At 42.7% G+C, this 53531-nt stretch overlaps 1 protein-coding gene across 1 annotated transcript; it reads right to left on the bottom strand.

Annotated features, from left to right (window-relative positions):
• Positions 1-22658: 22658 nt before the first annotated feature.
• LOC115397230 (galanin receptor type 1) lies at positions 22659-37437 on the bottom strand. Its single transcript, XM_030103452.1, has 3 exons — positions 36461-37437; positions 36296-36361; positions 22659-27089 (listed from the first exon to the last, which is right to left on the bottom strand). Exons 1-3 carry the CDS (start codon positions 37124-37126, stop codon positions 26769-26771), a joined length of 1053 nt encoding a protein of 350 aa, XP_029959312.1. The 5' UTR covers positions 37127-37437; the 3' UTR covers positions 22659-26768.
• Positions 37438-53531: the final 16094 nt, after the last annotated feature.

Consider the following 53531-nt stretch of genomic DNA (forward strand, 5'->3'; position numbering starts at 1 on the left):
TTTCTCTGTGGTTCTGCTGATACGAGGAGTTGTTCTCTTTGACGTAGTGAACATTTACAGGGTCACCAGGTTCACGGCAGCATCACCGAAGACGAACAAACAGCCGTGTCAAGTGAGAATGGGTTTACCAGCTCACCAATGAACAGAAGCATGAGACAGACAAAAAGCAACAACAGCACAGGGGAAACATTTTAATATTCAATATTCCATCTGAACGGATGAGGTGCATTTTGGTGCATTCTCACATTATTCAGTGGTAGCAAATAGAAGATTCCATGAAGTCCTTTGTCTGGTGTGTGTTTGGCCGGTCCCTGCAGCTCCTGCGTCCTTCATGTCATTTGTTCTCTGCAGATCTGCACTATGCCGCTTGTTTAATGGCTTTCTGTGTTTGAGTGGGTACAGTGCGGAGGAGCGGCGCTCTTCAGACCTGGGAGACGTGCCATTCCAACCAATCTCATTTCCACCTGATTACCAGCTCAAACCAGAGCCGGTGTTTCTGTTGCAGCCCCGGTGTGTCTGTGAAGAGACTCTGGGAAATAACTTCCTGTGAATCTTTAACACGACTGTCAGATCTGACCCGATGATCCGAATCCGCCCGATCCATCCGTTATTCACATTTCTGAGACAGAGGGAGGAAGAAGAAAGGTTTAAATACTTGAGTCTGATGGTGAATGAGAGATGGATCTATCGAGCGTGGATATTGCTCTTTTAAAGGGGGAATAAATCTAAAGGTATCTATTCTTTCAAAAGTGAAGTTGAACTTTTTTGGCATCTAAGCTCAGATTTATGATTTTACTCCCATAAATGTTGATTTTTTTTTTTTTTCCAACCAGCTCTCACAGCCTCTTTCATCGAATCACCTCAGTTCTGCGTGCCTTCCATCACACCCCTGGAGAAACATATAATTTCAGGTCTTGTGAGGTAAATCACCGATTTAAAAAGCTGTCAGGACATCAGCAGCAGCTTTTTTCCCCTCCATCTAGCCTGGATGGCCTGATTTGAGCGACGCCGTGCAGCAGATGTCCTCTTCCTCTCCGCTTGGTCAATCCGAGGCTGAAGCCTCGTCTCGGGACCGGGAAGAACTGTCTCCTTGTGGGGGATGTTTCAGCGCTTCATCCAAAGAGCCTGATGGACCAAATGGTGCCTGAAGGAGCCAGATTTCTAAATTTACATCTGTTATCTGCTGATGTGCCATATGTGTAGCGGTACTCTTCGCGCTCTGTTTGTTTTATCTTTAAATAGAGGGAGGCGACCTTTGTCCTCAGGACTGTCTGGACCTTCAGCAGACAGATCAGATTGTACCATGCAGACGTCAGTTAAAACTCAATTAAAACTCATCACTGAAACAGTTTCTTTCACCTCCGTCAGTCTTTTTTCATGTGTCTACTCTTGATTTTGTAATAATGAAAAAAAAAAGTGGCAGAGTCCTAATAAAAAAAAGCTGTTTACCTGCAGAGAATCCACTCTTCTTTCTGGCTCTGGCCGTGATTCACGTTACAGTCGAAGCGGAGCGGGCTCACACACACACACACACACACACACACACACGCCTTGGAAAAAGGTGTTGGTGCTTTAAAGGGCTATTGAACATTTATAATTGAGCTTTCATCTCATGATTGCAGATCAGAGTAAAAGAAATGTCCGATGTGCGGTAATGACCCTCGGGAAGGCATCATTTCTTATTAAAGACATGTTTATTTTAAAAAAAAGAGAATTATGTAACACTAATGAATGGTTATTGAAAGGCTGCTGCTCTCCTTATTTTGTTCTGAGTATTATGGGCGCATTAATATTCTGGACTCTCCTCCTGCTGTAAGTGTTTCGTCCGGGCTGATTGGTCATGGCCGACGTCTCGGCGGACTGAAGGAGAGGGAATTAACTCCATAACCGAGGAACCTCTCCAGCCTTTGTGGCCACGACCGCGGCGCCTGACCTTGATGCAGAATGGTTCATTTGTCCAGGCCCGTCGAGATTTCCCAGCCGGCACGCTGGTGCCGAGTTCACAGACACTCAGCGTGTGGGATTTTAGGCTAATCCAGTTCTGGTGGTTCGGACTTGGTTTAACCAGGACAAGGTCAGACAAGACCCTCCGGAAAGATTAAAGCCTCGTTTACACAACATTTCAAGCAAAAAGACATCCTATTTCTAATGTGATTTAACATTATTTTCATTTTTCCTTCCAGCACAAAGAGTTTTCTTGACCCATATTGATCCCACTAAACTATAACTCCGAACCAATCCATCATTATTTTATTCAGACGCTGACTTTCCTCTTTCATTCTCACTGAGATATTCAAAATGTAAGCAGACGTCTCATGTTTAACACAAATGGAACCATAAAAACAGCCGAGATGAACTACTGACTTGCAAACAGAAGTGAACTGCTTCTACTAAGTTAATATTGATCGAGTGCTGCCATTACAGCTGCTGTGGGTCCAGGATATTGTTAGTATTAATCACAGGTCTTTTATAATGCTGTCGGGAGGAGCTCAGGATGACCGAGGCAGTCCTCCGGTGAGAGAAAGAGTAATGAGCAGGACAGAGGAAGTTAACTGAGGCTCCATTTACACAACAGTGTCTCAAGTGAAAACACATGTAGTCATGTAAACGCTCCAAAACCAGTGAAACTTTTGTTTTGGCCAGTTCCTCTCAACTTCTCTTAAAGACTAAAATACCATTTCAAGTCGACAGGGAAATATTGCTGCTGATGGCCTTCAGATTTTATAACACCTCAATCTGTTTCACTTGATTAAACAGGAAGATCTTTTTTTATTCCGTTAACCTATTTTTAATCAATCTTTTTTGCACGGACCGTTTGTGATTATTAAACTATTGTAATTTGCTCCCCATCTAGATGAATCAGATGGATGAATTAAGTGTTTTAGTTAAAATAATGATGAGCTACTTGTAATGAAAGCCATCCGTCTTCGATTCGGCTTCATCCAGTTCAGACTGGAGTCTTTCTCTGCTGATGAAGACTGATGCCAGGGTGAACCCTCAAGGTAATGAAAGTGCAAATATGAAGAATCACACACACATTCAGGGAACGGCAACATCATCAGTCATCCTCACATGTTTTTTGGAATCTGCAAGGATCATCAGTAACAGTATCTTTATGCGATTGTGTGTTTAACCGTGAACCTCTTGACTCCTGTGAAGTGAGTCAGTGTTCTGTGACAGATAATTACAGGGGTCGGTCTTTACTCAGCTTTTAAAATGAAGTGGCTGCACAGTGTGTGAACCGTTTGCTATGAATCTCTCCTCAAGCTTCTCCACAATTTATGGAATAACTGGATCTGATGTGGGAGTGGCCCAAAGTTACAGAGATGAGCTCATCTCACACCAGAAAGGGTCATCTTTCATCTGCATGTTCTCCCTGAGCACATGTCAGGTTTGTCCCCAGATGCCTCGGCTTCACCCAACAATTAAAATCCAAACGGTGACTCTAAAGCCCTGTTTAAACGACATGAGGAAGGATCCAGTCCAGATCTGGAGCTTCAAACTCAACAAGCAAGTTTTAACAATCCAAAATGTAACGACTGTGTGAAGCGTCCAGTGCGAACCAGTCTGATGTTATTACGCCTTTATGAAATCCACATTTTTAAGAAGCCACCTCCGTACCTGCAGAGCGAGCCGAGGCCAGACGCGTCTCACACTCCCCGGGTAACAACATGCAAAGATGAAACCAACTGATGACACTCTGTCATGAACATTTCCTCTCATGTCTTGGTTCTCTGCTGAGGCCGACCTGCTCCTGCAGGACGGAGGCTCGCCGTGCGTCTCGGCTTCACAGCTGGCGTCTGCTCCTCACTGTGAGCAATTTATTCTCAGAGCACCCTTCATATGGAAGTGATCACCACGGCAGCCCAGTTTATCAATCCGGCAATTACTCCCGATTGTATGAAGACTCACAACTTAATCCTGCTTTTCAGTCCCTCCTGGCTTAATTCTGAATCTTTCAGTCCTGCTGCTGCTTGTAATACTTCATGCTTGGTGTTGTGAGCCAGTGAGTCAGCCGTGCTCTCTGGTAGGGAAAGCCCATGCTGCTTCCCTAATGCCTTTCTGGGAACAGATTTGTTGCTGTGGTAATTGCCTTTTGCACTCTGGAAGGGTTTTTTTTTTTTTTTGCAGTATCTGTGTGTTGCATGTTCACAGCAACCCCAGAGCATCTTGGAAAAGTACAACAAAATTCTGCTTGCATGTGAAATATTTCACACATTTGACAAGATTTCATGTAAGATTAGAAATGAAAAAGAGTTGGAAGCAACTTTTTGTGTCACAGCCTCTTGACTAAATGTTGTCAGATTCATTTTAATAAGAACAGTTTACAAAGTTATTCCTCCAAGCAGTGGCGGATTTAACAAATTTGGGGCCCAAGGCAAAGGCAGGAATGGGGCCCTCTCAAATGAGAAGACAACACACACACCATTTTGATACTCACTAGCTGCTCATCTCCACACGTCGACAACTGACCCTCCCAAACAGGTGTCGACGTCGCCGTTACACTTGCTGGTTGTTGTGAATATTGTATTTTATTTTGATTCATACTAAGTTTGAACATGATAAATACAATGAACAGTAAAGCCTCAGTTGCAACATCTGTCTCATTAAAACCATCTGCACATAGGGGTCAGTTTAGGGGGGGACGGGGGGGGGAGACTCACACAAATCCTTCACATTTAGCCATTGTAACCCCGTTATTTTCAGTAGTAATTAACATTCCGACGCTCCTGAACGCACCATCCGCTGATCGCAGAGACGCACACAGACGTTCACTAGAATTAAAAAAATAAAAACAACGTGCAGCTGCTCTAAATGTGCTCTGTTCCATTGGAACAGTTACTTGGGACCGAGTTGGTCAGGTGTCTGGGGTTGAGTTGGTCGGGGACAACTTGGCTTGGGGCCGTGGTGGGTTGCTGCTGGAGCCGCTGCCACGGTGAAGTATGTCGTCACTTTGGGGCATTTTGAGAGCAACTTTCTGCTTTCCTCCTTTTTCCTCCTTTTTTCAGCACCGCTGGGGTAGCTTCTTTTCATCATCTTTTTCTTTTCTGTTCTTTTCTGTTCTCTGCTCTTCTCTTGTCTTCGCGCCGTTTGTTTTCGTATGTTTTGCTGCTGTCTTCCTGGATCCTCTCTGCACATGCGCAGTAAGATGGACTGATCCAATGTGGAGACTGAAGGGGGGCCCCGAGACACACATAATACAATAAGCATTCTGCTGGCATTTTAGCGACAGGATTTCAATCAAAACATAATTAATGTGTACAAATAAGCAATAACTGTATTAACCATAAGTGTATGAGGAGTTTTATGGGGCCCCCAGGAACTTGGGGCCCTAGGCAACTGCCTAGTTTCGCCTAATGGTAAGTCCGCCCCTGCCTCCAAGAACCCAAACTCTCACAGGTCGAACGCACCAAACACCAAGATCCTGCACAGAGAGAGCAAAACTCTGCAGAACGTCACCGTGCACAAACACTAAAGGAAAATTCTATAAAGTTGGAAATATAAGTATAAATATGAGAATACTTTGCTGTGAATATTGAAAAATGCTTTTTGTGTTGCGTCTGTCAACACACTCGTTGTGTAAAGTCGACTGAGAGGCAGCAACAATGAGTGTGTCTGTCACACTCTCATCATATTTAGCATTAGCATGTAGCATGTAGCACAGTTTAGAGAAAAGCCATGGATCTAATTCTGGCCTTGATGCATCTCTGAATATAACCTTAAGATTTTTGAACGGCGCAAACAGGTAACTTCCTTCTGCTTTACTAACAATAAAGGCTTTCTATTTTCAGTTTTTCTAATCAATAGATACTATTCTTAGGAGCTTTTCAGTCATCAAATGTTCCTCATTGTTTATGTAAAACTGTAAGTTATTATGTGAAAAAAGTGATGTAACATCTAAAAAACACAGTCTCCACATTTTTTAAAAGTTTCACAGAGAATTATTCTTTTATTTTTTTATGAGTATAACATGAGTGTTGTTGTTTGTTTTACTGTCAAAACCAATCTGTTCTAGCTAGCAGGGATTTCCTGGCCTCAGTCTAAAGTAATCTGGACCTAAATTTATAGCACTGAACATGTCAGGGTTAAGAGAAAGTCTTTTTGTTGGATAAATTCTCCTCAGGAAGACCGTCAACATCCAAATCTCTTTAAATTTAAGTTCTGGTTATTTTTCATCCAAAGGTGGGATTTGAAATCCATTTTACATCTTTCTAATGTGGTCACAAAGACGATAAAAGCCACTTTGTGAGACGACAGGAACCGAGCTGGGAGGAGGAAACAGATTGATCCAGTTAGGGGACTGGACTCAATTAGTTTCCCTGTAATTTTGGAAATTGATCCAAAACTCTGAACATGTGTGCAGGGATATCATTCCGGTCGGACTCCTAATGCTTTTTTCCAGGCCTGGGTTTTATTAAATGAGCCCACTGTTTGATTTTGCAGGAGATAAATCCATTTTTTACATAAACAGAGGATACTCGTACCTTGTCCTGAGCGTCCATTCAAACATCGTCAAGGTTCTCCTCCGAAAGAGATTCAGTGGAGTCTGGAGACTCACAGAATAATGTGAATTTGCTGATACATACGTATACGGTATTATTCCTTGAAGGATTACTTTCTAAAGAAAAGATCTATCAGTGAGTTGGTGAGCAGACTGGATTCAGGAGAATCTTCGTTAAGATACCAAAAAAAAAAAAAAAAAAAAAAAAAAGCCTTGAACTCAGATTTTTAAGATTTCTGACTGGTCTGCTAGAATCTAGTATTTATAATTTGTTTCTGTTGAAGAAGGGTTTTTGCTCCGTCAACGAGTTGCTGCAGCCTGACTGAAATCTCACAAAGAAATAATTTACTTGGCAGCAGATAACATCTTCACCGTCTATCTGCTTTGAAGTACTGAAGCCTCCCGCGACCCTGAGCAGGATAAGTGGCACAGAAGATGAATGATATTGAAAGCCTCACTTTAGAGAGGTCAAAATTCAATTAATAATAATAATAATGAAAAAATTCAATTAAATTCAAGTAAATTTGATCTTTTTTTTAAACAATATCCCTTTCTTCCCTGTCACATGCTGTAATATTGAATACATTGAGTTCAAATAAAATATATTTTTTAAAAAAATCTGAAACCCATTAAGCTGTTTGCAGTAGAGACACATCGCTGATGTCCTATTGCTCGGTCAACCCGCTGTCTGTCGGCAAAATCAGTGGAAAATAAAGCAACAGAATCCATCTGAGTTCCTGAAGTGAGATACAGAAGAAAGAGTTGAGAGAAAACATCAATAGTGAGCTAGCAACATGCTGTTGGACTTGTGGTTCAACATGAAGCTCCCGCTCACGTGCACAACATCGAGTCCTGTTCCAGTTCGATTGGGCGTTTACATGGAGTCAATTTACTCCCAGTCGCTTTGTCCAAGTGTGTCTCTCTTCCACGATTCAGTCCCCTACTGCGTCTTCATGCCTCAGTGTCAAAAGAGAGCTTGGGCTCTATTTTGATGGATCAGGTGCAGACGTGGTGTAGAGCAGGTGTGCCATGCTTATGTGGATTCAGCGGGGTGTGTCCGGAACGTTTTCCAAATCATGTCCTAACGGTATGCTAATATTCACATTTAAGGACAGAGCCGTGCATCCAGGTGGTCTGTCCTCACCGTGCGCCCTGCTGCTCTGCCTGATGTTGACTTAAGGGACCTGTATCATGCTTTTTTAGCTCGCCCAAACCCTATTATTGGCATTAACATGGTAATAGTTTATTTTTGGCGCTAAGGAAAAGTCATTTTGTGTTAAATAAAAGATTATCGGAGGTTAATTCTGAAACCCAGAAGAGAAAACGCTCTGTTTCACTGAAGATCCCGCCTCTCCCCCTGTGGACTTTGACTGACAGCGACAAATAACATTTTGGGGGTGGTTTGAAAGGGAACTCAACTTTGTGGCATGCTAAAAACCTTAAAAAAAAATAGATTTTACATAACATAGGCCCTTTAAATCCTGTACTGTCTCCTCTTGGTCAAAGTATCATCTACCGTGTAGGCTGTGTTGTGTAGCACGCAACATGTGAATACACTAACACTCTGGAAACCTGCCCGTGAGGTTTTGCCAAAGTGCGCACCTGCCAGCAAAATTACCCCTCGACCGGGCGCAGATGGGTAGACATGGATAGACAAGGATAGACATGGTAGGAGGTTGAGAGCATTCAGCGCACCTTGCGCTTACTGTAGTGTTTTGGTACAGATTTGTCACGGTGCAAAGCTGAATCTGTGGACACCTCCCACTGGCGCACAGCCCCCATCTTGGCATAAGCCAAGCTGACCGGTCAACAAAAATACCAACTTTGACTTTTGAAATGACCACCGTACGGCCTGTGCCACCCTACGCTCCACTGCCCTTTGTCTTTGTTTCCTTTGTGTTTCTTTGATTTTTCAATGCAGACTGGATTTTTGGTTGCTCTTTTGGATGCTCCCTCAGGATACTTTCACTCGAATTTTTGCATTCTTCAATAAACTCTTTGAACTTTACTCTGGCCTGTGAGTCTGTGTTTGTGTTTTTCCTGTGACTGTGACAGGTTTTTGTTGGGCACCCTCAGCTAAACTTAATGCCCAGAGCATCAAATACGCAAGGACCGCCCCCGACTACAACACCCTGTCCGACCGTCTCAGCTCCAAGCTGAACTTTTTTCATGGCCAGCCAGTGCATGGACTGCAGTGGATCATTGCACAGATTCAATGTAGCAACACACACACACACACACACACACACACACACACACACACACACGCTCACACACACACACACACACACACACACACACACACACACACACACACAGAGTTTTCAAGAGGTGACCTTTACAGTCTGGCTGGGTTGTGAAGATGTTGGTGAAGCTGCAGCTCTGAGAAGACAAACCTCGCTCTGCATCAATTAGAGAGCGAGTTGAGGAAATGAGGCTGGTCTGTCTGAAGGGAGGGGGCGGGGTGGAGGTGGGGGGATGTGGGGGGGCAGCATTTTGTTTACAGTGACTGTCCAATAAAGCCTGCAGGCAGAGTCCAGTTTGTCTGTCCTGTCCTTGTGCTGTCAGCAGACGTGAAGTCAGACCTCAGATCTGAAATTTCTAAATTATGAGAGGTGACTCTTTTTTTTTCCCTCACATGACATAATCGGATGTGTAACTTATGTTCTCACCTTTCATAAAAGCAGTTCATTAGGGTTTGATGAAAGGAGAGTAATGAATCACCATAACAACCGCAGCACCGTTTATTCCTTCCTCTTCCGGGAAATGGAACCATGGCTGTGAAGTTTACAAAAGAGTGCCATTCATTCCAAGTGGTGCCTGTAATTTTGCCCTTTGCTTCTCCTCGTTTTGGTTTTGTTTCATCAGAAGGTGCTTTCAATGCAGGAATGAGACGCTCCAGTTCTCCTGCAGCTGCCTCGCCAGATGTTCCTGAAACGTGGAGATGATTGAAACAAGGTGGCGTTGCTGCTTCTGCTGGGGTTCATGTATTAATCATCGGGGAAAGTCAGTACAGGAGACGTATTCGGTTTCTCTCATCCTTTGCCTCCTCTCAGACACTCATTAATAACGATCACAACTCTGGAAAGGATCCGTTACCCTTCGCCCTGTGGCTCTGCTCCAGGTCTGGACTCCAGGAAGATATCTGAGACAAAGACCTCAAAATGTATCTGAGCATGAAAATTAAGGACTCTGTTCTCAGACGGTGTTTCATCAGGTGAAGGTCAGCAGCTCTCATTTTTTGCAACAATAAAGATGAGCAATGGAGACTTGACTAGTCAAAGGCTTTTGCTTTGTAAATCTTTGGCTTCATGTTGTCTAGGTCTAAACAAACAGCAACAGCTATTTGTATTTGGGTTTATTGATTGCCAAAAAAATGAAGTGAATATTTAAGCTTTTCATAAAATTATCTGGATTGTGAAGACTGCAAAAAGAGAAGGACATTCGGTCCACTGCATCATAGTGCCCCTATAAACTTACATCTTCAAGTTTTTGTCAGTACAGTCTGTAACTTTCCCCTCAATGTACTGAAGGTCCACCGGAAAGCACACACAAATCCAAGGAAATGTTCATTTGGCCTTCATAGAACACGTTGGTAGATCGACAGACCCCTGCATCACAACTGGGCCATTTTACAACAGAACTGAAATAAACTTTTTCTATATTTTTTCCATCATTCTTCTCTTTTTAAAGTTGCTGCTCAGTAGTGTGATCAGAGGTTTAGGTGTCCCACATCATGTGAAACGTGGAAATCAGCTGATAATGTGCCGCCATTGTCTCCCATACTGCCTCATTGCAAAGGCAAACACGGAGAAACATTAAGTCAACAACATCGGCAGTCTTTGATCATCAAAAAAACATAGCTAAAATCCCAGGTAAAGCCTTTAAACCACACGTAGAGAGACTAATGCATGTGTTTGTCTCCAGCAGGTTTGACTACAGTACCAGGCTGAAAACACTTCTGCGTATGAGAGCTGAAAGTATTTTATAGCCAAAAGCAACAATTACCACCTCATTAATTTGCACCTCCATCTGATTAAATGTGTCATTTGCATGAAAAGTGCCCGATGCGTAACGAACTCGCAGCGCCGCTCAGTCACACACGGCCTCTTTCAGCTTGTTCTCTCTCCTTTGTGAAAGTCGTCTGTTTTCTTTTCCTGTTTTTTTTCCACGCCGAGACTGACCACCTTTTTCTCAACCTCCTGTTGTATTTACTTCACTGTGTAATCTGCCACGCCACCGTCTGACACCAACAAACTCCCGACAATACTAATATCTGGGCATTAAGCTGGTCCGTTGTGTCCTCCTCTCTCTGAGTCATTTTCGAAAGTGGCTCGCTTCCATTCGCCCATCGGCACCAAACACAGAATGCTTTTACTTTCTGATGACGATGCCCTTAAATTGACAAGTGGGACAGATGGGAAGTTGAGAGGTCACTATTGTTATTTTAAGGAATGAAAATCAGTGTTTTTACCAGAATTGGCACCTTGTGGGACATCTGAGTGAAAGATCTTTCGGCTGAACCCTCAGCAAGTCGTTGCCAACAGTGATGGGAGTGACTGATGCCATGTTTTCATTGTTCTGTCCATTCTGCACATTGGTTGTACCCTTGAGCATTTTTAACACTAAAATAAAGTGTATTCAGCCACATAACCGGCATACTGCTGCCTCGGGGCAACAGAAGGGAAATAGGATTTTTTTTTTCCCCAGCTAAAGTCAATAGTGCAAATCGATGGCAGAATTTTTCTTATGGTTTATACAATGAGATACTATAATACAGAGGGAGATTGTCTTTTGGACTGCTGCTTTAGGGTCCTTAAACTGAAACATAAAAGACACAAAATGTGTAGAGTCTGACGGAGGAAGGTGGAGAGCGGACGGCGGTGAGCCGGTCTGAACAGATCGTGATCCGAGGGAGAGATGGAGGAGTTGAAGCAGCTGGAGCCGAGGACGAAGGGAGATTCCACACAGACACCGGAGAGGGAAGCGCATCGAGTAACAGCTGATTGGTGCGACGAGTCACTGGAAAATAACTGAACACCGTGGAGCCTGAGCCGCAGTGCAAAACTTTAAGGAGTTAAAGGGGCTGTATCATGCTTTTTTAGCTAGTCCAAACCCGAGAAATGGCATTAACATGGTAATAGTAATTTTTGTGTGAAATAAAAGATTTTCTGGGGCTAATTCTGAAACCCGGAAGAGAAAACGCTCTGTTTCACTGGAAATCCCGCCTCTCCCCCTGTGGACTTTGACTGACAGCGTACTTCAACCAATCAGCGCTTCAAAACAAATACGCTAGCTACCTTTAGCTCTTTAGCTCTAGCTTCTCTACACACAAAGACACGCGAAAACGTCATTTCCTGTTAGAAACTCACCAAGCGCAGACCCTTCAGACTCTTGCTCTTGTTTGATTGTTGCTTTCAGACGATGGTTAAAGTTTATTTCCGTAATCGGAGTTAGGAAAAAGCGGCAACGCTGATTGCCGAGGGCCTGCGAGAGGGGGGGCTCAGGGGAGCCATCTTCACCGTGTGACTCAACGTGGTAAACAGAGCGTTTTCAGGGGTGCGGGAGGGGCTGCCTCTCTGAGCAGCTGAAACGAGGAAAGCTCAAACACGCAGGCATGGAGGAAAAAAATGCTTTGGGGGTGTTTTTGGTGAGTACATAACGATATAACAAGGTTAAAACATACAAAAAGTGAATTTTGCATGATGCAGCCCCTTTAATACTTTTAAAGAAAACTAAGTTTTACCCATTAAATTCTACGTTCCAGTCAGGTGATTCTGACCATTAACCTGGCTCCACACCTGGAGATGGGTCCCCGGGCGCTCCCCACAGCTGCCCACAGCTCCTTACGGAATGCTTCAGCTTCATCGAAGGATGGGTTAAATGCAGAGGAAGAATTTCGTTCACTGTATAAAAAAAAAAAAAAAATTTTGCTTTTACAGGAAAACGCTGTCAGCTGTGTTTACCAGAGAATTCCTGTAAAATATACAGCAGCACAGTAGATAACTTTACAGACAAAATATGTAAATTGATTTACAGAAAATTAAATCACAACTGAATTAACAATAAAAAACTGTTAATTTTGCAGTACAGAACTGTTATTTGTTTACAGTAGTTTGTTGTAAAATTAACAGTGAAAACATAAACCTGTTTATAAAATTTATAATAATCTCCTGTCAAAATTATACTCTATCTCAGTAATAAACACAACAGTAACTGTTTGATATATTTAGGGGTGTCCTCAGATATTTGACGATTCGATGATTCGTTTGAAGGGCCTGATTCGACGGCCAATCATACAGTCGAAGCATCGCAAAATGTGGTTATTAAACGAGGACCATTCCATTCCAGCTGTATTTGGGTGCTGAATGACTGATTTTACATAGAATTGCTTGTTTTTTCCAAATAAACATGATATAAAGCCTATTTGATATACACGTTAGCCTATCAAATATACTGTGGAAAAAATTTACTTAACTTGTACTTTTATTGAATATTCTATCTATTTAGTGTTTGTGAATGAACCACCATGGTGAGTGGCACAATCCGATGCAGAGCACCATCACAGGGGAGCGTCTTGGTGGTGATTTGGCTTAACTTTAAAAGGCTCACAATGTCGGGAAAAAAAAACTTCAGAACAAGTGAAAGATGATCCAAAAAAAGTCAAATGCACGTTGTGTCTGCAGCTCCTTTCTTATCATTCCACAACAACTAACATGGCTTTCCACCTTAAACAGGTAAGCCAGACAATTGTAGCCTCGTAAACCAGATCCGCTCACTCCTCATCCACATTTGGATTTGGAGTTAAGCTTAGTCTGGATAGGAGCCCATTGAAACTTCTTGCAGGGGGTGTCGGTTACTCCTTTGAATGACAGCGCACTTCAGCCAATCAGCGCTTCAAAATAAATACGTCATCAAAATGTGTTCGCTTCTCTAAGGGTTAGCATTGGCTCATTAGCTCTAGCTTCCTTACATGTAAAGACACGCAAAAACGTCTTTTCCTGTTAGAAACTCACCAAGCGTAGACCCTTGCTCTTGCTTGATTGTTGTAATTCTTGGTATTTTGGCTATAACTTTACTGATTGCAGCTTTCAGACTATGGTTAAAGTTAAAGTTAAAGTCTCCGATACACGCAGCGATAGCGTCACTTCCAGTTTAGCCACCGGAATTCGCCCAAAAAATTTGAAAACAAAAAGCGGCAACGCTGATTGGCTCAACCGTTTCAGGACTGCGTGAAATCCCCTTCTATGGGCTCCTACCCAGACTGAGCTCATCTCCAAAATCCAAACGGATGAGGAGTGGGCGGGGCTGGTTTACGAGGCAAAGATAATTGGGTGTATGAAAGATGTTTCTGTCACTCAGTTCTCAATTTTAATTCTGACTGTTATTTCGTTTAATTGTAATATTTTAGGCTATTATATAATTTTTTTTTAATTTATCTAAAAGGCTTATTCTATTTAATTTAGTGGTTTTTTTGGGGGGGTGGGGTTTGCATGGATGTTGCGCTGCAGACCCAACACAGTGCAATTAAGCCTATTTCATTTAATTTAAGCAGATAATGTGAGAAATTGTTAAGCCAAAAAATTTGAGCTTGTCTGCAGAGCTTATAGATATAAATAAATTACATGCTTTAGCCCGTTTGTTAGAAGTGGGTTTGGTTCTGGTCATTTGAACTACTTCATTTGTTTGATGTTTAAAGTTACCGACACTTTGTTCCAGTCTGTGTTTCAGTGTGTAGGAAAAAAATAAAAGTGTTGTTTTACCTGCCTGCGCTGTTTTTTATTACCCAAGGGGGCGGTGAAAGGCTACCGGGAATATTGCTGCGTGGACGACTGGCCCCCAGTCTCCAGAGCGCCTGCAATAGAGGACTCCGTGAGACTGGGCCTCCTACCAAATCCTCCACCTGGCCTGTCGGGAAGCCCATGCTGCTGTCAGAGAGGGACAGGCGCATGGCGAGCTTTCTGGACAGAGGTTATGCTAGCGGCATCAGGTCCTGATGCAGATGTGCCACGCCACCGCCATCAATGGAGGTCGCGTCATGGCCAATGCACAGCTTGCCATGAGGCACCTGTGGCTTGGTCTCTCATCACTCTCAGAGTGGGACCACTCGGGATCATGCCACCTTCGCCGGGTTTGTTCCCAACAAAGCGCTGGTCCGCGGCCCCAAAGCAGCCGCCCTCGGTCTTTCACGGGACGCCCCCTCCACAGCCTTTTCGCTGGGGACCCCCTGTCTTCGGAGGCAGGGAGGACGGGAGGGCCGTCCCCTCAGGCCGTGGTGCAGCCACTGACGCTGCGCTTCCAGACGTGGCGAGCTGTGCTGAGACCGCTTTCACCCTGGTTGTACAGGACGCTGAGAAGCGGTTATGCCCTGCAGTTTGCCTGTCGTCCACCCCTCTTCAATGGGATCCTTCGGCCGCTCTCGAGGCAGAAGTGACCTCGCTCCTCCGCTGGGGTGCGGTAATGGAGCTGAGTGCGGTGAGGCGCACTCGGGTTTTTATTCCCCCTGCTTCTTGGTTCCCAAGAAGAGCGGAGGTCAGGACCTGCGGGTCCTAAATGCTCACATAACCACCAGGAGGTTCCACATGCCGATGGTCTTGATTCTTGATTCTTGATTCTTAATCTTGATTCTTAATCTTGATTCTTAATTCTTGATTCTTGATTCTTGATTCTTGATTCTTGATTCTTTCCTCCATCCTGCCTAGCAACGGTTGCTAGGACCCGCTGATGCGTACAGCAAACCACACCGTGTTATCAGTTTTCTTCAGATCTAACATTTCACCTTACCCGTGCACCATTCCATAGCGGACAGAGCTCAGGAGAGGTTGACGGACGGCGACTACCACGGTTTATCCCATTTTTCAGCATCGGTGCGATTAGTAAACAATCAGAAATGTCATTTCTGGCTTCAGGTGAGAAATATTCCCAAAACAAATGAAGATACTGTGAAAAGAACTTTGGTTATTCTATGTCAAACAGCAAACAACATCTCTGAGTCTCCCTCTAGACGAGAAAACAAAGTTCCTCTGTGGAAAATAGACTCTCGACTCATTTCATAGCAGTTCAAATAGCTTCAGACAAGCTGACTGACTCAGAAACATTAGATTGCTGCATTCAGGGTTCCAAGCTTCCCTGTTGTTCATTTGAAGTTTGTGTGACACACTAGGAATTGTTTTCCAGGATGTTTTTACAGTTTTATTTAGATGTTTTGCACCAACATACATGATATAGCATTTGTTACTTCATATATCCAATAGCTTTTAGATTCAACAACATTATGAATCATCTGTCTTACATTTCTCTTGAAGCGTGTCTTCATTACTCCAGAAGTTTCCGTCCATCCTGTTAAACACTGATGGATCCATGGTCGTTTCTCACACACTGACTGGACAAACTCTCTCTCTTCTCCACACTAACAGAGCCACATCTCCAGGCAGGAGCAATCCTTTTTGGCTTGTCCACCGTTTACTCCATTCAGGAGCTAATCGGTGAAGGCTGCTTTGGAAAGGTGCTCAGGTGCCGCGACCTTAAGAGCCTTGACACGGTGGCTGTCAAGGTTTTGAAGAAGGACCAGCACATTAAGAACGAGGTAAATGTTTGGAGCTGTCACATATCCATGCTCACATTTAGTCCACTTCAGAATTTGTTCCAGGTTCAGTTGGTGGTTGTTTGAATCATCCAGACGACATCTTCCTCTTTTGTCTCCTTAGCTGTCCATCTTAAAGACCCTCCAGGTCCTTGATTGTGACCAGCACAACCTGCTGAAGTTCCACGAGGACTTTGACTGCCTGGGACAACGATGTCTAGCGTTTGAAATGCTAGACATCAATCTATATGATTTCATCCAGATGAGGCAGTACCAGCCCATCAGTCCCAGTGAGATACGGCCCATTGCCCAGCAGGTTTGTCTTATTGATATCTATGAATGATCGGTAGATTGAACTGTGTGAGTCCTCTCTAACCTGTCCTCTCCTGCTCTGTCTGCAGCTCCTGGTGGCTTTAGACGCCCTGAGAGGTTTGCGCATCCTGCATGGTGACATCAAGCCCGACAACGTGATGTTCGTGGATGCAGTGAGGCAGCCCCTCAGGGTCAAGCTCATCGATTTCGGTGAAGCCATTCCAGCCTCCAGCATCCATCCTGGGCTGATGCTCCAGCCTATTGGCTACAGGTAGGTTCACATCCTGGTTTCATCCACACTGCCTGTGTCCGTCACAGGCTCCATGTCGATCAGTCCTGCAGTTCTCCAGCAGATTTCACAGATTTACCTCCTGTGTTTCCTCCTTAGGGCTCCAGAGGTTTTCCTGGGCCTGGACTACGCCGAGGCCATCGACGTGTGGGGGGTGGCGTGTGTCCTGGCCTACCTCTACCTGACAGACAACCTCTTCCAGGTGCATTGTGAATATCAAATGGTGAGTCTAGTTCTTCTAACATGTTTCCTGAAAGGGATGGACACCTTGTCAGAACCTCAGCTGACGTGTGTGTGTGTGTGTGTGTGTTCTTGTATTTCTATCCTTGTCGGGGCCAAATGTCCCCACAAGGATAGCAAAACGTGGAACGACGTGCCTTGTGGGGACCTTTTTCCAATCCTCAGTAGGAGAAACAGTGTTTTCTTGACCATGTTGTTGTTACTGAAAAAAGTAAAAGTGCAAAAACATTTCTTTAGGGTTAGGCTTTGTTGTGGTGTGGGTTAGGGTTAGGGTAAGGGTCAGGGTTAGGGGCTAGACATGAATGGGAGTCAATGGACGGTCCCCACAAGGATAGAAATACAAGACTGTGCGTGTGTGTGTGTGTGTGTGTGTGTGTGTGTGTGTGTGTGTGTGTGTGTGTGTGTGTGTGTTGTCTGCAGGTGAAGAGTGTTGTGGAGCTGCTGGGTCAGCCTTCAGACCAGCTGCTGTGGTCAGGTGGCTACTCGAAGTTTTTCTTCGCTGAGGAGGAGGAGGCCAACACCAGCTCTGACTGGAGGCTGATGGTAAAGAATCTCAGAGTTTCTGTCTGGAGTTGCTTTAATCATCCTGCTTGAACATTTCTAAAACCGCTGTCACGATATTTCTGTTCCTGCAGACGCCAGAAGAGTACGATATGGTGAACACCACACCGGCTCGAGAGCGGTATTCGTCCTTCGAGCAGCCCGGCAGTTTGGATGAGCTCATTCACGTAAGTCTTCTCTGCTGCTTCACTGCTTCTGTCTTCTTCACTTTCTCTGATTCACTTCAACAAGACGTCCTGATCTTTAAAGATGCTGCCACTCAACCATCACTGGCAGAGTTTTACACTGTGACATGTCTTCACTGCTGACGATAATCTGGCCACTGACTGTAATATGTCAAGTTATTTCATACATTTTTAATCATTTGGAGCTCTTTAAATGCTTTAAACACTTATGCGTGATGTTTTTTCTTGTGGATGTCAGAGTAAATCAGTTCGAGTATTGGACCATTTTAAAAAGGAGATATTAATGCATGATTACAATAAGTGTTAAGGTGGTTCATTGAATCAGACGATGGACGTTTCTCTATTCAGCGTTTTAGTCTAATATTTTGACAGTTTTCTTGTAAACATCTAAAATGCAACAGAAGTTTTGCATTTCACTTGAAATTGTGTAAACAGGCACTCCGTTTGGGATCCATCGCGGAGCTGTTCCACTCACCTGATTGTGTTTTTAAATCCAGATCGATCCACACCTGGACGATGAGAAGCTGGAGGACAGGATGGCCTTCATCCACCTTCTGAAGGGGATGTTACATCTGGACGGGGAGCAGAGAATGACTCCCCGTGCAGCTCTGGAACACCCCTTCTTCACCAGGTCCTGCCTGGATCAGGACCTCCACAGCAGACCTTGGTAAGTGTCTGATTGTCTTCTCACACAGGAATACTGGTCTGCTGTCTCTGATGGACTCACTGACTGTGCTTCCTCTTCCAGTATAAACAACTCCCAGTGTCTGCTGGAGGCTCCATCGGGAACAGGCAGCGACTCTCCTCATGACCTCCTGGAATCTGAACCAGCCAGCAACTCCCCTCATGACCTCCTGGAGTCTGAACCAGCCAGTGACTCCCCTCATGACCTCCTGGAATCAGAGCCAGCAGGCGACTCTCCTCGTGAGGAGTCAGACTCGACCTCTACTGGTTGTTTTAAACCAGTGAAGATGAGGATCTGCAAGTTCTTCAGGAACATGAAACTGAGCGTAAATTCCTGGTTTTGCCACGGAGATAACTGTTGTTAAAACAACAACAGAATGCCTCCTGAAGCCCAAACCAGCAAGCGACTCCCCTCATGACCTCCAGGAGTCAAAACCATCCGACTCCCTGCAACAACCTCCTGATACCGAAACTAGCCAGCCACGCTCCTCATGACCTCCTGGAGCCAAAACCAGCCAACGACTCCCCACATGACCTCGAGGAGTCAAAACCATCCGACTCCCCTCATGACCTCCTGGAGTCAAAACCATTCGACTCCCTGCATGACCTCCTGATACCACAACCAGCCAACCACTCTGCTCATGACCTCCTGAAGTCAAAACCATCCTATTCTCCTCATGACCTCTCAACGCCAAAACCAGTCAACGACTCCCCTCATGACCTCCAGGAGTCAAAACCATCCGACTCCCTGCATGACCTCCTGATACCGAAACTAGCCAACGACTCCCCTCAATACCTCCTGGAGTCAAGACCAGCCGATTCCCCTATTGAACTCCTGAAGCCAAAACCAGCAATGACTCTATCCATAACCTCCTGGAGTCAAAACCAGCCAATGACTCCCCTCATGACCTCCAGGAGTCAAAACCATCCGACTCCCCTCATGACCTCCTGAAGATAAAGCCAGCCAGCGACTCCCCGTATGACCTCCAGGATTCAAAACCATCCTACTGCCTGCATGACCTCCTGATACCAAAACCAGCCAGCCACTCCCCTCATGACCTCCTTGGAGCCAAAACCAGCCAACGACTCCACTCAATACCTCCTGGAGTCAAGACCAGCCGACTCCCCTATTGAACTCCTGAAGCCAAAACCAGCAATGACTCCATACATAACCTCCTTGAGTCAAAACCAGCTGACTTCTTGCATAACCTCCTAGAGCCAAAACCAGCCAATGACTCCCCTCATGACCTCCAGGAGTCAGAGCCAGCAGGGGACTCCCCTCATGAGGACTCAGACTCGACCTCTACTGGTTTTTTCAAGCCAGTGAAGATGAGGATCTGCATGTTCTTCAGGAACTTGAAACTGAGCGTAAATCCCTGATTTTGCCACTGCTTTCTGAGACAACTGTTGTTAAAACAGCAACAGAATGCCTCCAACGATCTTCTTTTCAAACAGTCCATAAAAAAATAATAAACTTCTTTTGAGGATTCATTCAATTCTGTTATTATTCAATACACTTTTTAAATGATCTTTTAACAGTGCATTGGATTTTATACATGATAGATTCAATGAAGGAGTTCCAAATAATGGGTCTGAGGGTCAAAACAAGAGTTTATTGAGGAAATAAATCGCACCATCCAGATAGAGTCAAATTCATTGTGAGTAGATGAGAAGCATACAGTTCTGACACGTCACAGTTTAGCCCTTGCAAAGCCATTTTCTTCTAACACAAACATTTTTTTAGGATGAAAAGTAATAGTCAATGAGTGCACAAGACTGGCCAGTGAAAGTAATAGATTACTTTCCCACCACTGCTGACTGCTGAATAATTCCCACCCATGGCTGATTACTGTCCATGTAAGACCTGAGTGCTGTAAATATAACCACAAGCGCATGATACATATGTGCACATATATTATGGTACTTCAAAAATTAGAGAATGAATATTCATTCATTTCCCAAGCCACTTTTTAGGGTCACAGGACGAGCCAATCCCAGCTGCTTCAGGCAGGCTGACACATAGAGACAGACATTCACTGGAGGCAATTTAGGATCACCTGGCATGAATGTTTTTGGATGTGGGATGATACTCAGAGGGCATCCAACATACACGCACACGCACACGCACAGGGAGATCATACAAACTCCACACAGGAAGGCCACGAGCCCCAACCAGTATTTGAACCTGGGACCTTCTTGGTGTGAGGCAAGAGCGCCAACCACTGCGCTACCATGTGGCCTGTCACAGTGTTAGCTAGCTGTTTTAGGATGCGCTCATGCATTGTACGCGCTCCCCTTGCACTCCAGTCAATCGATAACATTAAATAACAACGGCTGATATTATGTCATTGTGAAATATCAGTTTTCTTTAAACCAGCAATATGTGGACCATATTTTGAACATGTTTCTTTCTGTAGGAATAGTGTATATCATGCGGAATGATTAATGGTTTCCTCCTGTACACATCAGTGGAATCTGTGATTTATACTGTTTCTTGATTTATGGAAATTCAGTTTATTTACTACGGTGATACACAATTTTTGAATTGACGGTGCTTTGCTGTTGCTTTTTGACAGTTTTTACTGTATTTTTTACAGACGTTTTTTACAGTGTTGTACATTCACTGTATTATGACAAATAAAGTACCTTACCTAAATCCATCCATACTGCTTCATCTAATTCTGTGTTGCTGAAGGTGCTGTACATTTTTAACAATGTCTCTGGGTGCAAACTGCAAAGAAATGCCAAAAAAAAAAAAAAAAAAAAAAGTCCTCCATTTGCAGCATTTTTATGGTCTCCAGCCTGTAAGTTTGATTCAAATAGCTTTGGCTCAGGCCTCAGTGTTATGCTTCATCTCCAGTACTGATTAAAAACACTGTAAATGTATCAAACGTTTGATGAAATTTTTCATTTAAAGGTTCCAGTCAGTGTCTTTATACTTTGTATTATCTTCCTGTGGAAGATAATAAAAGATCTTTTTGGTGGACATTGTGTGAGGATATAAAACGCAATGTTTAAGTATATTGTAAATGCAAATTATTGCGTGTGTTGGTGCTGTTCAAGTTCATGACGGTCTTAGAGAAGTAAAGCCAAATTATTGCACTCATGTAGTTTTGTTGGTGTGTTTACAAAGTTTAAATGAGTATATAATATAGTAATAAATCTCTTAGCACCATAAATATCGGTACAACTCAGTTATTGGAAATGAACACCTGCACAGATTGAAGGATCACATGTTTTCAAGTGAAAACCAGTAACTTGTGTTGCAATTTAGGTGTTTGTTTGCAAATCAATGCCACTTGGAGTCACACTAAACACCTGAAACATTGTTACATCTGGCCTAGACGCACCTCTTATCATCCTTTCCCAAACACCGCGGTCTGTTTGACAAACTTCTCTGGAAATGAACTGATAACAGGAACTCACAGTGAAGAGAATACCTCAGATTCAGCTGCAGATTTATGCTCTACAAGTCCATTAATGCCCGAAGAGGCCATGTGCATTTCATTTTGTCCACGATTCCCAGCCAATAACTAAATGCCTCTCGAGTAATTTTATTCAAGCAGCACCTGTGGACACAGCCACCCGTCCTTCCTGCAGAAGCTTTCAGCACCGTCAGGTTTCTACCCTTGAAAGTGGACGGAGGACAGAGGATGGATCTGACCTTTCACAGGTATTTACACTCGGGGTCATCAGCAGAGGCTTCTTCTCATCACACCTCTTTGTGTCGACTCGATGCCAGGAAGTGTGTGAACAACAGAACAGGACTCTGAGGGGAACCAGCTGAGGGCTGATTTCCTGGAACAACCTGAAGAAAACCTCCTTTTTTTTTTTAGAAGCGAAGGTCTTGAGGAGAGAGATTTTAATTTGAGAAGAAAAACTGCAACATTTGGAGAGAAAAGCACAAGCGGGCGATGTTGAACAGAAAACAGATTTCAGCGAGAAGAAGCCACGAAAGTTTAATACGATTTCATCATGAAAGTAGCACAATCAAATACCTTGGTAATAGTTCCATGTCGCATTCAGATATTAGGAATTGAGAGAGCGGTAGCTGCTGGATACCAAGCACAGAACAATTAAGAAGATTTCTTTTCATTCTTTAAACGGCTGCATTTACACAGAGAACACAATAAAAAGGCACAAGGACGACTTCAGCGGAACACAAAGCAAAGCTGCCCAGGCCACGTGAGTGAAAGAAGAAATTACCTCGCCATCAGCTCAGTGTGAAGAGTTTTTTTTTTCTTATACAATCATTTTTAAAAGCAGAGTCGAAAAAAAGAGCATAAAGTTGCTCTATTTTTAGAGGAACACTTTAAAATACAGCCTGCAAATTACAGTGGATGCAAAGTGGCTTTCAGCACATCAGTGGCGTGGAGAATAATATTACTGAGATATGGTTAGAAAATCAAACATGACAGAGCGGTCCGACATGCTCATTAACAGCGTTTTCTGCTCTCCTGCCATTGCTGTTGAAACAGACCGTCGCTTTCAAAACATAAAAACATGTAACCGTGAAACTTTCCTGCATTTTTGAAATGTTGCCATGGAAACGGAGTCTCAAATTTAAAGGCAAATTTATAACCTTTTGTTTTGTAATCATAATGAAATATACGCAATTTCATACTGTTTTCTATTGACACTCTTGTCATGTCTTGTATTCTGCTCTATTTCTATTGTTTACTTTCATTGATGGTATTTGAAGTAATTATAACACATTTCCACAAAAAGGCCGCATGCGAGGTCAGCAGGACTGTTGAGGGCAGAGACACGTTGATTTGAGTTATGCTCAATAAAAATGATCGTAGAGAAGTAGAATCATTGATATGTAAAAGAGTTGCACTGTAATTTGAGGCCATATCATAAAACAGAACTTGGCTGCATCATGTTGTTCATTTGCTCATTTTGAATAAAGCATCATATTTTAAAATAGGAAAAACACACACACACACACACACACACACGTGTCCAGATGAGTCCCACCAGCTTGTATTTCTTCACTTCACGCCTCCAGCTGTTGGTCTCCACGCAGATGTCCCCAATAAGAGTCTCCCATAGTTCTTTAAAAGCAATAAGGATCATGTGTGCAGTCAGCATCAGTGTGTAAAGTCATCAGCTGGGAAAAAGAGAGAAGAAAGAAGAGATCCTCGCTGACGGGGGGAATCAGGGTGCCGATTAACCCAAATAGTTTCTCTTGTGGGGGTGAAGCTGGTAATCAGTCATGTCAAAAACGTCCAGTCTGACTCTAATCTGGGCTCTCTTTAGCTGAAAGGTGAAGAGCAGATGCAACATGTTCACGTGGACGCTCCGAAATCAACATAAAAATGGAAAATATGGGCTAGGACGCTGTGTGAGCTTGACTAGCTGTTACATTGAAATGAAACCAAACGATACACCCCGAAAAGTCCTGGCATGAGCACAGCGGTTAAGAATGACAAGAGACAGCTTGGCAGGCGCATGTGGAAATGAGCATCAATATATTTACAACCAAATCCATTAAAATGCAGGAAACATTGTTTTTTTTTCTTCTATGTACAGTGACAACAATAGAAGGGAGAGATTTACTCACACATTACTGGGCTAATATACTGTATGTACCTCTGAGCAACACCAATGACTTTTCATTTCACAGCTTTTAATGTTTTTCCATTAGGAGATGCTGGAGGAAATTACCGTTCAACTCGACGCCGTTTAGTTTTACCTTCCTTCAGCAAACCTGCAAATGGTTCTTTGTTGAGGCGCAGAGCATTCATAATGTCTATACATGTCTCTATTTTCACAAAGCCAATGGTACCGTCTCAACATAAAGTCAATTTTAATGAAAGCTTCTGGTGCAAAATACATTGAAAGGTCAAAAAGCATCAATATCTGTTGCGTTATGCATGTTTTTACAAACTCGCCCTGATAGCATGGTTTGTTTGAGAGCAGTGAAATAGATCTTTTTCATGGCAGCATCACCGGTGTCTCAGCTCGGGTCTCAGCGTTGTGTTGTGTCCTCTACTCAAAAGAAAAATACATGCTTTCTCTGAAATTTTTACCATTTGCTCGGTGGCTTCGTGGCCAGATTGGAGCCTCTTGCCAGCTGCTTTTGGCCCACATGCCTTATGTTTGACACACCTGTTTCAAATGTTCCCATCAAACTAAATACAATTAAATCTGGTAACACACATCAACTCCACCAGCCCTGATTTTAAACTTTGCAGTTTGTTTGTTTGTTTGTTTGTTTGTTTTACAAAATAACAGAATCAAGTGTAAAAAGCAAAAACAATGCCACACTTGTGAAAATGTTCACACTCATTTTCAAGTGTGTTTTACCCCTTTTTTTTTATCCTTTTTTTCTTTTTGCAGAGTCTAAGGCAAACCAACAGAAGAAGAAGAGGCATTCAGGTGCAGAGCTCACGGCTCCTTTTGAGGGTCGGTGACAAATAAGGTTAAGCAAGATGGACAAACTGTAAATCTTTCACAAAGCCTCCATCACTGGGTGATTATTTCACCTAATCTGGAATTCAATCTACACCACGGGATTTAATCTTCTATCAGTCCCGTTTGATCTCCACTGAGCAGTAAAATGATGCATAAAAATTGATGAATAACAGCAGCTTTGTTTTTTTTTTCTTTTTGATTTAGTGCAGATAAGAAGAATTGCATCCTGAAAACATTTATTGCATTTTTTTCCCCCAACATAATAAACCACCCGATATTTCCTTTTACCCACAGATGCATATTGTTTCTCAGGCTGTTTGATGCTGCAGCCTTAGGGGGGCAGCTTTTTTTTTTTTTCCCCCCCTCACAAAGTCGTCCTTACAATGTGAATCTGATGCTAATGTAATTATGCAGTAATTGGCTGCTGAGTTCCAGATCTCATGAGCTGAGCTCTGTTATAAGTCATTTATTCCAATGACTTTATGTAAACGCTTCAGTCTGATTTGACTGGAGTTATCCGATCGAATACGGTCCAATCAGACTCCATGTAAACAGGACGTCGGACTGGGTCGACACTCCTGCCACATCTGTCTGATCAGACTCTGAACGAGGAGGGCGTTCGTTGATCCACTTACCAAATTTGAAACCTGCTCATTAGTCTGATCACTTTAATCAATGTTCATGTAAACGGGACAATCCGGTTTCTCAATTGGAAAAGAAATCCAACAGAACTTTGATCACCTACACACAGCCAGTGTTGTGTTTAACCTGCAGCCAAACCTTCCGTTGGAGAAACTGATGTTTTCGTCGTCAACTTATCTTACATTCAAGAGAAAACACAAAACTTTCATTGAGTTTTGAGTGTCTGTTTAAATGACAACAGCATTTGGACTCATTGAAAACACAACTTTTTGTGTTTATCAAGAACTTTGAACACAATCCTAATGGGATTACCAAAACAACAAACAAACCATTAAGATATTGATAGTTTAATGTGTATCTGGCCACATTGGGAAACCTTACTTGTCACTGACCTTTATGTCATCTGGTGTGCATAAAATGAAAAAACAAAAGACAAGAGAGAAGTTGATGAAAAAAACCAGTCGTCTGAGTCACGATGGAAGCGACTCTGCAAGTCTGAGCTGCTGAAATGTTCCTCATACAGCACGTTAATAAAAACTGAAGGGAAATTGCAGAAAACATGAAATCTATTAAGTCGAACACACTTTGTCTGGCACTAAATGAGGAAATGACAGTTTTATGTGGTTTGCTCAGCCAAGCACGTTCAGCACTTGCAAATGGTGTTCATTTAGCCCGGACACAAAGCTCATTAGCGATGCTTTTGGAGTACACTTCACAAAATGACTCTATCCAGTAACGCTCGGTAAGAGTCCGTCCTCCTGCGGCCCGATCCACACGCCTCCTCGCCGAGCGGAGCACACTTCCCCGCATGTGAATTAGGCTCGCTTGTGGCAGGTGAATCATCTTCATTTGTCACAATCTTGCAGAATTAGAAGCTTAATTTCTTGTCTTTGTGTAACGGCGCCGGCCTCCGACTCCCTCGCCGACGCGTCCTCTGTGTGCGATCGACACATCAAACCAGCTGCTGCAGCACTTTGAATTTAACTGTGTAATTTCTCAGCTCCAGAGGGAAGGAATCGTAGTCCCACACATTTCGGTCGCACAAAGAATCAAAGCCACAGGTCCACGAGTCGTTCCAGCGGCCGGTGATTCTGATCCGAAGCGGGAACTGAGCTGCAGCTGATTGTGTGACGGAGCTTGGCTTTGGAGGCGGGGGCGTTTTCCTGAGTGCCAGACCGCACGAGCTTCCATTCAAAAAGAAGGGAGGCGTGAAGCGGACAGACCAGACGGACTCCGCAGCTCGGGTTGGTGAACAGCGCCGATGTGGATTACTGATAGCTGTAGCAAACCTGGCATCCCAAAGGCTCCCGTCTGGTCGTCGCTCGCAGGACCGGCCGCGGCGGCGCTCGCTCACACGTTGGTGCAGTTGGTGGACGGCGGCGTGTCCGCCTTGCTGCGGATCTCCTTGATGTCGTTGAGCGGGTGGTGGCCGTCCCCGATCTGGCACTTGAAGACCTGCTTGTAGGCCTTCCTGAAGTTCTCCGACAGGAAGGCGTAGATGACCGGGTTGATGGAGGAGTTGCTGTGCGCCAGGCAGTGGGCGGCCATGCGCAGCACGAAGGAGGCCTGGTTCAGCGGGAAGGTGCCGAACTCCACCCAGAGGTGCACCACGTGGTGGGGGAGCCAGGAGACGCAGAAGACCACCACCACCACCAGCACCGTCTGCGCAGTCTGGGACACACAGACACGAGGAAATGAGTGGAATCAGGAGCAGTTCAGTCACAACACTGAGGTTCTCATTCAATTCCAGATAGATGGACAAAATACGACTGATTCTCCATTTTAGTGGGAATAATAATCTCTGCTTGATTTACCTTCAACAATTTAAATTTAATAAATCCTGTAGTGGTGGTGCATGTAAAGATTAATCTACAGGAAAGTTAGATTCATCAGTTAAGCCAACATCCCCATCTTTACTTTGTGATAGAAAGACAAATTACAAGAGAGAACCCTCTCAGACTAAACAAGGACATGCAAGCTCCACGCAGAGCAGTAGATTAAACCTGGATCGTTTCACTGGGAGCTGAAAGTACGTTCCAACCCAAGCAGAGCTCAATCACACACTTTTTCATTAGAACAACAGAACAGAACAATGAAGAAAATGAGAGATTATTTAAAATGGCAAAATTTCCATCAGAGCAGCTGCTGCTTGATGAAATCCTCTGGGGTCTTGTCTCTTCCATTTCCATTTTCACGTTGAGTCAAATGCTTTCTGCAGGCGTCTGGACTGCAGACTCTCCGTTTATCCCTTTCCACTGCAGGGCCGAGCTGTTTCAACAGGTGCAGGCTCTGCATCGCCTTGCTGCGCCTCCCTACACTGTTCAGCATTAATCTTACCAAGCCAGCAGTACACTGTGCATTAGTGCACGCTCGCTTTTTAACCTGCGAGCTGCGGAGGAGCTGGATGGTCCAGTCTGTCTTCGGCCCGAGGACACAGCATCCATCACTTACAAGAAGAATTCTGAATCATAACTCCAAATGACACTTCTCTACTTTGCCTCAGTCTATCTGAAAAGATCTGTGGCCCAGAAAAAAATGACTGCATAATTGAGGAGTTCTTTTTTTTTCTTTTTCTTTTGCATGTTTGAGTTTTAACTTGCTTTAATGGAAGAGAGCACTTCAGCCCTTCCAAGGTTTCTCCGAGTGATCTGCTCTCAGGCTGAAGCCGACACCGCTTGTAGATTAGTTTCATTAAACTGATTGATTTTTCTGCAGGTCTTTTGAAATCCCCTGTCATCTCCAGCCATTCTTCAGGGACTGCTTCACATCCTGGCATAGTGACGACACACACTTCATTAGACAAGTCTATTCCCAAACAGCTCGTGTACTTTATCTGCTATCTTGATAAATCAGTCAGAAAACGGTGTTAACTTGAGGGTGAATATTCAAACCTGTTGTTCTAATTTGATTATGTGTTACAGACGACCACTGCAGCCCTACTGGTACCATGTCTGCAGTGCATCAGCCAGTCCCTCAGGGATTAATACTTCTATTCTTATCTCAGGGCTCTTCTATTGAGTCGATCTGTCGACAGTCGATGGCTCGATGACGCTCATCATATCATCAGCCACGATTCAACTGCTTTACTCTTCTTATAGGTTCACTAGCACAACGAGTAGACCTAAAAGGAACGTAATGGAAACATGTCGGATGCATTCATCACATTCCAGCTCGAGCTATGTCGGCTCCGACTGACTCTCCTTTGTGTTTGAGGTTTTTTTCTCCTCTAATGCTTCTCGACGCTTAAATGTACATTCTCCAAAACCATGTAAATGGAAACAAACCATTTGGCTGTCTCAGTGGCCATAAAGTATAAGTGGAGGTAATGACACCAGTAGAGTGAGGAAGAAATGTAAGCAATGTGCAGCATGAGGAAGTGTGAGCAGACAAACGGAGTGACGACGAGAAATCACCATAAACCACTTGGGAGGAGTCAAGCACTCCAGAGACCGAGATCACCGGCCTCATGGTGTCTCCAATCAATATTTAATAATAGAGGCAGAAAGAAAGCAAACTCAGGGTTTACCCAGACGTTACCAGGTTTTTCCTGGTTTTAAAAAAAACAGCAACATTTCCAGGACTCTCCCATCCAGACAGACGAATTTTTACATTCAAACTCGACTGCACGTCTTTTTCATTTGATGCAAACTTCTAACTTAACATTTGAAATGTTTTTTAAAATCATATCAGCATTGAAATCATTAAAAGTGCATCTTAGAATTTTTGCATTGTAAAATTTCAATTTCCAAAATCTGGCGCTTTCAAAGGTTTGTTTTGAAGATTGCCTCCTGCCACAAAAATAAACAGTTTCCAAATCTGAACATTAGCTTTGAAAAATCAAACAGCAGTCACTGTGAAACAAGCAACATCTCCCCACACAACCAGAAACAAATTCAGATTTTAGTGAAGTTTGCCACAGAGGGCATGCTGGTCGACAAGTTGCTGAGCTGCAGTGCCTCCGAGGAGCCTCCAGGGGGCGCAGCCCTCACTTTGGGGAACCCAGAGTTAACGTTTTTCACAGACTTGGGCATCAGAGGAGAAACTATGTCTGGCAAAACACTAATCTACTAACATAACACTCCTACAGTGAGGCATGGCGGTGGCAGCATAATGCCCCCGGGATGCTTTTAAAGCCACAGATGTTATGTGAGATTTTCATGGGAAAATATTTGGGAACATGCATCAGAAAACCGAAACGGAGCAGCATAAAGGGTTCAGAGTGTGTGAGAAACTGAGGAGTTTCTGGAGGAGAGTAGAGAAACTGTCAGCGTGACAAAGAAAACAAAAAAGGCTGATTGTAGAAGAAAAATAGAAACTAATTCAGAGATGCCTTTAGAGCAGAAGCGACTGGACCAGGATCATGGACAGGACTTGTTTTCGCAGATGCAACTCACATAAAGATGCAGCTTGTGATCCAGTAAATTCAAGACACTTTCAATTTGAGATATCTGTCTTTATGCCAAACTGTTAAACTAATGGTCTTTATTTCAACTTAATGACTCTCTATTCCCTCTGTGATAAATGCTGTTATGGAAACAAATTATAGCTACCAACCAACACTTCTTTCTCTTTATCATCATTTCTTCTTACATTAGATTACATATTTTTATTGACTGAAAGTCTGATTTCAATTTCTAGCTCATGTCAAAAGCCAATATCATTCAGTAAAGAAATATATGGAAAACACATCGGAGGGGGTTGAATGCTTTTCAGATTCACCACATCTGAGAAGTGTTCCTGGATCCTCATTTCAAGACAAATACACTCACAAAAAGGTTCAATATTTAACAGTAAATACCCTGTGACGGATGACTTATTCCTACTCCTCTGGCTGAAAAGTCTTATTGGCAAATCATTGAAATGAATCATTACATGCTGCCTGAGCCTTTGAGCCGCTCTCCTGCTTCTCTCAGCGGTGAGAGAATTCTCTCCAGGACTAATCTGTGAAGACAGAGACTGAATGTCCCATTTAAAAAGTTTTTTTCTTTTAAATGAATATCAATCCGAGCGAGGCTGAAAGTGTCTTGTTATGCGTGACCCTCAAGTGTCAGGAAGTGAAGCTCAGCAGAAGAGCGGAATACTAAAAGATCTGAGAAACACTGAAGCTTTTAATTCCCTACATGATACACCTGAGCAGTGCTTTGTCGTGGTATTTAACAGTGATCTTTAAAAAGATACAGTATATTGTTGTTGCTTTTCATTTGTTTCAATGGTGAAATCATGAAAACCAGATCGAATTTATTCCTTTAGTATTATCAAAGGTGCAACGATCAATATTCTTAATACTGAACCTGAGGCAGCAAGTTTTTTCTTTTAGGTTGTTTTTGGTGCTTGAACTTAGGTGATTGAAGAGATTATTTCAGCATGTTTCATTTTAATTGAACCAAGAAACCTTTTTTTTTTCTATATTCAGGCTTCAGTGACTAAAAACTGGACCCGGAGGATATTTAACGGCTGCAGGTGGGCACCGACGAACCGACGCAGGAAAAATTCTTCTGATTTTCCAGCTTTGGCAGCAAGTGCAAGGCAACTCAAAAACAGAAACACAGCAGCAGACTGACTTTAAAGAGTGACTTTAAAGTTAATTGGGTGAGTTTACAGTTAATTCTACAGTTAATTCTGTAAGTTTAAAGTGAAATGTGTGTTTCAAGTTAATTGTGTATTTAGGATAAAATTATGCAAGTTCCAAGTTAACGGTGTGACTTTACAGTTTTTTTTATAAGCTTAGAGTTAATTAGAGGATCTCAAAGTTAACTGTGTGAGTTTAAAGTTAATTGCAAGAGTTCAGAATTAATTATGTGAGTTTAGAGTTAATTGCAGGATTTTAAAGTTAATTTGGACTTTAGAGTTACTTCTGTGAGTCCAGAGTCTGTTGTATAACTTTATAGTTACTTGTTTGAATTGAGAGTTCTGAATTAGTTTTCGGCTTCATGCACAGTGAAAGGAACATGCATGGACATTACTGGACAGTGAAAGGAAAATTTAGAGGACCTCCTCAATCCCGTCGCCACGTCTTCAGAGGAGGAAGCAGAGGTCGAGGCCTGAGAGGTGGACTCATCTATCGCCCTAGATGAAGTCACTGAGGTGGTTGGTAAGCTCCTGGATGGCAAGGCACCGGGGGTGAATGAGGTTCACCCTGAGTACCTCAAATCTCTGGATGTGCAGGGACTGACTCGGTGGACACGTCTCTGTAACAACACGTGGCTTTTGGGGACAGTAGCTCTAGATGGGCAAACCGGGGTGGTGGTTCCCCTTTTCAAAAAGGGGACCAGAGGATGTGCTCCAGCTATTAAAAGATCACACTCCTCAGCCTCCCTGGGAAAGTCTGTGGGCTATATGCACAGCTCCATTACTTCCTGAAGTTCAGACAGCACCTTTATTTCCTGTTTGATGATAGGATGAACTGATTCATCCAGGTGTGTCTGGCCATTTACTGAGGTCAGACAAACACGACTTGTACAGATATCTAAATAGAATTGTGTGTTTGGTTTTGCTTTATTGTTAAGAAATACAATTTTTGGAAACATTTGTGTCGTTAATGTTTCAGTTATGGATGGAATGTCGATCTCTTCTGTCCAAGATCTCCAGAATCCTTCAGGTTTTACTGTTAAAATTTGGTAATTGTTAATAATCTAATTATTAATCCAAATTCCAAATTAATCGTTCAACCAAGTTTATGAGACTGATTACAACAAATTGGCTGTAGGTGGCGCCCCGAGGTTATCTGATGAAAGTCAGATAACAAATTCTTTAATTAATCGTTATCTTTGATAATCAGTAATCATAACTGATAGCCAACTTTATTAAGCTGATATTCCAACATTATTGGTGTGGTTCACGTGAGCCAGAAGAACATTAATGGTGTGAAACCCCAACACATATAAGAAGAAAAGTTTTTCTGGGTTCACTTCAAAACTTTGCCAAATAAACGAGGCCTTAAAGCAACCTGTTTGTATCAGAATTCTTCAGTAAGAAAAATTCTGTGTGTGTGTGGTGAGAAGAGCGCTGCAGCACAGCAGTGGAGGCAACAGTGACTATTCAGACCCTAAACTGAATATTCGGACAGCATGACGACAGCTCAATATAGGGATATTCGGGTCCAGTCCTTGTGGTAACAACAAACTGCTACAGGTGCAGTTGGATGATGGCTTCCAAAATGTTCAATAATTCAACAGTAATGGTCCCACCTTCAGGTCTGAGAATGTAATAAACTAGCACATTTTGTACAATTTGATTTACAAGTGCATTTCAAAAGCGGAGGACTGTTTCAGCGCCGTGTATCTGAGGCGTGGAAGCTCTGCAGGTCAGCAGCATGACAGTGATGAAAAGACCAGAGATAAGAAGTGAAGAGCTTTTTGAAAATAAATTGCAGTATTGATCAGTTTTATAGTAAAGTCATAAAATGGCATTTTCACACACACAGATACAGTATCATGGGAGCGGTTCCCACACTGTTCATGTGGCCGTTCATTAATAACAGTGCTTTATTTGGACAGCGTCCATAACAGGTTCATATCTTCAGCTCAGCCCTCCGAGAGCCGTCAGCTAAACTAATACAAACAGCAGCATCACCACAGGAAGAGGGAACTAATAAAATGGGAGCCTCTCAGTACTTCAATAGTTTTGTCGTGAGCCGCTGGCTCGTCACTAAACCACCTGATTAATAGAGACGGTTAAGCTTAATGTGCGAAAAGCAGAATCTTGAAGCGAATCATCGGCTTCTTGATGAAGATCTTGGACTGAATCAATCGCAGTGTCATATCGAGGGGATCAAGTCTAAATGTGCACAGAGAAACGCATCCAGCTCAGAAAGTCGGGTTAGCTTCGAGGCTCTCCCTGTCTCGCATGCCGCTGACCTTCTTCAAGAAGCCAAATATTTTCTTAACCATCCAGAGACCCCCGTCTGGACACGTGATGGGATCAATCTCCTGAAAACACCACTTAACCTGCACTTCCACACTGAGAGCCCCTTCAAACAAAACTATTTGCAGAGCGAAACCAGGTTACAATCTGGCCATACGGGAGCTGTGCTGGGACGGCCTGAGCGTGATAAGACGTTGGGGTAGATCCATTTCCCAGCAGCAGTGGGAGTAACCTCGCTCTTCACAGCTGCCACTGGCTTCATGTTCCTCCTGCCTGGCAGCCACACGACTCCATGAAAACACAACACTTGTCTCCCGCTTCACCCCAAAGGAGACTTCTTTTGTTTTCATTTCAGATTCATGCTTGACTCCTGAAAGACGGCCTAATTTACACCTATAAAGAGTTTGTGAAACGCGCTTCTCTTACTGAGAGGGTTGAAGCTTCTTTAAAGCTGCAAACGAACGCTCAGCAAAAAGATTGAAGCAGACGCTCACTTTGAACACAGTGCATTTCCCTATGTTAATAAATCCCCATGGTGGAGTTTTCCGCGAGCGCTCAGATTCCACACGCAGTAGATGGACAATTATAACAATGGTGGTCTCCAGGTGTCATGACTCCCAGTCCATGTTCTCCTTCGACTTGACAGGTTTAGAGTTGAGAGTTGCCCCAATAGCAATCTAAATCCGGTCTTTTGTCCATATGCATGTCGGTGTATTCACCATTGTTAATGTTTATGTTCTCTGCATGTGTGTGTGTGTGTGTGTGTGTGTTTTCATTACAGAAACTGCCAACAGCACCCACTAGAGGACTCACATGCTAACTACACAGTTCTCAGCGTTTATGCCAATTCGCTGTAAATGGACATTGTTTTCAAAGTGTTGAGGTGTCAACATGAAACTTTTCTGAAATGAAAACGCCAAAATGTGTTTTCACTTCAATCACTGTCATGTGAACAGAGCTGAAGGATTTAATCAACTGCATTTTTTTAAATCAAGCTTTATGAATTATTCACTATAATTGGCAATTCTTTGACAGGCTCTTCTTCTTCCTAGTCACAGTTTCATTATTCAGTTTATTTCAGGCCTTTAAACTCTCGATGAAATTGGGCTACATGTGACCCCTGAACTCGAGGTCCCTCCACATGTGTGGTTTTCATCTTTACCGATAACAATTGTGAGAGAATCGTGGACATTTCTTTGGTTTCCACTCTCAATTAGTGATCCAGACCGGTTTTTTGACCGCTTGTGACCAAAGACAGCCTGCGATATCCTTCTGACATTTTCAGATAATTGGGCTGATGGTGACAACTACTACTAATGATGGTGGGAAGCTGAAAATGTGTTTGACAGCCCTGATTTAAACAGCATTGTGACAGGTTACCTATAATTACTGTTCATTAGATAATAGAAGTCACTAACTCATGACTGGAAATAAAAAGTGTAACCTGTACATTAAGTTTTAATTAGTTGAAATAATGATCATGATATTGATAATGCCACACAGCTGTGTTGTTGGACCGTGGCTGAGCTGTCGGCACGTTGTGTTGACGACTGAGTCACTCATTAAGGTCAGCTGACGTTGCAGCGGTTACTTGTGAGCCAAAAGGTGCCGGCATATTACTTTGGCCTGATCGAGTTAATCATTCTTAAAGTCTGATATCTGCAGCAATGTTCTCCCAGACGGGTAAACACTGATTGGCAATCAGACTTCAGCATAACGCCTTTTCTAAGAAACTGACTCCTGATTGAGCGTCGAATAGAGGAAACAACAACTAAACAGCTGAGAAGAAATCAGTTACTAAAGTACTGCTGCCATGGTAGTACTGGCACTGGAGAAAAAGATCTCCAGCACTTTCTGCTGATAAGTTTGAACAAGTGTGTAAAGACGTTATAATTATTTTTCCACACTAACTGTGTAAAAGGCTGGAAAACCTTTCCTACTTAGGTAAATTATAATGGATATGCCACATTAATCAATTAAAATGGGACAGCAGTCGAGTAGCTTGTGTCATAATTGCACAGGCATGATTCATTTCTGCATTAATGTTCTCATTAAGCCCCTCTGCATGGTGGCACTCATACAGGTTCAGTATAGCATGGAATTGTTTTTTTGGGTTTTTTTTTTCCACGTTGACATTAGGTACGAGTTTAGCAGTAGCTGCCCTGCCAAGGTGATTTACTGGGTGTATTCCAGCACTGTTTGCTGCCTGTTTATCGCCAAACTGCCAGCGTGCATGTCTGAGAGATCGGCGCAGCGAGCACAGTAAATCACTGGCCTATCTGCAAATTCCTGTTTTACCCTCCATGCTTGTTTGAAGGCTGGTGCAATAAAACATGTTTGCGGAGATGCACACATCAAAGCGCCCTCATGTTCTCATCAACTCCTCCTCTCCCGACGACCCGGGAGCCTCCTCGCATCGTACTATCAGATCGTGCTGTTAAACTGACCAGAACAACAGAAAAAGACACACAGAACAGCAATTAAAGTATGTATTTTTTCTGAAGGATCCCAGCACCGGTGAGAACCAGCAAAGAGGTGTTTGTTGGTCTCTTTTCACCTCTTGGTGCCTGTTTGAACTGGACAGCAATGGCAAAAGCAGGTTTTGAGCGGTAGGTGGTGAATTGAAGGCCGAGAAGACTGACCATGAAACCATGTGTCAATAGAACAAAAGGCTCCAGCCTGGTGAACCATGAAGCACACTGATACAGACAAGGCTATTTCACTATAAAGGCAACATGTGGTTGTCCTTGATTCAAACACATGTGAGAGTTGTGTACAGTTTTCCATCCTTATCATCATCCCCATCATGTCACGGTGGCTGATCATTGCGTAACAGCGCAGAGGTGCTTTATAATGCCACATGCAGGATCATTTACAGGTTTCATTCCCATGGCCATAAACTTCAGACAAACAAATCGTGCAACTTGCTGATCGTTCCACATGTTACACGGCAACATTCTGTTTTAATTAAAGCAATAATAATAATAACTGTAACAATAAGACTCAATACGTACCTTTTTCTTTGATGCCTCAGACTTTTTGGACATATTTCTTAGCTTTTTGTGCAAGTGATTTAACACCTGTAAGCAAGAAATCAGAGGTTAGAGTCGCTTTTTCCTTTTCCATGAATGTGGCAAACAGCTGACAGCCCCGTTGCGCACGACAGGCGCTTCTCTTACCTTTGCGTAACAGAAGGAAATCAGCAGCAAAGGCAACACGTAACCAAAAACAAAGGTGCAAACCACGTAGATCTTCCTCTGGTTCTGATCCGGCCACACTTCCCAGCAGAAGGTGTGGTTCTCCCCCCCGTGGAAGATGTTCTGGTAGTACATGATGGGCGCAGCCATGGCCAGGGACAGTATCCAAATCACCAGAACCCCGATCAGCGCGTGGCGCGCCACCCGGATGGAGGACGACTTTCTGGAGTGCACGATGGCGATGTACCGGTCCACGGACATGGCGGACAGGGTGAAGATGCTCACCAGCATGGACACGGTGAAGAAGTAGTGGATGAACTTGCAGATGAACGCGCCCAGGACCCAGGTCGGCAGCATGTAGATGGTGGACTGGAAGGGGATGCAGAAGAGCAGGTAGGAGAGGTCCGCGATGCTCAGGTTGAGGATGAATATGTTGGTGGTGCTCCGCGGCTTCCCCAGCTTGCTCCTGGCCAGCACGGTGATCACCATGGAGTTCCCCAGCACGCCGAGCATGAAGATCAGCCCGAAAACCAGCAGCGTGATGAAGTTATCCGTGCCGATCCCGAATAAAAGTTCCTCCTCCTCCGCCGCCGACCTGCTCAGATTCCACGGATCGACCCAGAGGCAGCCAGACTCTGACGAGTTCATGGTTTCTGCGTTTTTTTCCCCGTTTCTGGGAAACTTCAAAAAGGCATTCAAACTCAGCTACAAGAGCTCCGTGCGCCACCGCAGCCTCGTGGCACCGAGCTCTTCATGGCCGTTTTCCCTGCGGCTGAAACATCTTAATGGATCCTTTCATTTAGTTTTGTTCATCATCTGAGCAGAGGAACATCCAACACCTGTCCGCTTCACTGTGCCAAATCAGCCGCCGTGCGTCCCGGAGCGTCTCTCTCCCGTTGCGCACCTGACGCGTCCGCGCGCCGACGCAGCCGATGCGCTCTGGCCGCGGCTCCGGTCCCCGCATCTGGACTTTCTCCCCGGCGTCGTGGAGGGGCTGGGCTGTGCTCAGAGAGAGAGAGAAAGAGAGAGAGAGAGAGAGAGAGAGAGAGAGAGAGAGAGAGAGAGAGAGAGAGAGAGAGAGAGAGAGAGACATGAGCTTTTCTGCTGCTGTCGCCTTTAAAAGCAGCCACATGTTATTTTTTCTGTTTTCCATCAAGTATTATGACAAATAAATAGTGATCAAATTAAATGCTGATCAACTAATCGAACCTGCAACATTCTGACTGTCTTTCATTTATAAGATAGCATATTCAAACTTATTGTTATACTTTATACTGATTTGACATTATCGTTTGCAGTAATATTAGTTGGCCATTCCTATACATTTGAATGTGAGCTTTTTCATTGTAAGACTTATTAGTAATAACTACTTTTTTCTTGACTCAGTGGCTCCCCCTGTAGGACGCAGCTCCCTTAGCATTTGCCTCTATTGCCTAATGGTCCTCCACAGTTCTACCTGCATCACTTCAACATTAGATTCAAATTACTCTCTACATTCGGGGAAATGAGCAGTTCTTCCAAGGAATGGGAGGCAATTTCCCTTCATCAAAACAAATAAATGTCATGGCTCATTTTTTAGTGCGAGTCTTCTTCCAAGCACTCTGGTGATGTTTCCACGCTGCCATCTCCTTTGTTGTGTCATAACGTATCATGAAGAGGAGTCTTCTCCTCCCAGCATGCTTTCACGTTTTGTTCCCTGTGTTATTTTGAAGTTCTTCAGCTGTTTCAGGCTCCTTTACCTCGCCTCCAGGGTGTGTTTCACCTGATTCTGAGGGTGGGATTGCCTTCGCCTGCTGGCTGTGGGCCTTGTTGAGGCGTCCTCTGTGCGCCTGGTTGTCGGTTCATCCTGCGTCTCTTCCTGTGGTGAAAGCATGTCTTGACTGGGTTTTGAGTCCTCTCACATCATGCTGTGATCACTGCTAAGAATAGAGTTTAACGTGGATATTTATCTAATCAAAATACACATTTTAAACAAAATATGATGTAAATATAATATAAATGAAATCATATTTTAAAATAAGTTGATAAGCAGAAGTCTAACAAGTACAAACCTTTATAAGACTGTAGGTCAAACCTCTTTCAAGCACACCTGCTTCTTATCGAATATAGATAATAATATTCAAACATTACCAAACATTTCTACTTAATGTGAAAGTTCTGAAAGAGTTGAAAGTGTAATTGCAACAACCAGCATTGAAATAAAGCTAAAATAACAACATACCGCCTATAATGTCACATTTTTGCCCCTTTTTCAATACAATAAAGCCTGAAACCTGATAACTTGTCAATAATGTAAAAACCTATTTGATCCATTGGTCTAATAACAATCTCCAAAAATATAATAGGTCACTATATCAAAAAATCCTTGCAAAACATAATAACTGCATTCAATAATATGACAATGCAGACACAGTTTTGGCTTTCTTATGTTTTTGGGTTTCTTCTTCTTCTTCGTCTTCATCTTCTTCTTCTTCTTCTTCTTCTTCTTTGCCGGTTTTGTGCAGTTTGCTTGTAAAAAACTGATTTATTGTCTGTGATAGTTGTCATATTAGTTCCCTGAGGATGCATTCTGCAGCACTCTCAATTTATGCTTTTAAAACATCTTTTGGGATTTTATGAACTGATTGGCGAGTTATTACATTATTGGACTTTATTGGTTGTTACATGTGTCTTTCACTATTAAATCATGAAAAGTCACAACCTTCTCATGCAAAGAATCTGTTGAAACCCAGCGATGTGCTCTGTCTTGTAGTTTCTTATCACCGTGGGACAGAGACTGATTTTATTACCCTACAATGAAAATAATTCAGCAGCAGAGAGTTTCTGTCAGAAAGTCCAACAACCTCCAGCGTGTTTCAAGAAGACTCCAAGAAATGTGAAACATCCAAGAGAGAAAAATAAAAATCCTCCCTTGTGTTTTGCTTTTTAAATGATGAGGTTCTTGGACTGCGGAGGGTGAAGCCGTCCAGCAGCTCAGTGTCAGCGGGGATGTTTTCCTCCCCTTCCCCCCCGAGATGAGCCCAGTCCCCCCGGAAGACCCCAAGGGTCAAGTTAGAGGTCAAGTGGAGCTGCTGGTGAAATTTTCATCTGTGGACTATCGACTTTTTGTCCGCTGTGATGGAAACCCCGCTGATCTGCGCTCATCAGGCCCCGCCTCAGCCAGAACTCATTCCCGGTGCAGTTATCAGTATCAGTGTCCGGAATCACGCCGCACCACCCGGCGAAGCGGCCGCGCCCGGCTCATCGTGTGTCACGGTGGCAGGCTCTTCTGGAAAATACCGTTTTTTTTTTTCTTGTCATTGATCAGTCACTCCCTCTTTACCCCATAACATGAAGGGAAAAAAAGCGTGGCCCATTTCCCAGAGCTCCAGGCGACAGGTTCAATCTGCTTGAGTTTTCTTGCAGGAAACAATCTAAAGGCGAAAGATGTAATATCGACGTAGCTCACAGAAATTCAACTTTCTTTCTGAGGTTTTTCTAAGTCTATCTAATGTATTCGCGGCTGACTGAACAATAAATTAACAGTTATTCATTTCATAAGAGAGTTTGTTCAAGTCTGGTTGATATTGAATGGATACACATTCAATTTTGACTTGTTTCACCTCATCTTGTTGACATTTTTACCAGATTGTGATAAAATGGAAAACAGCCCTTTGAATAGAAAGAAACCAGCAGAACCAGACTCAGCAAGAAGGATTCCTGCTGTTCTGGTTGAGTTAGAGGACAGAAAGAGAGAAAAGGATTAGACAGAGACCAACAGCCAACAGCAAGACGTTGTCCTCAGAAGTCGAGCTATTCACTGAAAGCATGATGGGAGATCAAAAACTCCCACTTTCTCTGTCAGAGATCCTACAGGAAGGAATGTTCCTGACATATAGTCTAAAACCTGCAGCAGCTTTACTAGAAAATGGTCCAGAACGGTCTGAACCAGCCTTAACTGAAAGCTTTATTAAATAGAAATAAGTCTTAAGTGGAACCTGAGACTTTTCCAGTCTCTTCATAGCTATGATGGACCCTGGTTATCAAGAGTTCTCTAAGTTAAAAGAAGAATTTTAAATTCTTCAAAAGAAGGCGATGAAGAGAAGTGCTGTGATCTTTTCTGTTACTTTATGTCTTTCTTTTCAAATAGTTGTAAGTTCTGACCTTTATTATAAAGGTTATCTGTTCAGGGGCCTGTAAACTGAAAACTCTCACATTCTACTTTCGAAGACTTGGACAACCAGAGAAACCAGTCGAGAGGCGAGATCCTGTGGTTTTTCTCCCTGGAGACCTTTAAATCAACTGGAGGCTGTTTAAATAAATAACCTCTTTTCCCGCTATTTGAGGTTTGATTGCACAGCAACTCAACACCGAAACTGAATACTGTTATGAAACTAGTGACCAAATTACCTTTAATGACCATTCTATCATTATTCTTACTTGTACATGAACATTCTTGGAAATCTGCCAAACTGCAGTCTGCCTGATCTGCTTTCTGGCCCAAACTTTTGCTTTAAAATCTGCCAAGGAGTCATCATTCATCCTAATCTTTAACAACAACATATTCACAGTACATGATGGGATCTATATCAGCACGCTTGAATAAATGTCAGCTCACCTTCATGGGAGCTGTCTGCATATTTGTTGATTATTTCAGCTGTTTTGTTGCTGATACTTTCATTTCTATGTGTTCACAAACTGTTTTTCTTGTGTCAACGAATAATATAATAACTGAGGTGGCCCTTTAGAATGAATAGGATAGAACAGAATGGAAATACTTAATTACGTAGTCCTTGAGGGAAATTCTTTAGCAATAAAGTCAAATGCCTTAAAAACCGCTCACAAGATTTTTTTTTTACCACTATGGTTGAGAGAGTGTTACATAGCATGTATCCAAAATCAATGAAAAATACCTCTACCCCATCCACTGTGCCTATTTTAAATGAGAAAACTGAACAGAAATGTAAAAAAATATATATACATTTCTAAGAATGCAGCTGTATCTGTGTATTATTGTATTGTCAACTGTAATTACTGCATTTAAAAACATAATCCCATGACTTTATTCATTTCAGCTTACAAATCATTGTTGACAAAATGTTTGATTATCAATCAATCAGGCCCAAATTGTTCAGTGATTGGACATTATTCTATGATTACTCGCCACACTGCCTTTTAAAGAAGTGTAATTTACAGAGCATCTTCCCTCCACTTGATGAATCAGTCACTAATCTGATTTGTAGTAACGCAACTGGATTACAATTCATTGAAGTAACTACAAATTGTAATCTGTATCTTGCACAGAGCTGGATCTCAGAAGAACCGCTGTCCGTTTCCTGTAGTTTGAGAGCAAACAGCTGTAAAGTGGCGTGCTGTGCAGGGAGCTGGAGGCTCCTCTCATAACTCACTCACAGCGCACAAAACTCCCTTTCCTTCCATATTTTCAAAGATTTTGAAATGTCAAACACTGTATGGAATCTGGCAGAAACCCATTAAAAACAAAGAGCTGTGTACATTTCGTGCAGTGTTACGAAGCACCAGAGATCTTCATGTTGAAGCTCTGTGGATTAAAACATTTACCTGTCAGTTCACTTGTTTTTTTGTTTTTTTTATATTTTGTTTTTTAACAGCTCCAGGAGATCTTTGTGTCTTCATGAATACTGGCTTCTTGTCAAACACATCATCCCCATGTTGTATTTCTGGGTTTCGGCTGTGAAACATTTCCTTGGCTGCCATCGATTGCTTCAGCTGTTTGTCTTCTTTCCGCTCTGCGGCTTGGCTTTGTGTCCCTCCAGCCTGAGCTGTGATCAAACATCAGGAACGGTGCGGAAAGATCCAGACATTCAGCAGCAGCAGCAGCAGCAGCAAGACGCCTGCAACAATTCGCTGAGGCTGGGTCAAAGTGTGAAGAATAAAAACACCTTTTTATTTGAGAAGTCCAACTCTCCCGATGTTGACATTATTAGACGGACCTCGAAATGTTTCACGTTTTATTAAGGTCATACAAACAGCACAGAGCAATAAAAAACACATATTGAACTGTAACACAACACAGCGTTTCCAGGATGCTGAAGGCGTTTTCTGAAATCCTCTTCATGAGATGGGCGGATTTGTTCAGTCTTGAAAATTGTTTTATATGAATGTACATTTCTAAATGTCACACTGTTTACACTGGAAAGGATTCAGCATCTTCTTTTAAATCCCACTTTTATTTTATTTTTTTCCCCCAATTTCCTCATCTGTCTTTTTTCCTGCTATTTGTTTTTTTGTTAATTTCAATATTTTTTCTTTATTTTTTCCATTTTTATCTGATTGTCTTTGTTCCTTTTGTGTTATTCTTTCTTCTTCCCATTTTTCTGTTTTTCTTTTCTTTTCTTTTTCCTTCCTTGTTTCATTTATTTTCTTTTTTCCTTTTTTTTTCAAAATTTTTGTTATGTTCTTCTTCTCACTTCCCTCTATTTTTCTTCTCTTTTTCCTATTTTTTTGGCTCAATATTTTTCTCGTTTATTTTCTAAAGAAACAATACAACCATCAACAACTATGTTTACAAAGACCACAAACATCAGGTTGCTTTTTAATCACGTTGAATTGCTTTATCAATGAAAAAGTTGCTGAAAAAAAACAAAGAAACAAATGTATGAATGAATGAATGAATGAATTTATTTATTTTTCGAACATGTATAAAGTGAAAGAAAAAAAAGATAAAAAGGAAAGTTAATGAAAATCAAAGAAAAAAGAAAAAAACAAACAAAAAACAAAACAAAAAAAAACAACATAACAGCATAGTTCGAAAAAAGGAGTAGGAAGAAGTAAAAACTTTTTAGAGATTCCTACCCCTTTTTAACTATTAAGAAGTTTTAAAATCATACATCATAGGACATCACATAATATAATATATGTATACATATACCGTGCAGATATCCCTATAAATACATAATATATACCCACACATACCATATAGTTATCCCCATAAATATATACTATATAACAGAATAATTATAATATAACTACAGTATAACAGCAATATATCAATTTCCACTATATCTATAATGCTCAACACCATTTGTTATCATCATCCAGAGTTCCAGACTTCCTCCTCCATATACTTATTAAGAAATATTTTTTTGTACTTTTTTTTAAACAGATTTATGTTGCTACTTGGTTTTATTTCTGTCTCCAGACTGTTCCACAGAGCCACTCCACAGCTTGACATGCACATACTTTTCAGTGTAGTTCGAACTTTTGGTTTTTTATAATTCAGGTCTCCTCTTAGATTATAACCACCCTCCCTTTCCGCAAACATTATTTCTTGCTTTGAACATTATTTGTGCTGTTTTGAATTTGACTAGATCCATGAATTTCAACAAGTGTGATTTTATGAATAGTGGGTTTGTGTGGTCTCTGTATCCTGCATTGTTTATTATCCTTATTGCTCTTTTCTGTATCGTGCATATCGGCTGTAGAGTGGTTCTGTAGCTGTTTCCCCAGACCTCAACACAATAAGACAGATATGACAAAAAAAAGTGCGCAATATAAGGTGTGCAGTGACTTAATGTCCAGGATATGTTTCGTTTTCCACAGTATTGATGTGCATTTTGCCAGTTTTGCTCGTATGTAGCTCACATGAGGTTTCCAGCAGATTTTGTTGTCCAGAATCACGCCAAGAAATTTAATTTCACTTACTCTCTCTATTTTGCTATCATCTATTATAAGTTCTACATTGCAATCCATTCTGTGTCTCCCAAACAGCATGATCTTTGTTTTACTTAGATTTAATGATAATTTATTTTTATCAAACCATAGTTTTAATTTATTCATTTCTGTTGTGATGGTCTCCAAAATCTGCTGCAAATTCTCACCGGAACAAAAGATATTTGTGTCGTCCGCAAACAGAATAAATTTCAATAATTTAGATACACTACATATGTCATTAATATACATTATGAATAATGTTGGTCCTAATACTAACCCCTGTGGTACCCCACATGTAATATTCATCAGTTTTGATTTATGATTCCCTATCTGTACAAACTGTTGCCTGTTTCTTAAGTAACTCGATATCCAACTCAACCCAACTCCCCTAATACCGTAGTTATCTAATTTCTTTATTAATATATTATGATCAATGGTATCAAATGCTTTCTTTAAATCCACAAATAGTCCTATTGCTACTTTTTTATTGTCCATACTGTCTGTGATTTCTTCTATTAATTTCATTAATGCCAGAGATGTTGATCGGTCCGTTCTAAAACCATACTGACTGTCCGTTATAAGTTTGTGCTTTTCAATAAATTTATCCAGTCTGTCCTTAAATAGTTTTTCCAGTATTTTGGAGAATTGGGGGAGTAATGAAACAGGCCTGTAGTTTGTGAACTGATGTCGATCTCCGGATTTAAACAGTGGTATTACTTTAGCTATTTTCATTTTGTCTGGGAATGTACCTGATTGAAAAGACAAGTTGCAGATGTAGGTGAATGGTTTTGCAATTCCTTCAATAACTGACTTTACTGTGAACATGTCTATATCATTCCAATCTTTAGAGATTTTGTTTTTACAGTTTCTTACATTCTCTACAATTTCTTTTTCATCAACTGCACCTAAAAACATTGTATTTGGATTCCTGTACCCCATGTCTTCTATATCCCCCCTTTCTGTCGTCACTGGTTTCTTTATTTTCGCTGCTAAATCAGGTCCCACATTTACAAAGAATCTGTTAAAACCATTCACCACATCCTCCATATTGTTAATGGTCTTGTTATTTTCAATATAGTACTCTGGGTAATTTATAGTTTGAGATCTACTTCTCACAATGCCATTTAGAACATTCCACATGCCTTTAATATTAATTAATATGTACTTAAGTATGTAAAGTTATATACTTAACACAAAATGCTATTGAATGTCTTTATGTTTTATTCTGAAGAAAGAAAGAGAGAAAAAGAGTATTTTTACCATTTAATCCACCAAAAAAAAAAAAAATCCACTTCTTAATTTGATGGTAGTAACACATCTTTGGAAAAAGAATGTGGTATAATTTAAAAATGGATGGAGACACAGAAGCCAACTGAGTTAACTGGCTTCAGGTCAGTGTTATAAATTAGTTAGGAAATATCAGCAAAGTGATCCTCAATGTAAAATTACACTGTAAAACCCACTGAAAGACATCCCGTTTTCATCAGCCTCATTCTTTATTTACATGCCCTTATCAATAAATACATTTCACAGTAATTTATATCATTAAAATGAGCTTTATGCTGACATTACAGTCATGTTTGGCCCTGATTGGTCAGATTTGGAAAAATAAATTGACAGTTTCTTCAAAACACAGTCTATGGCACAGCTGTGAAAGACTTATTTAAAGGTTGAATTTAGAGGTTATTATGGCACTTTTTCACCGCTCCCAGCTCACTCCAGACAATTCAAAATGTGGACACAGCATCAAAATGAGTTTAACACCCCTGAGGTAAACCAAGACCTGAAGACGAGTCCCCCAAATGTGTAGAAACATAAACATGACACGAAACAAGAATCCCAGGCAGCAAAAATCCAGAATCATACAGCAAAACACCAGAGACCTTGGAGGGAAGACACATAAAAGAGACACAGGAAAAGAGTTTAGATTATTAAACAAGAGCGGAAGACATAGACACGCTGAAATTAAAGCTTCTGACATGTTTTCGAGCTTGTTGTCGCTCGTTTGCCAAATGTGTCAAACATACGTCTGTTCCCACGCTCAGTCACGCTTGTTATCCCCTCTTTACACATTTTCAAGGACCTTCATGAGTCCCTTCCACTAGATGCTGCTGTTTTATATGGAAGCACCGCACTGAGAGGTTTGTGTATCCTGCTGCGATGGAGTGTGTTGCAGATAGCTTCAAGTGTGTTTGAGTATTCAGGCTGTGCAGAGGGACGGCTTCCCGACGCTGTGTGTGTGTGTGTGTGTGTGTGTGCGCGTACGTGCTTGCGTGCGTGCGTGCGTGTGTGTGTGGGCTCTGCAGTCGTCAGTGGACACGATGAGAGCTCCGTCGAAGCCAGTCTGACTGAGGGAAGTCATGCAGGTTAATCTCAGCCGTTTACCAAACATTCGCAGCTCTGGCGTTCGGGGGAGGATAACTAACAACGGCGAAGCTGCTTGATTGAAATTCACACGCAAAATCGTTACGATTTGTCTTTACCGGCTTTACTACACATCATACTGCCACTTTGTTTGGTTTTCAGGGAGCAGAGGACGCTTTCAGTTTCACAAACTTCAACTTCTGCTTTGGTTTCTTGTGCATTCCTGAATTGGAACTTTTTTGCCACAAATTGAGAATGAGCACGGAATCTGAGACACGCCAATGAAAAGCCTCTCATCATTTATTACCTCAAGTCTAAAACTCGCACAACCTTCATATAATCTTTTATCTGGAAAAGAGCGCCAGTGATCTCGCCACTTCAGATCTGATCTTGAAATAGTTCGTCTAACTGATATCATATCGTCCTTTAAGCAGCCTGAGTTCTATTCACTCCAAATAATATCATATACAGGATAAACCGAATATTTGCAACCAAAAGCAGCGTGTTGTGGAATTTTTGGTGAACCAGAGCAAGATGAGGAGACGAGGTTTCGATGCTGCACAAGGAGGTTTTATTTCAGGATCCCAAGAGATACAGACAGGTCAGCTGGTTGATGCTCACACAGAACTCCAGCCTTCCCTGCCATGGCTCCGGTCAGCCCAGTTTAGAAAAGCAGCAAAACATCCTTTTGCTATTCAGATGAAAGTTATTCAGTCCTCTCAGCTCCAGTCAAGGCGCTGTGTCCTTCACAGAATCCCAGAGAACTTGAAGTTAAAATATTCCACGTCACAGCGGAGCTACCGTCTCATCGTCTTCTGTCGTCTTTGTATGAACTGAGATGTTATCTTCGCTTTTTCCCCTTCTGTGAGATTAAACCTGCAGGGGTGAATCCAGGCGATGTTTAATATCCATCGCTCTCCTCAGAGACCATTAGCCAAATGTGTGGAGATACAGCAGAGCAGCTCCGGTGCCCTTTGGCTTTAGGAGACACAAGAGAGAGAAAAAAAAAAACATGTTTTCATCAAGAGTAGAGCATTTGGAAGGAAATTAGAGGGTTATAAAGTTAAAGATGTTCTGATTCAAGGGAATGCAGTTATAAGGATAAAATGAACTTCAAGCATCGTGTCAGTTTGATCGCAGCCCCAAAGGTCTAGTAGTTTGATCAGAGCACTCCACAAACACCTCAGAGAGGATGAATAATCCCCGCTACTGAAACGACACATAGGGAGGATTTCCATCATTTTGGGAACATCAGTGTCACCAGCAGGCAGCAAAAACAGAGGAGGGAGAAAAAGAAACATGGTTTACATCAAATGGATTGTTTCCTCATATGAATCAAACATGGCAGATCTTTGTGGAGGAGTTACAGTTTGACAGCTTGTACAGTCAGCCCGTCTGGTGGAAGTGAAGCTGTGGCTCTCCTACCAGACTGCAGCTTCACTGTCTCCACACACTGATGCGAAGAAAAACCACTGAGTATAAATGATGGCATGTTGAGTTATTTGTCACATATTCTTTTCGTTTTTCAAGTTTCTGGAAGACAAAAAGCAGCTATAGCTCCTGTATTGATCTGTTGGTTAGGAACACCTGAAACACGACTGGTCGGATTCATATCTGCAGAAATGGAGGTTAAGTCAAGACCTTGAACATGTTATCACATTCCTCTGTTCCTCGAAGCATCCTCCAGTGGACCAGAATGCTGCTGAAGGAGGTCCCTGCTGCATTGTTCACTAATGTCTTCTGACAGAAAACTGACGAACAGAGAATTTATCGGTAAACAACTCCCCACATGGAGCAGCGAGCAGCCCCCTTCCCTCGCTCCACGGCGCGAGCAGATAGTTTTTAAAATACCTTTGGACACTTTATGAAGGAATAAGAAGACAGCCTTCAAGCTGATGTATGCATGAAGACCTTCAATCAGAATAGTTACTTTGAAAAGGTAGGGATGAGGACAACTCACGTGGGTTTATTTATTGTCTGTGATCGTGACAAACATCCAGCGATACATAAAAACATGAAATCAAGAAGATGTTCCTGCTGCAGGTCGTCAATTCACCATCTGTCCTCCTGTGTTCCTGGCGAAAACAGACCCGATGTGAGTTTTGTTTTCCGTCAATAACGACGGATTAGTGTTTATACTTGGTCGATGTTGTGAAGTGGAGTTTTCACATATCTGTACTTGTGCAGTTATCTTTTTGAGAACCTTGAAAACCTGTGAACCTATGAAAACAATAGGACTGACATGACTCTGAACCTGAATTGGACACAATAAACCTGCTCAAAGCTCATCAAGATTTGACAGCATAAGAACTTCATAAGATGGAAAAATGAACCCCTTCAGTGACTAAACGTGCTCGGTAGCGCCATCTTAAGACACTCCAGAGAACACCTAAAAACACTGAAACGGTGAATCTCTCTTTCCCTGGATCGTTAGGTTAACTTCATTAAAACAAAACACTCACACTGTGTTGTCTGAGTGTGTGTGTGTGTGTGTGTGTGTGTGTGTGTGTGTGTGTGTGTGTGTGTGTGTGTGTGTGTGTGTGTGTGTGTGCACGTGCTCCATGACGGTCAGTGTCACACATCAACATTTTCAGGTCTGTTTAGCGTCTGGTACAGGACCCAGGTATTTCTGTCTCTGGTTACCACGAGGACTCACCTTAGGAAAGGATTTTTATTCTCAATTTCAAACTTGTCTAAAAAAATGCTGAAATAGGATGAAACTGCTAAAATAAAGTAAGAAAACAGCAGCTGATATACTGAATTGTTTATCATCCTAAGTTGTTAATAAAACTTCTTAAAAGATTCAGTTTTTGTACGTGTTTTAAATCTATTGTGTATTTTAAGACCGAGACAAGACATTAAATGATGTTGACAAATTTAAAATTAAACACATGGACAAGTTTTGTCATTGCACTTAGATTACCCAAAATGCTTTGGGTTTATTCAAACTGTGATGCTTGAATTGGGAGACCAGGCTGGGATCTCCTGGAGGCGAAATCTGCTCTTCCGATTGGGAAGAGTCTTTATACTTTATACTGATGATGAGGAGGAAATGAGTCTCAGCTGTGCAGCTCCACCAGAAAGCAGGGAATGCAGACCAGGCCTACAACACACACACACACACACACACACACACACACACACACACACACACACACACACACACACACACACACAGGAGACGTGGGAGAAAAACACCAGAAACACAGCATGTTATCACCTGCACAACAGCCTGACCAATATGGAAGGTTGAGGGTTCCTCCGTCAGACATGAATAATTTAACACATATTTGTTTGCAAAAGTTGTCAAAAAAAAGATCACTCTTCATAAAGATACAAAATTTAAAGTTATCAAACACAAAATGAACCCTGATTAGAAAACTCAATGAATCCAGAAATAGATGAAATTTTTTGGTTTTACACTATTTGGGGGTTTTGAGAGAAAAAGTGGATTTAATATGTTTTGGAATAAAATTACAACACATGTCCTGTGAAAACCTTCCAGATCTATTGTAGTTTTGGTAAGTTTAGCTGAAGGAGTTTACATATTGCACTCATAAAACTGCGACTGGTGACATGTTATCAAATGTTGCTGATCATGTTCTCAGGGCCGGCTCTAGGCATAGGCGAACTAGGCGGCCGCCTAGGGCGCCACGTCCCGAGGGGGGCGCCGCGGTCGTACAAGGGGCGCCACTACGCCCTGTGTTCCGTGTGCCCCGCTGTGCAGCGGTACGACGCACCGCGCTCCTCGTCCTCGGCACTGCCCGGCACTGATCGGTATTGTTCGGCATCGCTCCTCAGCGCACCCCCCCCCCCCCCCCCCCCCCCCCCCCCCCCCCCCCCCCCCCCCGCTCAAGAAATGTCGGGACCGCTCGAAAACACGCTCCCAAGGGGCGCTCGTCTCGGACTCGCCTAGGGCGCCTCTGAAGCCCGGGCCGGCCCTGCATGTTCTCACCATGTGTTCCAGGTCTTGCGGCTGTCCTGTGGCGTCATTGAGTCGCATCATTTTTGAGCAGGTTCAACGTCGCCGCTGAAGAAATGAGACATCCTGCCGATGCTGGTATGCAAGTTCAAAGGCTGAACTGGTTTTGGTTTAAATATGCGAGCCGACATTGGCTTTGCTCAAGGAACTGCAGTCAGTGGAAACAGTGTGTTCTGTGGTGGGAAGAAACAGAACAGCCCGTTTAAAAATGTTTACACTGAATGCAAAACATGTTAAACATCCATCTAATTGTTCAATTAATGTGAGAAAACAACACTTATTTGTTGCCTGGAGAATGCTCGGCGAACTGAGCGGAAAAAAGCAGCCAATCGAGACGTTTTTGGCGTCTTCCTTTCTCCTGTACAGCTGGTCGTGTTGGTCACCAGCTGGCCGATGTCCTCTTCCTCTTGCAGGTTCTTTGTTTTGGGGGAAGGATTTTCTTGCCCAACAAGCTCTCGTAACATTTTGCCGACTGGTGTGACGCAGATGTCGGGGTGAAAGTCAGCCGGCTTGAGGTGAGGAGCAAACTTGATGAAAACCATCTAGCTGATGAACCCTGACACGGCTGCAGGCCGGTGACGAGCCCTCACAAGGATAGAAATACAAACCTGTGTGTGTGTGTGTGTGTGTGTGTGTGTGTGTGTGTGTGTGTGTGTGTGTGTGTGTGTGTGTGTGTGTGTGTGTGTGTGTGTGTGCGCATGCACAGGCACGTACAGAGAACATGTGAGGGGGAAAATTACTAATCATATTAACAACCTGAGGCAGCCAATACCAGTGATATCGTGGGTTCTGGTGGGAAGCATGACCCCAGACTCTCCCCCGAGCAGAGAGCGCCCTCAGCACAGAGCCACGCTGGGCAAACAACTGCCCCTTTGCCCCGGACTCACCGTGATGGATAATCCATGCTGATTTAGGCTCATTACCGCAACAGAGGCCCGGTCGTTTCCACGACAACGGGCTACCGTATCTCCGTCCAAATCGGTCCAGGCACTATGCTAATGGCTTATTATTATATGACTGGCTGACAATGCTGAGTCATTTTCTCTGCCTTGGCCTGATCTCTGATTGTTGACTCTGCCAGTGTGACCCTCCCTCCATCCTGCCTCCACCCTCCACCCCAAACAGAGTCCAGCCTCTGCAGTCACAAACACGACCGGGTGCCATCGGCCAGGACCTGGACCTGGTCCTCCTGGAGGCCACTTTGTGTTACAGCCTCCAGTCTGTTCATCTTTAGGCAGGATATCTGTGTCTGGATGTGTTACGATCATCAGGATCATCAGGAATCATCACGATACATCCATCAGAATGGCGGCCGCTGATATCATCAATTGATTCAAACTACTCCTTTCCATCGAGAGAACTCGTCTCTTGGTGAAAGGTTCCTCATATCCAGTTGGGTTTGGACGGGTTTTTCTCCAGGTCCGCCAGGTTTCTTCCATCTAGGCTGGTTTCTGTCAGTTGTCGGTCATCATCAATTTGAGTAAAGTGCTCTAAAAGGATGAAGAAATGGAAGATTTCATTCAACTTCTCCGAAGTTAAACATATAATAGTACCCCTCGTCGACAACATATGCTTTTGTCTCATGGCGAAGAATAAACCGCTGAATAAAAAGCCAGTGTTCACAATACAGCCCAAAAGATTTTAGAAAGAGAAAACAGTACTGCTCACAACATGGTGACAAATACGAGATGGTGAAATATATTGTGACTTTATTTACTGTGCATTGTTTGCAGTTTATATCTTGCATCTGTTGTTTAGTTTTGCACTTCAGCTGTATTCCATCGATCTGGGAAGCTTTCCTTCGATGCTGCTCCAGAACATGTGGACCAGACAGCAAGCTGACGTTGATACGGATGCAGAATGTCTCAAAATGCGTTTCAGATGGCATCAAGACTGTTATGTGTTTTTTTTTTCATATGCAGCTCATGAATTTGATACCTTTAATATCGCTCCTCTTTTATTGGCCGTCCGTCCATCCGTCCGTCCTCACTGCAGTTTATGGCCGGGTGTATCAGGTAGCAGGAGGCTGGAGCCCAGCCCAGCCCTGGTTCGAAGGCAAGGCGCGCTATCAGCTCCACAATAAATCCGTCTGTTTGTTTTCCTGTCAGGAAGCGACTGAGGCAGATTCAGATGAACGGAACATACCAGGATGGAGGGGAAGGCTTTTTATCTACTTTTAATGAGAAATGTCAGAACTAAAGTGGGTGGAACACAGGAAATATGAAATAAATTCCCACAGCATTTCACTTCCACCGAGTCCTTCATAACAGATTCATTTCTCATTTGTTTGTCAAAGCAGGTGTTACTTTCTCTGCTGCAGACTGCCTATAATTATCTGTAATTATTCCCATTACAGGGCCGTGATTATTTTAAAAAGGTATTTTTTATACTTTTCAGAGGTTGGAACTGTAAGTTAAAGACGGGATACTTGATTTGAAGTCAAATATAAAATATAAAGTCAGAGGATGCAAGAAAACAATCCTTGATTCTCAGAAGTTCTAATGTTCTCGCTACAAAAATATAGATTTAATTTGTTAATGTTCTCATTGCATATCTTTATGCTAAATGTTCAATCGTTCAGAACTCTTTTATGGTCATGGTGCTTTTTTTTTTTTTTCATTATGTTTGTTCATTTATTTCTATTCTTGTTTTATTATGACCTTATTCCACTGGTTATATGGTGAGAAAGTTGTTTGTTTCAGGTTTGTTTTATTAAGACTGGCCTGGTTACACTGGTTTTGTCCATCTGTCTCCATTTAAATAGGAAAACTTTAATGAAAACCTGCAGTTCTGCAGTCAGTGGGTTTTCTGCGTATGGACAACAATAAGAGCGGAGGATCCCAGAGTGCTGCTGCGCTCACGCCGTTAAAGTTTAATGTGCTTCTTCAACAAAGAGAACATTTTGTTACATCTTCATCCGGATCACGTGCAGAGATCCTCAGTGGCTCCTGCTTCCACCTCACACTGGGAAAGTCCTGGATTCAGCTTCTGGCTGGGCCTTTCTGTGTGGAGTTTGCATGTTCTCCATGGGTGTGG

This window comes from Salarias fasciatus, chromosome 11 (genome assembly GCF_902148845.1).
Source record: "Salarias fasciatus chromosome 11, fSalaFa1.1, whole genome shotgun sequence".
NCBI classification, from domain to species: Eukaryota; Metazoa; Chordata; class Actinopteri; order Blenniiformes; family Blenniidae; genus Salarias; species Salarias fasciatus.

Bases quoted from the DNA above. Each gene is read 5' to 3' on its own strand.
- LOC115397230 (XM_030103452.1), bottom strand. From the start codon at position 37,126: ATGAACTCGTCAGAGTCTGGCTGCCTCTGGGTCGATCCGTGGAATCTG. The intron at 36,362-36,460 runs GTAAGAGAAGCG...TCTTGCTTACAG, and splicing joins TTTCCTTCTGTTACGCAAAG to GTGTTAAATCACTTGCACAA. The intron at 27,090-36,295 runs GTACGTATTGAG...TGTGTGTCCCAG, and splicing joins CTGAGGCATCAAAGAAAAAG to ACTGCGCAGACGGTGCTGGT.